This window comes from Cupressus sempervirens, chromosome 4, assembly GCF_028749045.1.
Source record: "Cupressus sempervirens isolate cs-2001-9-10 chromosome 4, ASM2874904v1, whole genome shotgun sequence".
Taxonomy (NCBI): domain Eukaryota; kingdom Viridiplantae; phylum Streptophyta; class Pinopsida; order Cupressales; family Cupressaceae; genus Cupressus; species Cupressus sempervirens.
This window is the reverse complement of record NC_143121.1, coordinates 587,264,213-587,336,301: the sequence shown is the minus strand read 5'-3', so window position 1 is coordinate 587,336,301 and position 72,089 is coordinate 587,264,213. Positions and strand designations below refer to the sequence as shown.

General features: G+C 33.3%; 1 protein-coding gene across 2 annotated transcripts; it reads right to left on the bottom strand.

Moving 5' to 3' along the window:
- Positions 1 to 23,390: 23,390 nt before the first annotated feature.
- On the bottom strand, positions 23,391 to 45,907 carry LOC149562571 (uncharacterized). Of its 2 annotated transcripts, none has more exons than XM_089826058.1 (12): positions 45,687 to 45,907; positions 45,233 to 45,540; positions 27,126 to 31,505; positions 26,986 to 27,051; positions 26,749 to 26,867; positions 26,375 to 26,623; positions 26,180 to 26,284; positions 25,306 to 26,076; positions 24,909 to 25,182; positions 24,589 to 24,717; positions 24,104 to 24,384; positions 23,391 to 24,002 (listed from the first exon to the last, which is right to left on the bottom strand). In XM_089826058.1, the coding sequence occupies exons 1-12, from the start codon at positions 45,704 to 45,706 to the stop codon at positions 23,532 to 23,534; spliced, it is 7,173 nt and encodes a 2,390-aa protein (XP_089682184.1). In that variant the 5' UTR covers positions 45,707 to 45,907; the 3' UTR covers positions 23,391 to 23,531. The 2 variants fall into 2 exon arrangements, with proteins under 2 accessions (XP_089682184.1, XP_089682185.1); XM_089826059.1 differs by having other exon boundaries at positions 24,589 to 24,702; positions 45,687 to 45,906.
- Between the last annotated feature and the right edge of the window lie 26,182 nt (positions 45,908 to 72,089).

Below are 72,089 nucleotides of genomic sequence, written 5' to 3'. Positions count from 1 at the left end.
GGAGGAAGAGGAAGGTTATACACCTTGGCTCTAAGGGTAAGGATGTTCCAAGCCCTTCCCACATTTTAGACATCTTGGAAGCCAAACTGTCCCCAGATAAAAGCTTGGGGGAAGATATCATCTCCCCTATGAAGGATTTTGAAAAGCATGGGGGGAAGAAGGGGCATTATAGCCATGTGATGGATAAAATTAAAACCCAGTTGGACAAGCTAGAGAAATCAATGCATGACCTAGTTGACAATCAAGTAGCCATATGTTGAATGGTTGATACCCTTGTTGATTTCTCTACTAAAGTCATGCATTTGACAACAAACATTATATACTTTCTAGAGGTGTACAAGGATGAGAACAATATGAGAAAAGAGAGTGAGACCACTTTCTCTCTCTAAAACTTCTTGGCAAACGATTGGCTCAAGACTCTACTAGATAAACCAGTCAAGGAGGAGGTGGAGAAATCATCCATGTAGGATCCTGAAATAAGGAGGACAAGGAGTTGGAGGAGAAGGAGGGGAACTAGCCCTCACTCTTTCTTTCCTTTATCCTTTTATAATGTTACTGTTAGCTGTGAACTCTATGTCCTGTGTGGAACTTTTGGTTAATGTGGATAAAGTGACTAGCAATCTATGTTGCTCAATTATATTTTCGCATAGTATGTATGTTAGGAGTAGTATGGTTGGTATTGATAGTTTGAAGTATAATTTTATGATTTTAACCATTATGATATTTTTGATGTCCAAAAGAGGGATTGGTTACATAGTAGGGAGTAGATATCGGTTGGTCTCTAGCCTACTATAGTAAGGGTTAGCCCCCTTTTTTGGCTTCTATCTAAATACATCAAAAACTATCATAATCAAAGTAAAGTGAGAAGAAAAATATAACAATAGATACAGTATGGAAAATAACAACCAACAAAACAAAAAATCTTATATAAGCTTCCTAAGAAGGGAAATGTTATCCTTATGAAGATCTTCCATTCCTTGAAAAGATTTAGGAAACATACTCTACTACTTGGGATCTGTAGTATTTGTCTTCTTAATATTTGATCTAGTGTCTTTGCTAGGGCTAACACTAGTTCCAACCTAATGGCATTGATAAATGTCTAGGTTAATGACTTTCTAGTTTTAAAAAAAATGAATGAAGACATTTTAGATTATCCAAGGGAGTTTTAAGACCTTTTTGACTATGAAGAAGAATAGTTATTAGCACTACATAACTTCTTTAAATCCTATCAAGGATATTTTGCATCCTGGACCAACCACCTCAAGGATATATTAGTGATAGTCTAAATACCTTTAGTTCTATTACCATAATTAATGTGACCCTCCTTTGTTCAATCTCTATTTTAATTCTATTGGTAACCACCTTAGGGCCCCTCTCTATTCTTCTCTAGGACCTTTAGTTTTTTAAATATATCTCTTTAATGCTTTGATTGAGAGTCTTAATTTCTTCAACTATCCATTTATCTATTTAGGAAGATTATGTAAATCTACCATTGACCACCTCAAGAATGTCCATAGTACTACCTCTATTACATCACTGAGCTCTATCGAATGCTTTTGCACCACAGTGTTGTTTCTCACAATATTCTCATCTTCAAGACTACCTTTTGGGTTTCCTTTATTTTTTATGTCCCCATGAGTAGGTGTGGTAGAGTCCACATAATCTACCATAGGAGACATGTTTCCTTCATTTACTACTTCACTATAATCCTTGTTATGCTAAAGATTATCATTATTCTCAGTGTTCTTACTATATATTTTATCTTTAAAATTTTCTATTCCCTCTTATTTTTCATTGAACCTTTACTTTTCAATATTAATTAAGATCTAGTCATAGCTTATACATTAGGGGTTACATTTCTTAGATGATCCTCGAAATCCCTTTTTTCATAGCCCTAATCAGCTTCAATCTTAGTACTTTTTTTGTCATGGCAGCATTTGTCATTTTCTTGGTTGACTATCCTAGTATTATTGCCTTTTTTATGTTTTTTGTACACTTTTTTCCTTAAAATTATCTTCCTTGGAATTAGAGAAATCCTTCAAAGAATTATCCTCCTCACAATTATGATCTCTATTCCTCCTCTTCAAAATAAGAGGTAAAACTCTTTTTTTCCATTTTCCTCTTAGAGTACACATTATTCTTTTTCTTACTTTGACTACCATGATCTTTCCTTTTTAGATTACCCACATTGATATTTAAAATTTTGTTCTCTACTTTCAAATGTGCCTTAGCAATTTTACCGACAATATTGTTTCTATAGTCATTATACATTAGAGAAATCAAGTCTTCATGAAGAATAGGTTTGGATTGATCATCTTGATTCCTATCTAGACTCTAGGTAAGGGAGATATGAATATAGTATGGGAAGAAAACCCAAATTTTATGCTCAAAATGGTTCAAAATAATAAGTAAAAGTTATCAATATGGCTAAACCTTCCATTGATAGTCAAATAATATGTGATGTCCTTAAACATGTCTGCTCATAAGGGGTTTAATTGACTCATCTCATAATAAAATGATTCACTGTTAACCAATTTTTCCTTCTCCTTCTTTTTCTTCAAAAATTTCTTGACAATTTTTTTAGCGATTTTTATTGAATCGTTAAAAATAGTGGAATCCTTCTAGAATTCCATAGCTTAATTTAGAAGGTTGGTTATCTCTTCTATCAAGTCAACAACAATCTCAATAATTTTTCTCTACAAAGTCACCCTCCCCTCACTCCATCTTTCCACAATAGTCTTAGTAATCTCTCCATCACAACCATGCAATTTCCTAAGATAGGGTGTCACTCCTCCCCTCTTGAGTTTCTTCTAGAGGTTTTTATCACTCAGTTTACACATGGGTGGCTCCTCATGGTTTAACTCCCCTCATATTTTCATAGAGTTATGTAGATTGCTTCTAAATGTTTTAGACAAATGTCATATCTTAGATCTAGGTTCCTAGAAAGCTCATGAAATGAAATCTATGATAATCAAGAAATGAGCCAAATAACAATTTCCTTTGCAAAATAAATTCTCCTCAAACTATCTATATTATCGATCTTTAGCAATAATTAATCCGGCTCTAAGGTCCATTTTTATCATAATTTATGGTATTGATAGCCTCCTCATTCAAATTACTAGTACCACTTTATTTTATAATGTGACCACTTTTAATATCAATATTCACCATTATTTTAGGAAACTTATAAGCTTTCCTAAATTCATAGGAGACATAAAACCTAGTGAAACTATGGGCTATATTGATTTATACTTTTTTCAAAAATATGTCTAATCATTAGAGATGAGTCTTTAATCTCTTTGATGTTTCTCACAATGTTAGTCGAGTCACCTTTCAACCATATTTTTTTACATCCTAGCTCTTGTCCCAACATAACAGAGTATAATTTCATGATTGCTTTAGCTACATGCTTTTTTTAAATTCCCAAAGGAAAGATTGTTGTGTCAATGCAACAACTAATTTTATTTCTTATAAAATCTCAACTCTAGCTATGCCAAGGGTTGCCTTCATTAAACTGTCATAGTTGACCCTATGCCTCTCTTAGGTGGGGGATGAATGCATGAGACTCTCTCCACTCATAATGCTAGCATTGTTCAAAGAGTCTAAGTCCCAATTACTTAAGCCTATCAATTTAATTAGGGTCTTTAGTATGGAGAAGCTAGAAGTTTTCTGTTATATTCATGTAAATCCTTTCTCTTATAAGTTTTGGGCTAGTGCTTTGATCTTTTAAGATTTGATTGTTCCATTCCTTCTAGATGTTCCATATTAAATGAGAAGCCACAAACTTATAGGTAGTAGATGCACCTTTGTGTTTAATTGAAAAAGTCCATTACATAAAAATGTTTGTGTTCTATTATTTGTGTTGCTTATTATGCTTGTGAGCTATAATTGGGATTGATGAAAACAATGCATGTATAAATGAGAGTTTTATGCACATTTTCTTTTCATTCTATTTAGGAACCACTTCTTCAAATGGATTTCCATGTTTCTTTTTTTAACTTGGGTAATTTGAAAGAGAATCATGAAGATCTCATATTCAATGCTACATTAAATTCTACTTTCCATGCCGAGATAATTCCTAGTATTGGTTGGTAATAGAGTCTAGACAGTAGTCTTCAATTTAATATTAGTCAATTACATCATTTCATTTGAATTTACATAGATTGTTATCTACAAGTTTGTGTTTAAAAAATAAGCATAATTTTAACCCTGGGCAAGCAAGTCATTTCATAAATCAATGCACAATTCTCTATTTTGCTAAAACTAGGTCAAAAAGCTAATTTTGGGTTATAGGACAATAAGAGAAGCTTTAGGGTGATGTTAACTAAAGATTTTGGTTCATCAATACTATGTATGATAATGATTAATCCAACATCACGATTTAATGCATTTTGATTTTTCTTAATATTTTTAGAATCATCTAAGTGCATTTTGAGGTTTTAGGGTTGTCTAGTGGATTAAGTATGAGGAATGTTTTTCTAAACATGAAAATTGTATATTCTAATTTAATAATGGGACTGGTGACATATTACCATTATGTTATTTGATTCTTGCATGAGTTTCCTAGCCTTTATTTTGTGGGTAAACAATCTAGATACAAAAGTCAAGTGGTTGACAAGTGATTACTAGGGTTATATATTGTTGAGTTAGTTAATTGAGTGAAAACCATAATAAGTTAATTAAGAAATGGGGAATCCATATTGGCATAAATTAATTAATGCCACACCCATGTCACTACTACTTAGAGAGAATAGGGATCAAATTGGTAGAAGGTGCCATTGAGTTGGCACCATAATAAAACCTCATCCTAATGAAAATGTATTCAGTTCTACATATACTGCTTGAAAGCTAGGGTCCATAGATGATTGCCAAGACAACCAATTTCCTCCAATTTCAAAGGTAAGGATGAGTTTATGAATACCTAAATTTTAATTAAATATTTTAGAAATAGTCATTAAAATTTTCACAATATTTGCTACTCCCCTTCTCAAATATAAATTATATATTTATCTTAATAAACTACCATAATAAATTAATTACAAAATAAGGATACACTTCGATATAAATCAACTGATGCTACACACATGTCACATGTTCTTTTAGAGAGTAGGGATGAAAGTGGGAGAAGGTGTTTTGTATTGGCACTATAATAAATCCTTCTCTTGATAAAATTTGTTTAGTTCTACATGTACTATTTGATAGCTAGGGTCCATACATGATAGCCAAAGTTACAAATTTAAAATAAAGATGAATTTGTGAATTCCAAAATTTTAGTCAAACAATTTCTTTATGTACATCCTATTTTTCCCAATATTTTCTCTATATCTTTCCAAACATAAATTTAATAAACTTAAATTATATATTTATTTTATATATAATATTTGATTTAAATCAAACATATTATATTTTTTTATTGACGGTAAAGTAAAATTTATGAACATTACAAACATTATAAATACAAAGAATATATAATTAGAATTTAAGATAACTAATTTGCTTTCTTAAAATACGTAATGAAATTAAAAATATAATCTCATATGAATAAATGTGTTTCCTTCCAACAAAAATTGAAAACATTGAAATGGACCATAGCTTTTTTCTCCTGACGTTCACCGGACATTCACAAAATTTCTTCAATTGCTACTATCTTCAGTTGCCACCATCTTCTGTGTCCTTACCAGGCCGGGGGAGATAGCCTGCTATGCAATAAAACCAAAACCTTTGAAAAGCCTGAATACCATCCATTGACACATCATACTTCTCTAATGTTGACCTCATTCTCTCCCAGTTCTTTTCATTCCATGTTTCTGTCTTCTTCCCACTTTCTGTTGTGACAATATGCTCATTTCCTTTTATTACGTCTTCTTTTTTCTCACTGAAAACATATTTTTTAGAAGCTGTTATCTCTTTCATCAAGTCTTCAGAGACTGTCTCCTTTAGTTTCTTTATTTGTCTTCCACTCATCCAGTGATTTATCTAACTCGTCACTCGCCAGTTTCCCTGAGTTTGCATTCTCGTTATCTTCACAGACAGTTCTTCCCATTTTGATTAAATATTCTACAATGACTAGTAGTGAAGGCGCAGGACACTTTCGAATATCACCAATTTCTTTCCAATTCTGCAATACACGACAACAGAATAATGTTAATGTCTTCTTTTTCATATAATAAATATCGTATTGTCATTAAACTAAACTGCAGATTGGTATACCTTTATGACAACACTCATATTATCCTGCCACTCCCAATAGATAAAAAGCCAGGTGATCAATTGCACTTGCCATCCAACCAAATTGTTTGCTTCTTTGCTTGCAGAGAAAATGTAGCAAACCAATCTGTGGTAGTTGAGAAGGCGCTTCCACTCCCGGGGATGTTTTCTGTCGTCTATAGCCAGCTCTTGAAAGTACAAAAAGGCTTCCTCCTCTACTTTGCTATAATACCTTACAAATAACATCTCTCTCCCAAGAATAGATAAAGTGGGTTTTTCTTTAACTGGATAAACATGTAACTTCAACCTTAATATCATTTCTTCTTGAATGACACGAAACAAAACGTGTATGATGGCAATATAGAATGCAAGCAATCTCACTAGTCCCTTTTGTATCTCATTTCGCACTAAGTTTATCACGCATTCCTTGTCACTAGCAATAATTGCTAGTTAACGTTAAAAACAAAATGCGAATTTAAAATACCATCCTGACGCTGCCAATCTCATGTCTGCTAATTCTACTGGAGGCTGCATATTTTGTTATGTGTGAGACAAATGAAGTAGAGATCATTGTTTCACGGAATGTTAACACTGAAATAATTAATGCAGTGTTTGACTTAGAGAAGGTTTCAAACCTTGGCGTTCAGTTTGGTCAATTAAATGGATTTGTTTTTGGTGCCCTGTTTAAAAACTGAGTAATGTATTATATATATTGGATGTATCATTTTTGATATGAGGTGTTAATGAAATAAATTGAAGGCTGAAGTTTAATCTGGTTGCTGGTGATTTTGTCCAATAAAAGTTTATTTGTTGTTTGTGTATTTTTCATTGCCATTGTATGTTATAGATATGCTCTGTTTTTAGTTACTTTGCTCTTCTATTTCTCAACAACTGGTATAAGAGCAAGTTAGAAGTACAGTATTGCTAAAGAGCAGTTACCCAGAAACTCTTGAAGAGTTTGTTGAAGGATTTTGTTTGAATATAATGGAGTCAACAACAGTAAGTGACATGGAGAAGTTAAATGGGGCTAAGTTTGTTCTATGGAAATCCCAAATGGAAGACATATTGATCTTGAAGGATCAATACTTGCCAATTGAAGGAGTGTCAAAGAAACCCACAACAATGACAGGTGAAGATTGGAAGAAGCTGGATAGAAAAGCTATTGCATCCATTTGTCAATACCTAGCCAAGACTGTATATTTTAATGTTGTTGGAGAGACATTAGCAGAAGGGCTATGGAAGAAGTTGCATGATCTATATGAAAAAAACACAATTTCAAACAAGGTCTTCTTGATTAAGAAATTATATAGCCTCAAGATGAAGGAAGGTGCTTCAATAGCAGAACACTTGAATGAGTTCAACATAATCACCAGCCAACTAGCCTCTATTAAAATTGCTTTGGATGGTGAGATTAGAGCTATCCTATTAATGTGTTCTATGCCAGAAAGTTGGGAGAATCTGATTATAGCAATCAATACATCTACAATAGAAAGAACCTTGAAGTTTAATGATGTTCCGAGTAGTCTAATGAATGAAGAGCTGAGAATAAAATCTACCACAGAAAGTAAGGGAGGAGAAGCCTTAACTATAACTAATCGTGGTAGGAAGCTGGAAAGAAGTAATCAAGGGCATTCAAGGTCAAGAGGCAGATCAAAATCAAGAAGAGGCAAGCTGACATGTTTTCATTGTGGAAAGCCAGGCCACATGAAAATGGATTGTAGAATCTTGAAGAGAGAACAAAAGGAGCAAAAATTGGGCAATGTAAATAAGAATCAGCGAACACAAATGAAGGTTAGACCATAGTTGTAGTTTTAGATAACAATGTTTTAATTACTATTTCAATAGAAGAGGTATGTATGTATAACTCTGGCTATAGCGTTGATTGGATTCTTGATTCTGGAGCATCTCATCATGTAACCCCAAATAAGGATCACTTTATTATGTATAACCATAGTAGTTATGGTAGAGTGCATTTGGGAGATAATCATTATTGTAATATTGTTGGAGTGGGAGATGTCCAAATCAAGACCAAGGATGGACAAAACATTTTGCTGAGACAAGTTAGGCATGTCCTTCAGATGTGTATGAGTTTGATCTCAATGGGACAATTGGATGATGAAGGCTACTCCACAAGCTTTGGAAAAAGTGGTTGGAAAATCAATAAAGGGGCATTGCTCATGGCTAGAGGTTCCAAGACAGGAACCTTGTATACTCTAAATACTATAGCAGAGAAGTTAAATGTTGTTGCTGCTATTGCAAAAGAAAAAATTGCAGCAGATTTTTGGCATAAGCGCTTGGGTCATATAACTGAGAAGGGCCTAAAAATCCTAATGGACAAGAATTCTCTGCCAGGTTTGAAATCTTATAGCCTTGATATTTGTGAGCATTGTATGTATGGTAGGAAACAAAGAGTTTCATTTCTTAGAGGTGGTCATGAGAGAAAAACACACTTATTGGAATTGATACATTTCGATGCATTTGGGCTAGTAAACATTAAATCATTAGGAGGGGCTTCATACTTTGTCACTTTGATAGATGATGCATCCAGGAAGGTTTGGGCTTATCCTATGAAAAACAAAGATGAAGTATTTAATATATTTTAAAAGTTTCATGTTGTTGTTGAAAGAGAGACTAATAAAGTGTTGAAGTGTGTAAGGATTGATAATGGTAGAGAATATTGTTCCAATGCATTCAAGGAGTATTACAATAGGTTTGGCATAAAGCATGAGAAAATAGTGCCTTTTACTCCTCAACAAAATGGGATTGCTAAAAGAATGAACTGCATTATTTTGGAGAAGGTGAGAAGTATGTTGTCAAACTTCAAATTGGAAAACCCCTTATAGGCAAAAGCATTGAGGAAAACTTGTTATCTCATAAAATGGTCTCCTACTACAGCCTTAGATGGGGGCATTCCTAAAGAATTTTGGACTGGTAAGAAGCTAAATTATTCCCATTTGAAAATATTTTGATGTGAAGCATTTGTGCATATTCCCAAAGAAAAAAGAACTAAGTTAGATGATAAGTCCATGAAATGCATTTTCTTGGGATATGCTGATGGTGAATTTGGTTATAGATTATGGGATCTAGTTAAACAAAACATTGTTAAGAGCAGGGATGTTATATTTAACTAGTCTAAAATGTTCAAGAGGATTGTAAGAAACTTAAAGGTAAATCAAGTTTTTGATAGGATTGAAGCACAACAAGAAAATATCCCACCAATACAAGATGTTGAGCAGCAAAATCAAGATTATGATAGATAATAAGAGAAAAATGTTGAATAACAGCAAGATCTTGCAAGAGCCCCTACAAGAAAATCAACCGGAACAACAATTGGTTCTTAGATGGGCTAGATCTCATAAGCCTTCACAAAATTATACACCTTCGGAATATATATTGGTAATGAGGAAGGTGAACTTGCTAATTTTCAGCAAGCTTGTGAAGATGAGAACAACAAAGAATGGAAGAAAGCAATGGAGGAAGAAATGGATTCATTATGAAAAAATAAAACTTGGGAGTTGGTTGAACTTCCAAAAGGAAGAAGAGCTCTAAAAAAAAAATGGGTGTACAAGATCAAGCATGAAAGTGAAGGGAAGAGGTAAAGATACAAAGCAAGGCTCATGGTGAAAGGATATGCTCAAAAAGAAGGTATAGACTTCACTAAAAATTTATCACACATTGTTGAAATGCAATCTTGATAGGCCCCTCAATAATATGAAGAGGGTCCCCTCCCCTAAAATATGATTTAGGATTATTCTTGGTCTTGTTGCCGCTCTAGATTTAGAATGTGAACAATTAGATGTAAAGATAGCCTTTCTTCATGATGAGTTGGAGGAAGAGATGTATATCGAGCAGCTAGAAGGATTTGAAGGAAAAGGTAAAAAGAATTTGGTTTGTAGGTTGAAGAAGAGCATCTATGGGCTGAAACAAGTGCCTTGCCAATGGTATAGGAATTTTGATTCATTCATGTTGCAGCATGATTTCAAGAGGTCAGAATATGATCATTGTGTTTATATCAAGAAGGATGATCAAGGTAAATACAATATTTTATTCTTATATGTGGATGACATTTTGATAGTTGGACATGACTAAAAGAAGATGAACCAACTCAAGAAAGAGTTGAGTAAACAATTTGAAATGAAAGATTTGGGACTAGCACAACACATATTAGGCATGAAGATTATTCATGACAAGAAGAAGAAAAATTATGGCTATCGTAAGAAAAATACATTGAGAAGGTTCTCAAGAGGTTTAACATAAAGGATGTCAAGCTGGTTAGTATCTACCTCTTGCATCCCACTTCAAATTGAGTAATGACTCATGTCTTAAAGTTGACAAGGAAAAGAAAGAAATGAATTAAAAAAATTATGCTTCAATTGTTGGTAGCCTAATGTATGCTATGACATGTACTTGACCAGACATTTCACATTCAGTGGGAGTTGTGAGCAGATTTCTTGCAAATCCAGGCAAACACCATTTGGAAGTAGTAAAATGGATTTTGAGCTATGTTAAGGGTACTAGTCATTATTGTTTATGTTTTGGTAATAACAAAGTTGTTCTTATAGGTTATATAGACCCAGACATGGCTAGAGATGTGGACACTAAAAAGACTACTAGTGGTTATTTATGTACTTTTGCAGGTGTTGTAGTATCATAGACATCTTATTTGGAAAAATTTGTAACTCTCTCAACAACAGAGGTTGAATATGTAGCTGCAACCGATGCTTACAAACATATGTTGTGGACACAATGATTCTTACAAGAGTTGGGGGTAAAACAAGGAAAATATGTCCTCTATTGTGATAGCCAAAGTGCCATTCATTTGGCAAAGAATCCAACATTTCATTCACGAACCAAGCACATAGCCTTGAGGTACCATTGGATCAGGGAAGTGTTGGAGGAAGGACAACTAGACTTGGAAAGGATTCATACTAATGAGAATCCTACTGACATGCTCACAAAGATCTTTCCAAAAGAAAAGCATGAGCTATGCAAAGATTTAGTAAGCCTAGGGTGATTAGTTCAGTTCTAGTTTGTTTAATCCTACTTTATTTGTTTCAAGTGGGAGAATCTTATGTGTGAAACAAATGAAGTAGATATCATTGCTTCACCGAGTGTTAACACATCGCATTAACTACACACATAAGAGTTGTCCAAATAGTAGTTGAAATAATTAATGTAGTGTTTTACTTAGAGAAGGTTCCAAACCTTGGTGCCCAGTTTGGTCATTTAAATGGATTTGTTTTTGGCACCCTATTTAAAAATTGAGTAATGTATTATATACATTGAATGTATCATTTTTTATATGAGCTGTTAATGAACTAAATTGAAGCCTGAAGTGTAATCTGGTTGCTAGTGATTTTGTCCAATAAAAGTTCACTTATTCTATGTGTATTCTTCACTGTCATTGTATGCTATAGGTATGCTCTATTTTTTATTACTTTTGTCTTCTATTTCCCAACATATTTATGGTGACTTGCTAGTTTACAGTGTTTTCTTGGTGTACATTGTCTCTTTCTCTTCCATCATTGCCTGACCTCCCATCAACTGAGATTAGAATCATAAAAAAGATCCTTTGTAAAAGTAAAATTAGATGAAAAACACAGTTTGAGAATTTCCAAGGAATTAGAACAATGAAAAATATCATTGTAAGTGGGATAATATATAACATATGATAAAAAAAAACATCAAAGCATCTCTTGAGAATTATCTTGATAAATGTAATTATCGTTCCTTACCCCTAGTAACAACGGTATTTTCATTATCCATTACACCCAACTATCCTCTTAGAAAGTTCCTTGATTCATCATCACGAGGATCAAGAATATCTAAAGGTAGTTGTATGATCTTTTGTAAATACACGTCTGCCAATTCTTCATGAGCTTTCAAAGATTTATCAACATTTACATATTCACAATTCTTTATTATTGTAGTTTGCATTAAATTTTTTTCCATTCCTATCATCACATTTACTTCACACATCACTAAGACAAGATTGATAGCTGCCAACACCTGGAAAAGTAGTAAATAGGTTGAAAAAGAATGGGATTCGAAGAAAAACTATGAGCTAAGAACCAACAAATTTCACTCAACATGAACACAAGAATGAGAGATAACAAATTATAGTTAATATACCTGCAAGATCACTAATTCACTGCATCTATCCAAATCATCCACAAAAACTATTATTCAGAGGTTGCTTTCTATTGAAGGGGCTAACTGTGGAGATTGTATGGCATTATCATGATGGCTTCTGTGATAGAATAGAAATGATGTGAGGTCCAATAGTGCTATGAAGGTAGTCAAAAGCCAAGCAATGACATTGAAGACCCAAAAGGGTGTTTTACCAATTTCATCTTTCAAAAAGAAAATGTCTGAGATCACTCATTCTTGATAACCCAACTTGTCATTATGATCTGGAAATGACATATATTGCATTAGTTGAGAGCTAAAAAGCTTTGAAATGCCCATTGTTGACCTTGTTAGAGTCCACACAATTTACACGTCCCCAATCCTTTAACTTCTCACTGTTAAACACCACCCATGCAATCCAAGTGAACAAGCCTACCAATACTAGTGCGAGAAGAGGAGGGAAAAAGAATTCAATCCATAGACTATATTTATTCTTTATCCATGCATTTTTCCAGCAAGTGTTTAGCCATTGAGCCTAGCTCATAATTCCTTCTAGCTCTTTGGTAATCTGCACTGCTAAACCTGCCAAAGCTTATGTATCATTCCTATATATCCATGCATTGTACTGAATAGTTAAAACCCCCTACATGTTTTCCTTAGCCGAAGTATCTATTTTGAGAGCTGACTAGGAAGTAAACAAGTAGAAAAGTGAATCTCAAATTCATGTTTCATGAGAAAAGGAGCATTTAATATTAGACCAACTTACGCAAAATAGAAATTGGCTTACCTTGCTATTGTTGTCCATAGTTGCAAGTGCTTTAAAAAATGTAAGATACTTAAGGTCATTCTTGTTTATAAATTTATCCTCGCATTCATTTAAAAGTGTTTCCATCTAGCCAAGTAACATTTTTGTAGAAGATATCTGATGCTATGTTCAAAGTCTTCTTAAAGAGAAAACTATAGTTCCACCACTATTCATAGCAATTAAAATTAAAACTTTCATGCATAATTGTTAGATTGCATGGTTATCTACATTCTTTTCTAGTTTGTCAGTAGTCTTTTAAATTCCTAAATTTTCTCTTTCGTAAGGCATGGAATCATGCTAAAACCACTATATAGAACTCCATATCTATATTTTGATCTATGTGTTAGGGAGTACTTTTAACAATTTCCTTCTTGAATAAATATATTGGCTGAATAGTGATTGTTTTTGGAATAGAATATTATTTTTTCTATGTGGTAAAACAGAGCCTCCACTATTCTGAGTATTAGTTTTTTTGATGGGGTTGATTACCAATATTGGTCAATCAAGATGAAGACATCTTTGATTGGGAAAAATTATTGGGAGATCATTGAATCTAGATATGAAGAGTGAATAGACTAGAATACTGTCCAACCTAATGATAGGAGATTGAAGAAAGAAGCTGAGAAGAAGAATGTAATGACATTGTTTCACATTCAGATGGCTCTTTAGAAGAGCTTGTTTCCCCAAATTGCTGATGCAAATAAAACAAAAGAGGTTTGGAAGACTCTAAAAGATTCTTACCATGGAAATGATTAGATCAAGCTTGTGAAGCTACAAACCTTGAAAAGAGAATAGGAGAACTTGAAGATGAAGGAGATAGAGAATGTGGGAGATTTCTGTGTAAGAGTGAAAGATGTGATTCATAAAATGGCCACTTTGGGTGAACTTATGACTCAACAGCATGTAATACATAAGGTATTAAGATCTCTAACCCCAAGATGGAATACTGTAGCAATTTTCATGGAAGAAAGTAAAAATTTAGCTACTGTGGTGTATGATGAGTTGGTTGGATCCCTCATATCACATGAGGATAGAATAAGGGACACATATACTAGTGTTAATGAGAAGGCTTTTTCTTTCCAATTGCAAATTTCAAAGAATGATGGTGCTAGCAGCAATAGTAACAATAACAAAGGCTCAAGAAGGGGTCAAAATTAGAATTTTTCAAGTGGATCTAGAGGCAAAGGAGGCACTCAAGGAGGAAGAGGTAGAGGTAGATTTCATAAAAGGAACATCCAATGCTATCATTGCAATAAGTATGGACATTCTGAGAGAGAGTGTAGACTGAAATTAGGTAACAATAATGCAAATTATGCTCAACAAGATGAGAATCCTTCCTCAGGAAATTTATTTTTGTGTTATGGGAAAGGTGAGAGTAATGTGAATGATATTTGGTATTTGGATTCTAGATGCTCTAACCACATGTTTGGTAACAAGGAGATATTTTCAAAGTTTGACGATAGTTACAAATCCAATATTAGTCTTTGTAATAACAATACAATGGATGTTGCAGCCAAAGGAGCCATGGAAGGTATAAAAAGTGTTCAAGATATTTAATATACTCCAAAATTGAAGCATAATTTATTCAATGTTGGGCAGCTATGTGAGAAGAATTATAGAGTGGTATTTGAGAACATGAAATGTACTATCTATGATAAGAATCAGAGAAATAAAGTGATCATAATTGTTCCTATGACAAAGAATAGGATGTTTCCTTTAAAGTTTGGTGAAAATGACAATCATCTTGTCAATATGGCCTATGAGGACAAAAGTTAGTTGTGGTATCTCAGGCATGGCCATTTGAATTTCAATATTTTGAAGAATCTAACATCAAATGCATTGGTTCTTGGATTGGCTAAGGTTGAAGAACATTAAAAAAATTGTGAAGGGTGTGCAAAAGGGAAACATGCAAGAGAATCATTTCCAAAAGGCAATGCAAGGAGGGCCCAACACCCACTTCAGCTTATTCATATAGATATTTGTGGTCCTATTCAAACATAAAGCTTGGGTAAGTCATCATATTTCATTAATTTTATTGATGATTGCTCATGCATGTGTTGGGTGTATTTTCTTAAGACTAAGGATAAAGCCTTTGATACATTCAAAAGGTTTAAAGTTCGTGTACATAATGAGAAAGGGAACACAATTTGATAGTTGAGAATAGATCATAGAGGAGAGTTTTTCTCAAAAGATTTTTAGAATTTTTGTGAGACATGAATGGGATCAAAAGACAACTCACAATTGCATACACACCCCCAACAGAATGGAGTGGATGAAAGGAAGAATGATACTGTGGTAGAAATGGCAAGGAGAATGTTACAAACCAAGGTTTTGAACAATTCTTATTGTGTCAATTCAATTTCTACAACCATATATATTCTCAATAGGAGTCTTATAAGTGCCCTAGACAAGATGACTCCATATGAAGCATGGTATGAGAAAAGGCCTAATGTAAATCATTTTAAAGTTTTTGGTTGTTTGGCTTATGTTTGCATCCTTGCTTAGAATAGGCAAAAGCTAGATGCTAAAAGTGAATCATGCATTTTTGTGGGTTATAGTGAGGAAAGCAAGGCTTACAGATTATTCAATCCTATTACTAATAAGAATCTTGTTTTAGGACATGTGCTTTTTGATGAAGGGGGAGTTTATGGTAATCAAAAAAGCCATGTTGGAAAGCCAAAATCAGTTATGGATGATGATAATATTGCTAATAATGATAATGAGCAGCCAACTAATGGTTCTATTTCAAGATCACCAAGCCTACCAAGAAACCCCTCACCATCCCAAGAGCAAGTCCATCCTCAAGTCCTCCAAGAAAGGTAAGAAGATTGAGTGATATCTATGAGAGGTGTCAAAATCAAGCACATGAAGAAGATCCAATAGGTGAAATAGTAAATTATGCATTACTTGCTAAAGCTGATTTTGAGCCATCATGTTTTGAAGATGCATGTGCTAATGAGGTTTGGATGGAAGAAATGAATGAAGAGATGGATTCCATTCATAGGAATGAGACATGGGAGCTTGTAGATCGTCCACATAAGAAGAAGAAGATTAACACAAAATGGGTCTACAAGACGAAGTATAATAGTGATGGGAGTGTTGAAAGACAAAAGGCAAGATTGGTTGCTAAAGGTTTCACTCAAAGGTATGGCATTGATTATGAAGAAACTTTTGCACCAGAAGCAAGACAAGAAACTATTAGGATGCTAATCTCTCTTACAACTCAAAAGAAATGGATTATGCATCACATGGATGTGAAAAATGCCTTCTTGAATGGGTACTTAGAAGAAGAGGTATATGTGGGATAGCCACAAAGTTTTGAGATTCAAGGCAAAGAAGATCATGTCCACAAGTTGAAGAAGGTTGTGTATGACCTCAAGAAAGCACCGCATGCATGGTATGCAAGAACTAATGGATATTTTCAGCAGAATGGCTTCCAAAGAAGTAAGAGTGAACCTACCCTTTACTACAAACAAGAAGGTAATGAAATTATCATTATGAGTTTGTATGTTGACGATTTGCTATATATGGGTAGTAGTTCAAAGATGAAAGATGAATTCAAAGTTGCTATGATGAATGATTTTGAGATGAAAGATTTAGGTCTCATGAAGTATTTTCTTGGCATGGAGGTTTATAAAGGTAAAGATGAAATTTTTATTTGTCAAGAAAAGTATGCAAAAGATATGTTGAAGAAATTTGATATGGCTCATTGTAAACCTCTTTCCACTCCTATTGCTCTTGGAGTTGCATTATGTAGAGATGATGGTGCTGAAATTGTTGATGAGACATCATACAAGAGCATTGTGTGGAGTTTGATGTTTTTAACTCACACAAGGCCTAATATTACTTATTCAGCTTCATTGGTTTCAAGGTATATGACAAATCCATCAGAGAAACATATGAAGATAGCTGAGAGAATTTTGAGGTATGTGAAACGCATAGTAGATTTTGGCATTCATTATTCTTCTAATAGATTTGACCTTGTTGGCTTCAATGATTCAGATTGGGGAGGTAGTTTGGGTGACCAAAAATCTACATCTAGTAACTATTTTTCTTTGGGTTCTAGTTTAATCACATGGAGTTCAAAGAAGCAAAGTATGGTTGCTCTCTCTTATACAGAAGCACAATATGTTGCAGTCACTTCAGCTGGCACACAAGCTTTATGGCTTGGAAAGCTTCTTGAAGAAATTGGAGAGATACAAGTTTATCCTACTATGATCTTTTGTGACAATATAAGTGTCATTAAATTGGCCAAGAATCCGGATCATCACAGCAAGACCAAACAATTTGATTTGAAATAACATTTCATCAAAGATTTGGTACAAAATAAAGCGGTTAAGTTGAAGTACATCAACACAAAGGAGCAAATCACAAACATCTTCACAAAAGCAGTTGCCAAAGATCAATTTGTGGCTCTAAGAGATCAGATAGTAAGTCCTCTCAGCATTAAGGGGGAGTATGTAGAAGATATTGGATGCTACGATCAAAGTTTTCTTAAAGAGAAAACTCCAGTTCCGCCATTGTTCATAGCAATTAAAATTAAAACTTTCATGATTGCATGGTTATTGGCATTCTTTTCTAGTCTGGTAGTAGTCTTTTAAATTCCTAAATTTTCTCTTTGGTAAGGCAGACAATCATGCTAAAACAACTATATAGAACTCTAGATCTATATTTTGATCTATCCGTTAGGGAGTAGTTTTAACAATTTCCTTCTTGAATAAATGTATTGGCTGAACAACAATTGTTGTTAGAATAGAATATTAGTTTTTCTCTGGTAAAAAAGAGCCTCCCCTGTTCTAAGTATTACTTTTTTGTAGTTGTGTTGTTGCTATTCTTTCTACATTATACAAAAGGATATGCTTGTTACAAGTTAGAAATCAGAATACAGAATACAAAATCTGGTTGATGTTCTTTTCTCGAAAGATTTGTTTCTCACAAGTTTAAACTCGAAAAATAATACCTGGAGTATTAGGCTAGATTTTCCTGTATCCCAATAACCAGTAATACCGATGGTTATGGGAGGCTTTATACAAGGGTTTAAATATAGCACAACAAGGCCTTGCGCATAATTCAATCTCCCTATTTTTTATATAGATATAACATACATGCATAAATAGGATTGCACGAATCATATAAAATCCCTTAGTTCATGATCAATATCTTGTAAATGCAAAGGAATAAACAACTAATTACTTACCAAGACTATCTGATATTGTCGATTTATCATTTCTTTGTTCTTTGATCATCTTGACTTATCTTAAAACTGCAAAGCGAAATGGGGATGTCATTAATAAGTGAAGTTAGGTTCTAAATATGTGGCCAGGATTGAAGAGTTACCTCTATTTACTATCACATTGTTTACTTCTCATAATTGTGCCTCCCTTTATGGATCCCTAGTGCACCCAATTTGATAACCTCTGGTAATCAGTTCTTTCGTCATTTCGATGTTCTCATGAGAAACAACTATTTCTAACAAATTCTCCTTTTGGAATATTTTCCTTTTAGCTTCAAGATGTTTGTGAACTTCATCTGGTGGGTGCCCTAGATCCAGATAGTGGTTAGCGGTACCTAATCCTGTCACAAAGGCCCATAATAAAAGTGGTTTCTCTTTGTCTAATTTACATGCCTCGAGAAGCTTATTGGCCAATTTCTTTTTGTCCTCAAGTGCCAATTTCTGTTTGCTTTGAGTTTCTCCTTGGACTATGTAATAAAGAGTGGTTCTAGCATCATGGTCACGTTCTCTTAGAGGGTGAACACCGTGCTTCAATAGGATCTCTACTATATCAATGTTTGCACGTTTTACTGCTTTATGTAGGGCAGTTTGAGCTGTGTTATCTCCTCTGCTCAAATATTCAGTTATAATTTTTTCCCAGGAAAGAAGCACCTTCACGGCTTGGGCTTTACCATGTGATGCAGCAACATGCAGTGGGGTTAGACCCATGGGTCCACCAAATTATCATGAGGCATCTCTTTCTTCAAATATGCATCCAGAAGGTTCTTATATAGAGTTTTGCCCTTATATTCTCCTATAACTGCATCATATAATGGGTTCCGCCCCTCGCTATCTTTTATGTATATGAGCTCTGAATTAAACCTGAGCAGGCCTAGGCAGAGCTCTTTATATCCATTTAGTGCTGCCGCATGGAGAGCAGTCCTCCCTCTTCTGTCGCACACTGCAACCATCTTTTTCACATTCTCTAGAGTTATGTTGTCTATAATGAAGGCACTCATTTCAATTGCATTAGACTCATTATCACACGTAGCAGCCAAATGAAAAGCTGAAAATGTGTATAGAAATAAATTTGTAGGATGGTGTGGCAAAATGAAAAGTGGCTAAATGTAATTAATTGTATTTGTAGAAGTTATTGAAAGGTGATGATCTTACAATAGCTTAAAATTTCTATTATGATAGATTATATCTCGCACGGTGGATTAATTTCTTTAAGTAGACCATGGCCTTCTATGATGATACAAATCATAAAAGAATATAACTTGGTAGATTAAGTTCCTTAAATAGACCATGGCCTTCTATTTTGATGAACATCTCATGATGTTCATGCAAATCATAATAGAGGGTATCTTACATAGTAGATTAAGCTCCTTAAATAGACCATGGCCTTCTATGATAATATCTCCTATATCCTTAAAATTACATTTTTAAATATTACATTAAGGTAATATTTACTCATATTTATCCTCCATAACTAGGAGAGAGTGTTAATGTTTCATAGCTTTAGTCAGATAAAACATGAAGTATAAACCTTATATCAACTCCATGATTTAAGGTTTCTTTAGATATATTAAATATATAGTAATATATAAATTTTATAATAAATATGATCTCTATGATCATTATAATTATAAAATAAAGACCATACATATATTAATATTTCCCTACTTAATTGTGTGTCAAATGCTTCCACTTGTCTTCAAAGTCTAATTAGGCATGTCAATCTACATCTTCCATTGGGGCATTTATTTTTTGATCTTTGATTTTGCATGCATATTTTGGCGGGCCCCTTGTCCTAGTCATACCCAAGGATGATTTGATGGGTGGCACCTATTTCATTGCTCGTCTCATGTTTGGTCTTATTACATAGTCTCAAACTTGTTTTTTTTATTTAGCTAAAATGAATTGTTTGAATTATCAAATGGTTTCTATATGGTCACACCCCTATACACCATTACATATTTATAATAAGAGTTAAACTCTTAGAGATTAAATCGCAAAAGGGTAAAATACTAAATGAAATACTTTATATATATTAAATACAAGTGTACTAACAAGTTAAAAAATATAAAGGTCTCTTCCTTCTATATATAATATATTTAGTGAATTGAATTTTTTTTTTTGAAGCTAAGCTAATATTTCAACAGATTTGGAAGAAGATTTATGATAAGTCACTCATTCTATTAACATAGATCATAAAAAGATATAAATGATTTCATTGCATAGTGTACTTAGCATACTACACATATAAATTTATTTAACTATCCATTGAATCCATTTATTGATAGGAAAAATCTTAGAAACTATACAAACTAGTCATATTAGAGAATACAATCAAGAGAAACAAGAAAAATATAAAATTGTACTTACTAAACTTCAACACCCAATACATTACAATGGAAAATGTTCCATCTCCTCACCTTTATTAAAAAATAAAATGAATATGTATAAAAAATCCTCATACCATTGACCAAACTACTATAAGGATTGCAGTCATCGTGTGATGGTGAGAGGATTGATTGCAAAACATTTTCACAATGCCTCTAAACTACCTAACCTTACCATACTCAACCATCTCTTCCCATTTTAAATATCTCTTTGCCATGCAAATCATTCCCATGATTTAAGACTATTCACCTTCCATTCTTGATAACGTTGGTGCACAAACTTATTTTGCAAGTGTTGCACTTTTGCAACTTTTTTTTGTATTTTTAGAAATTTGACCTTGAAACTTTTGCAAAAATATTCCTAACATATCCAAATCAGTTTAAATATTTTATTTAAATCATTATTGGCCTTCCTTGGCACTTTTACATTGATTTGACCATGAGGACTTAATTGGGACCTATAAGAACAACCTTGAGATTTTGTGATAAATTCTTTACAATATTTGACACAAATGACATAATATGAATTGAAATGTCTTTAAATGACTTACAACTTTATTGACCACTTTGTTAACCTTGTCATTGTTAGGTTCCCATCCACTAAGAATGAGGTGGCCCTTATCATTTGACATATGTGCACAATTCTCATCTCAATATATAGTTATGAGTGTTAAGAACAATGTGCACAACATATTTTTATATTGGTAAGTATGATAAAGGACCATGTTTACTATTTAATACTAAATTAATCAATAATCTTTTTAAATGAGAATGTAATAATTAAATGAGTGTATATATTATAGTTTTGTATCAATTAAACCTATAGTAATAAAATTTCTTTGGGAGTTGATTCATTCTCATGTAACCCCTTCTCGGGGATTTATATGGAAAAATAAAATAAAAAAATTTATATGGTTCCTAAGAGAAGTTATAGAAATGATAAGAAAAATTGTAGAGACTCTTTGATGACATTTCTTTAAGATTATTGAAAAAATACAAGTTTGAGAATGATTTTATGGGAGGAAGTTTCATCTATAAATCATTTCTTAAATGCTTTATTGGTTTGGTAGAGAATTCGTTGATTTTTATATTGAGTTACTCTGAGATTGGCTCTAGATTTCTCTAGAAGCTTGGAAAACATTTCTATGCATGTGTAGACTAGATTGAGACCCCTTCAGACTACTTCATTTGAGGACTCAATGTAGGACTAATGGTAAGCTCTAATCCAACAATGAGGCACATGTTTTTTTTTTGTGTTTACAATTATTTAATGTTTTTTGCAAGTTCTATATGTGATTCTATAAGATGCAATTTTTATATGTTTGGTATTCTTTCTATTGTTTAGTGTGTTTATGAACTATAAATTGGATTCTAAAAAGACATGTATAAATCAAAGTTTAATGTGCATTTTAAAAAAATTATTTTTAAGACTTTCTTCTTCAAATGGATTTGTATATATTATTTAATTTGATATCTTGTAAGAGAATCTAGGATATCTCAAATGAGTCTTCATCAGATTCCACTTCCATGCCTAGATGGTTGTTAAAGGAATTAGGAAGGTGATTTCTTCATTCAATTGCATCATGTTGTTTATAGTTCCATAGATTGATACGTACAAGTGTGCATTTTTGCCAACAAGTATATTTTTAAGCCCAGAAGTTCATTTCATCAATAGATCTCTAGCATTTTTCTTTTGGGAAATAATAGGTCAAAATGTTAATTTAAGGTTTTAGGATTGTACCGAAGGCTTTAGGATGATGTTAGCTAATGATTTTGGTTCATGAAAAAAAAATCTATGATAATGATTAATCCTACTTCATGGTTATGATGTTTGTTGATATTTTTAGAATCAATCTAAATGTCTTTTGGGGTTTCATCAATGTCTAATGGATTAAGGGCAATAAATATTTTTCTAAACATGAAATTTGATATAATGATTTAATTATGGGACTCATGACATGCTATCATGATGTTATTTGATTCTCAGATGCATTTCCTTTGCTTTATTTCATGGGTAAATAACCTAGGTACAAAAGGTGAGTTGTTGCCAAGTTACTACTAGGGTAACTAATTGATGAATTAGTTAATCTAGTGGAAACCATAATAAATTAATTAGGAAATAGGGGATACACTTTGAGATGAATCAACTAATTCCACAACCATGTCACTAGTGATTTTATAGAGTAAGGATGAGAGTAGGGGAAGGGAATTTGTATTGGCGCAATAATAAATCCTTGTCCTCATAAAATTTGTTTAGTTCTACATGTACTATTTGAGAGCTAGGGTCCATAGATGATTGCCAAAGTTACTAAATTTCTTGAATTTTAAAGATAGAGATGAATTTGTAAATACTAAAATTTTGATTAAACATTTAGTTTATGCACATTCTATTTTTCAGAATATTTTCTCTCTTTCTTTCCAAACATAAATTTAATAAATTAAAATTATATATCTATCTTATATATTATTATTATTTAATTTATAACATGCATAAATAATATTTCCCTTAGTGTTGTCAGTAAAGTGAAATTTAATATAAACATTACAAACTTTATACATTCAAATTTAAGGACTGTACATACAAAGAATACACAATTAGAATTTGAGATGACTAATTTGCTTTCTAAAAATATGTAATGAAATAAAAATATATAATATCATATGAATAAATAAGTATCTTTGCAATAAAAATTCAAAACATGAAAATGGATAATAAAAAATTTTTGCGGTCGTTCACTGGACAAACAATAAATTTCTTCAATTGCTACTGTCTTCAATTGTCACCATCTTCTGTGTCCTTACCAAGCCAGGGAAGATAACCTGCTATGCAATAAAACCTAAACCTTTGAAAAGCCTGAATACCATCCATTGACACATCATACTTTTCTAATGTTGACTTCATTCTGTGCCAGTTCTTTTTATGCCATTTTTCTTTGTTCGTCCTGCCTTCTGTTTTGACTATCTGCTCTTTTCCTTTTTTCATGTCTTCTTTCAACTCACCGAAGACACGTTTCTTTAAATCTGCTATCTGTTTCATCAAGTCATCAGAGACAGTCTCCTTTAGTTTCATTATTTCTGTCTTCAACTCATCCAGTGATTTATTTAACTCGTCATTCGCCAATTTCCCCGAGTTTGCATTCTCGCTATCTTGATAAGCAGTTCTTCCCGTATTCATTAAGTGTTCTACGATCCTTAGTAGTGAAGGTGGACTCTCTAGTTTAATATCACCAATTTCTTTCCAATTCTACAATACACAAGAACAAAATAATGTTAACATTTTTTGTTTTTCATATAATAAATATTGTATTATCATTAAACTAAGAATTAAACTGCAGATTGGTATACCTTTATGACAACAGTCATATTATCCTGCCATTCCCAACAGATAAAAATCCAGGTAATCAATTGTACTTGCCATCCAACCAAATTGTTTGCTTCTTTGCTTGCAGAGAAAATGTACCAAACCAATCTGTGGTAGTTGAGAAGGCGCTTCCACTCCCGTGGATGTTTTCTGTAGTCTGTAGCCAGCTCATGAAAGTACAAAAAGGCATCCTCCTCTCCTTTGCTATAATACCTTACAAATAACATCTCTCTCACGAGAATAGATGAAGTGGGTTTTTCTTTCCCTGGATAAACATGTACCTTCAGCCTTAATATCATTTATTGTTGAATGACACGAAACAAAACGGATATCATGGCAATATAGAACGCAAGCAATCTCACTAGTCCCTTTTGTATCTCATTTTGCACTAAGGTTATCACGCATTCCTTGTCACTACCAATAATCTCTAGTTATCGTTAAAAACAAAATGCAAATTTAAAATACCAACCTGACGCTGCCAATCTCATGTGTGCTAATTCTACTGAAGGCTGCATATTTATGGCGACTTGTTGGTTTGCAGTGTTTTCTTGTTGTACACTTTCTCTTTCTCTTCCGCCATTGCCTGACCTCCCAACAACTGAGATTAGAATCATAGAAAAGATCCTTTGTAAAAGTAAAATTAGATGAAAAACAAAGTCTGAGGATTTCCAAGGAATTACAATAATGAAAAATATCATTGTCAGCGTAATAATATATAACATTAGATAAAAAGCTACGTCAAAGCATCTCCTGAGAATTATCTTGATGAATGTAATTATCGTTCCTTACCCCTAGTAACAGCGGTATTTTCATTATCCATTACACCCAACTGTCCTCTTAGAAAGTTCCTTGATTCATCATCACGAGGATCCGGAAGGTCTAAAGGCAGTTGTATGATCTTTTGTAAATACACGTCTGCCAATTCTTCATGAGTTTTCAAAGATTTATCAACATTTACATATTCATAATTCTTTATTATTGCACTTTGTATTAACTTTTTGTCCATTCCTATCACCACATTTATTTCGCACACCGCCAAGACAAGATTGACAGCTGCCAACACCTGGTAAAGTAGTAAATATGTTAAGAAACAATGGGATTCGAAGAAAATTTATGAGCTGAGAACCAGTAAATTTCACTCAACATGAACACAAGAATGAGAAGGAACAAATTACAGTTAATATACCTGCAAGATCACTGATTCACTGCATCTATCCAAATCGTCCACAAAAACTATTATTCGAAGGTTGCTTCCTGACGAAGGGGTTAACTTTGGAGCTTGTATGGCGTTATCATGATGGCTTCTGTGATAGAATAGAAATGATGTTAGGTCCCATAGTGCTGTGAAGGCAGTCAAAAGCCAAGCAATGGCATTAAACACCCAAAAGGGTGTTTTACCAATTTCTTCTTTCAAAAAACAAATGTCTGAGATCACCCGTTCCTGATAACCCAGCTTGTCACTATGATCTGGAAATGTCATATACTGCATTAGTTGAGAGCTAACAGGCTTTAAAATGCCCATTGCTGACCTTGTTAGAGTCCACACAATTGTTACAAAAGCTGCTGGAGGCCATGCATATTTTACACTTCCCCATTCCTTTAACTTCTCACTGCCAAACACCACCCAAGCAATCCAAGTGAGCGAGCCTGCCAAAACCAGTGCGAGAAGAGGAGGGAAAAAGAATTCAATCCATAGACTGTATTTATTCTTTATCCATGCATTTCGCCAGCAAGTGTTTAGCCATTGAGCCTGGCTCATAATTCCTTCCAGCTCTTTGGTAATCTCCACTGCTAAACCTGCCAAAGCTTCTGTATCGTTCCTATATCTCCATGCATTGTACTGAACAGTTAAAACCCCGTGCATGTTTTCCTCAGCCGAAGTATCCGTTTTTGGAGAAGACGGCCAATGTAAACAAGAAGAGTTTTCCCCTGCTGAAGAATCTACTTTGGGAGCCGACTGCGAACGCAAACAAGCAGAAAAGTGAATCTCAAATTCATGTTTCATGAGAAAAGGAGCATTTAGTATTAAACCAATTTACACAAAATAGAAATTTGCTTACCATGTCGCTGCTGTCCATAGCTGCGAGTGCTTTAAAAACTGTCAGATACTTAAGGTCGTTCTGGTTTATAAATTTCTCCTCACATTCGTTTAAAAATGTTTCCATCTTGCCAAGTAACATTTCGTTGACTGTTTAGTTGCAATAACTTCTATCTATATATAGTAGATACTTGATTAGAAAGAGAAAAGAATTTACCTTTTTCTCAATTTCAACTGCACTGGTTTGTTTTACCTTGCCTCTAATGTAATCCCACAAGGTTACGAATACATTTTTGTTGACTCGTTCTCCACGCTTTATCTGTCTGTAAATGTATTCACATTTTCTTTTTCCAATTACTGATAACTCGCATTTTTTAATACCAGGCAGTTCCGAGGCCGAGCTTGATAATTTTGAGGACGGCAACAAAGCCATCTGAGATGCTGTGGTCAGTAAAATGCGTTCCGTCTGCATTATACAGAAAGATATGCTTGTTACAAGTTAGAAATCGGAATACAGAACACAAAATCTGGTTGATGTTCTTCACTCGAAAGATTTGTTTCTCACAAGTTTAAACTCGGAACAGATAATACCTGGAGCATTAGGCTAGATTTTCCTGTGCCCCAAGAACCAGTAATACCGACAGCTATGGGAGGCTTTATACAAGGGTTTAAAAATAGCGCAGCAAGGCCTTGTGCATAATTCAATCTCCCTGGTTTTTATACAGATACAACATATATGCATAAATAGGATTGCACGAATCGTATAAAATCCCTGAGTTTATGATCAATATCTTGTTAATGCAAAGGAATGAAAAACTAATTACTTACCAAGACTATCCGATATTGTCGGTTTATCATTTCCTTGTTCTTTGATCATCTTGACTTGTCTTAAAACTGCAATGCGAAATGGGGATGTCATTAATAAGAATAGTTAGGTTCTAAATATGCGACTAGGTTTGATGAGTTACCTCTATTTACTGTCTCATTGTTTGCTTCTCGTAATTGCGCCCCCCTTGGTGGGTCCCTGGTGCGCTCAATTTGATAACCTCTGCTAATCAGTTCTTTCGTCATTTCGATGTTCTCGTGAGAAACAGCTATTTGTAACAAATTCTCCTTTTGGAATCTTTTCCTTTCAGCTTCAAGATGTTTGTGAACTGCATCTGGCAGGTGCCCTGGATCCAGATATTGGTCAGCAGTACCTAATCCTGCCGCGGAGGCCCACAATAGGAGCGCTTTCTCTTTGTCTGATTTACATGCCTTGAGAAGTTTATTGGCCAATTCCTTTTTGTCCTCAGGTGCCAATTTCTGTTTGCTTTGAGTTTTTGCTTGGACTACGTAATGAAGAGCAGTTCTGCCATCGCGGTCACGTTCTCTTAGAGGGTGAGCACCGTGCTTCAACAGGATCTCTACTATATCAATGTATCCACGTTTTACTGCTTTATGTAGGGCAGTTTGTGCTATGTTATCTCCTTTAGTCAAATATTCATCTTTGATTTTATCCCAAGAAAGAAGCACCTTCACGGCCTGGGCTTTGCCTTTTGAAGCAGCAACATGCAATGGGGTTAGACTCCTAGTGCGGTCCACCAAATCGTCGTGAGGTATCTCTTTCTTCAAATATGCATCCAACAGCTTCTTATACAGAGCTCTGCCTTTGTATTCTCCTTTAACTGCATCGAATAATGGGTTTCGCCCCTTGCTATCTTTTATGTATATGAGCTCTGAATTAAACCCAAGCAGGCCTATGCAGAGCTCTTTATATCCATTGAGTGCTGCCGCATGGAGAGCAGTCCTCCCTTCTCTGTCGCACACCGCAACCATCTTTTCCACGTTCTCTGGAGTTACCCTGCCTATAATTGAGGCACTCATTTCAATTGCATTAGACTCATTATCACACGTAGCGGCCAAATGAAAAGCTGATTTTCCATCTTCATCATAGTCACCATCCGATAACTTTATTCCTTTCTCCAACAGCATATACACGATATCCACAGAGCCAAGTAGGAGAGAGTTGCGTAAGAGGTGTTCCTGATTCACCTTGCTGAAGTAAGCTTCCGGGTTTTTACACTTTGATAACAACTTGGCTGTTGACTCGTCATCAATATTTGGAAGGGTTCTATCTAAATAAGCTTCTGACTGTTCGGACTTAACTAATAACTTTGCTGTTGTCACATAATCCGTATTGGCAAGCGCTACATCAACAGGTGTGCACCCGTCGTCGTCTCTTAAAGCAAGTGAAAAATTGACGCGCGAACTTTTCAGTAGCACATCTATTACTTCACCCATTCTCCTTTTAACAGCACAGTGCAGGGCTGTCCTGCCTTTCGTGTCTTGAGCAGTCACTGATGCACCCCGATCAAGAAGAAGTTCACATAGATGCGCGATTCCTTTCTCTGAAGCGCCGTGAAGAGCAGTCCACTCTCTGTCATCTGCGGCATTCACAAATTCATATGTATTTCGCTCCTCACACTTATCGAGTAAAGCTTTTGCAATCTCTGTCCCCGTATCTATATCTTTATCAACCCCTACTTCCAATGCGTAATGCAATGCTGTCCAACTGTTCTTGTCTCGAGCAGTCAGTTCAGCACCGCGATCAACAAGTAGTCTGCATATATGTGCAGGTCCTTTTAATGATGCGACGTGAAGAGCAGTACTCCTAGCTCTCTTATCTGTAGCATTGACAAATTCACGTATAGTTTGCTCATCACACTTGGTGAGCAAAGCTTTTGCAATCGCTGACCCCGCATCTCGATCACTTCGTCCATCAAACGCACAGTGCAGGGCTGTCCTGCCTTCCGAATCTTGAGCAGTCATTACAGCACCTTCTTCAGCGAGGAGTTCACAGGCATGTGCAGTTCCGTTCTGTGAAGCATAGTGAAGAGCAGTTCGCCCTTTCTCATCTGTGGCATTGACAAACTGCTTCATACTTTGCTCATCACACCTGCGTACCAAAGCTTCTGCAATCTCTGACGCCACATCTCTATCCTTATCAATCCCTCCTTCAAATGCATAGTGGAGGGCTGTCATACCCTTCTTATCTTGCGCAGTCACTGAAGCACCGAGATCAGCAAGCTTTGCACAAATAAGCGCGTTCGCATTCTCTGAAGCGCGGTGAAGAGCAGTCCTCGCGCTCTCATCTGCAGCATTGACAAATTCACGTATACTTTGATCACTTTGACCGTTAAACCTGCTGAGCAAAGCTTCTGCAATTGGTATCCCTACATCTATAACTCTATCAATCTCGCCGTTAAATGCGTAGTGCAGGGCTGTTTGACCACTTTTATCTCTAGCAGTTACTGAAGCACCACTAGCAAGAAGCCGTCCACAGATATGACTGTCTGCTTTCTCTGAAGCCACCTGAAGAACAGTTATCCCTCTCTTGTCTGCGGCGTTGATACACACACGCATACTCAGCTCTTCAAATACACGTCCACTTCTGCGCAGGAAAGCTTCTAGAATTTGCTTCCCCGCATTAGTAACTTTGTGGAACCCTCCTTCAAATGCATAGTGCAGGGCCGTCATACCTTCCTTGTCTTGAACAGTTACAGAAGAGCCACTATCAATAAGGAGTCCACATATATATGCATTCCCTTTCTCTGAAGCACCGTGAAGAGCAGTCCTCCCATGTATATCTACAGCATTGACAAACATACGTATATTTTGCTTATCGCACATGCGTAGCAGAACTTTGGCAATCTCTGTCCCCATGCCTATAACTCTATCGACCTCTCCTTCAAATGCGTAGTGCAGCGCTGTCATACCCTCTTCATCTTGAGCAATCACTGAAGCACCTTGTTCCGCAAGCAGTTCACAGATACGGGAATTTCCTTTCTCTGAAGCACGGTGAAGCGCAGTCCTTCCTCCTCTATCTTTGGCATTAACAAAAACACGTATATTTTGCTTATCACACACGCGTAGCAAAACTTTTGCAATCTCTGTACCCACGCCTATAGCTCTGTCAATCGCTCCTTCAAATGCATAGTGCAGCGCTGTCATACTCTCTTTGTCTTGAGCACTCACTGAGCAACCATGATCAGCAAGCAGCTCACAGATGTGAGTGCTTCCTTTCTCTGAAGCGCGGTGAAGAGCAGTCCTCCCGCTCTCATCTGTGGCATTGACAAAATCACCTATATTTTCATTATCACATCTCGCTAGTAAAACCTTCACAATCTCTGCCCCCACGCCTACAAGTGTATCAGTCTCTCTTTCAAATGCACAGTGCAGTGCTGTCATACCCTTTTCGTCTTTAGCAGTCAATAAAGCACCGTGGTCAAGAAGCAGTTCAGCAATACGTGCATTTCCTTTCTGTGAAGCACTGTGAAGAGCAGTCCTCCGCCTCTCATCTGCATCTTTTACAAACTTATAAATAGTCTCCTCGTCACACTTGTCGAGCAAAGCTTGTGCAACCTCTATGCCCACATCTTCCTCCTGATATTTCGCAACTGAGTGTAAAACAGTCTTGTTTCTGTACTTACCAATTGCATAGTTTCTTCTAGGACGGGCCCCACATTTCAGGAGCATGTCTACAACAGCTATTTTATCCCTTCCTTCAATATCATTATGCTTTGGTTTCGCTACAACGAATAAAAGCTTGTCGAGGATGTCGTCGTAGTTATTCCACAGTGCATTATTTCGTAGCATCTCGTAAAATATTCCTGGATTACCAGCTGCTTTCTCCTTAGCTTGGCTTAGCATCTTTGTAGCACAACTGCCATCGCAATTATGCTCGAGCGGTTCGTGTAGGATACTTCTCCGGAAATGTGAGAGATGCAAGAGAATGGAAGTGGCAATCATTAAATTACTCTGACTGGTGCCTTTTATCTTCATCTGGCGTATATCTACGACGCTTAGACAAGAGCAAACTTCTACAACATAGCCGGGAAAGTTGTCGCACACAAAACTAAAAAATGAATCTGGAATGTCTTCTGTCTTCAAAGAATCCGGAAGGCTGTATTTGTAAGTTGCAGGTTGAATATAACGCCGTATAACCTGATCAGTCATATGCAGGTTGCCTTTTTCTTCTTTTACAACTTTCATCAGGCTGGATATAATTTCTTTGACCGAATTTTGTCTGTTACTATATTTCGCCTTTTTTGCCTTGTCAATCGCAGCACCTCCCTCTTCCTCAAGTCTTCTAGCTAAATGACCTATCATTTTGTTCATCTCTTCAAATTTTTCGACATCACTGAGTGGTATGTTTCCTCCTCTAACTTCCCCGACATTCGTAATTTCTGAATTTGACCAAGAGTTAAGCAACCAGTAAACTACTTCATAATTCCAGTCATCCACACACAAAAACAACGCCACTTCTTTTCCTCGCTTACCGAGCTGAACATCACCGTATGCACAACCTGGAAACACTCGTGAAAATTAGTCAATCATCTTCAGCGTGCGCACCCCCTCAAAATAATTTCCGAATTAATAAAACACCTTTCAATAACCCTAACTTTACATGTTGAGCTTAAAACGGCTCTGGAATTTCAAGGGTGCCTTTTATAGCTGTTATATTAATTTTTGATGAAAATTTGGTCATTTCAATATATTTTTAAAACATTTTAAGAAGTATGTTGATGCTCCAAAAAATATATAATATAGGACTATGTCAATATAAATTTATATTTTAATAACATATATTAAGTAAAAGTACTTTTTATTATTTTTTAATAAAATTATGTCTCAGTTTACAGTTTGGAGATTGAAGTTATTGACTTAAGAAATTATGTATTCGAATAAAAATAATTATGAGAAATCAAATAAATTATTTTAGATTCTTTATCTAAATAAGCACATTCATCATCTTTATAGAATAACACGATTTATTTGATAAAATGAAAGCAAGTGTTACACAAAAATTAGATTGATCATCCTAAATTAAAAGAAATTAGCCTTTTTTATAATTATGTATTCAAGATATTTCTTAATATTTATAAATTTAAACCATAGTTATCCTTGATATCATTCACTCAATAGTTATAGATAAGAAAATAAAATTTAAAAATAAAGTAGAGATCCCAATAATGCTTCCAAGGGAGATCTATGGCACCTTTAATGATAAACCAACATAATATTTCCTTGATAATAAATGGTTTTATGGATATCCTCATTAGAAAATTCATTAAAGAAAGGAAAACTTACAATATAATGTCATTTTCTAGGTTGACTCGTCTATAAAATTGAATTTGAGCATTTCGAGCCAAAATTATTTTTTGATCATAGATAGATATATTATAATTTCTCCAACATTTTACCTTGAAAATATCTATCAAATGTATATATTACAACAATTTGAATCTCATTATCAAAAAAGTAAATTAAATTTCAAAAATCCATGTTCAATAACCCATACTCTTTTTTAAAACTACCATCAAGACTATGCTCATAAAAATTATAGTGTTTTAATTGAACATAATCTATTATAATTTAAAAAGATACAACAAAAAATAAAATTAATAGTCCAATAAATATTTTATGAGACAATAGTAAATTGTGTATTTTTTAAAATTGAAACAAGAGGAGAGCGTCCTCAAAGAATATATAGTTTTTTAATTGATTTAAATAGTTTTGTTATGAAAAATATGGTAGAAGGTGAAAACAGTAAATTTTGGTGAGTTAGAATTTGAATATTTATAAATGAGAAAATCTAAATAAAAAGTCATATTTTAATTTTTAATAGAAAAATAAGCTATTTATATATAATTTGCAGTGAGTCCAAGCCTCTAATATTTAGCATTTTTCACCAACTACAATATGAAAAATGCATACGAGATGCAAATTTGATCAGACATTCACCAGTTACTGATAGTCTTTGCTATACTATCTACAAATTTGTTCAGGCATTGCAATTTTGGAGGTGATAAGCAGAAATTGATCAGCAAATGTGATTTATTTAGACCGCAGTGAGCAAATTTTGTTTAGTGAATGCATATTAATCTGACAGTGAATGCCAATTATTTAGTCAACGACATTGAGCATTTTTTGAAGCTTTGGCAGCAATTGAAAACTAGGGTTTTTATTTTCTGCAAAGCTTTTTTATCAAAATTGCTCTTTTTGATCCACATTTGATTTTTGATCGGGTCTGCGCCTAGGGCTTTGTCAAGGTGGCAACCTACAGCTTTGCCATTATTGATGGCAAGGGACAGTGTAGCTACCTCGTGTAGCTCCTCGATCTAAGTGTATCCCTTTCTACATCCAGCATTAAAGACTTTAAAATGTCTAAGGTGAGTGGTAATGGCAAGACCACCAAGCAAGTACCAGGTAATACATTTTTTACAGCGGTTAAATCTACTCTAGGTAATGGCAATAGTAACCCAGTCTCCCATAGCAACGATTGACCTAAGTCTTTTTTTGAGGTTGTGGGTCGATCATCGGTCATTAACAATAGGGAAAGGTTTGATTTTGCAAGTATAGGTAACAATGATGTATCTGAATCCAGTAAGCCCCCTTCAATTGCTTTGTCTCCTTTTGCCATTGTTCCTAATCTTGAAATGTTGGAAGAAATTGTTAAGGAAAAAGACAGATTAAGAAATACTATTTTTTTTTCTCAGCTATTGAAATTAATAAATGTCTGCCAAGGAAATTTATGGATGACTTGTTCCATCATTACTAGAATAAAAAATCTTGGGTTGCATATTTCATTCTGTAGGCAAATACAAAAGGGTTTATATGTGATTTTCTTTGTGAATCATGATGCTCAAACAGAGGTTCTTAAAAACCAATATTGGAATGTGGGTTCAACATCTTTTAGGGCTATTGCTTGGTCGCCAGAGGTAGTCCATGAGGAGGTTCTCACACTTTCAGCTCCAAGATGGATACTAGTAAAAAACATTCCCACTTTTTTGTGGCATATTTTGCCGCATTTGCTTGAGCCTATTTGTAAAATTATTCAAATGGATGAAACTCTGAGACTCATCCCACATATAGACATTAGAATTCTTATCTCTCTCTTGCCTGGTAAGGACCTTCCTACTAATATTTCAATTAACATCCTTAATGATGCTTATATCTATCGTATAAAGGTTTCAGGAGGGTTGAACACATGTTTTCTCTACCGCAAAGAAGGCCACCTCCATAAGGATTGTCCGATCATTAGGAAAAAACCTAATCCCTCCAATGATTCAACTAAAAATATGGCCAATCCTCCTGTCACCAATAATCCTCTCCTTGAGAATGCTCTCTGTCATTCAACCCCTTCTTCTTCTTCATCCCCATCGCCTCCCTCCAAAACCCTGAACCCCACTAATGTTTTGAGTAAAGTTGTTCCTAACATTGTTCGGCCTGAGAATGTTTCAACTAAAATCGTGCCTAACCCTCTCTTTGCTATTACTGTTTGGCCTGAGAACATTTTATGTGATACCACTCCTACATCTAAAAGTCTTTAGATGCCCCCCAGTCTTGATTTAGCTATTGATCTTAATACAGATGATGGTTTTACTATTGTTCAGGATAAGAAAAAAAGAAGAAGGGGAAACAATATCTCTATGCCTAAAAAATTTCACCCCAACAACAGTAATAATCATCATGTTAAATTGTTAACTGGTCCTGCTTTGACTAACGTGAATACTATCAGTCAAAATGTTGATATCAATTGTAAGCCCTAAACTAGTGAGTCCTCTCAAAAACTCCCCCAAAAAATCTTCTAAGAGATTGGGGAGTATTATGAATTTGAAATTATTCTGGTTGCCCCCATTCCCCCAAAGTCTAATAATGGGTAGTGCATGGATGTGGATTCTCTAGCGGATATTGAAGATGATGTTAACACCTACTCTCCTGCTGCCAGGTGAAGAGGAAGATCACCCGGTTCAAAAAATGAGCCATTTGTGCCTAAACTAGGGGATTCCTCAAATAATTTTTTGGCCCTAGCTGATCAAGAGGGTATTGCATGCTCCACCTCTAACATTTTATCTCAATGAATTTCCTATCTTGGAATGTGAAGGGTTTAGAGTCCCTTGATAGAAAATTTGTTATCAAGCAATTGTTAAATTCTCTACACTCCATAGACTTCTTTATGATGCAGGAAGTTAAGTCTGTGGGATTCACTTTGGATTCCAATCTCAATTTTATTTGGAAAGATGCTATTAAGTTTTGCACTAACCATGAGAGAGGTAGAGGAGGAATTTCCCTACTTATTAGTAATAAATGGGAAATTTATATTACTAATAATGGATGTTCTCCTTGTCCAAAAGTAGTGTGGGTTACTTTGCAATATGATGACAAGACCTTCAGGGTCTATGCTATTTATGCTTCAAATGGCCCTAAGGAAATAATTGAACTATGGAAATGGCTTATAGACCTCCCAGATATGCCTTGGCTCTTCGGTGGAGATTTCAACATGATTGAGTCTCAGGATGACAAGTCGGTGGGCATTCCCTTTCATTGGAAGGATAATGAAATTTTTTTATTGGAATAGATTTTTAAATTCTAACTATATTTTTTATCTTATTGCTGGTAACATGAAAACCGACCCTAGATTATGGCACACCTGGTGCAACTTTCATCAAGGCCATGCTAGGATTTATTCCAGGCTTGACAAATTTTATGCCAATAAGTATTTTTTTCTCTTTTCATCCTGACATGTCTAGATTTATTGTTTAGGTTATTGCCACCATTTTGTTTGACCATCACCCTATTTTAACTAAGGTTAATTTTAATAGTAGTCCCCTTTAGCACAAGTCTAGAAGCAGTAAATTTATATTAAACACCAGCCTCCTCATGGATGAGGATGTTCTTGCTGTTGTGCAAATTATCAGAAGTATCAATAAAATTAACCTTCAGCACCTATCCCATCTTGATAGATGGAAAACTAACCTTTCTCCATGGAGGATTTTTCTTCAAACCATTGGTCAAAAAAAGGCTAAGGATTATGGGTTTGTTGAAAAAAATTTATCTTCTAAATTGCAAATAGCAGAGAACAATATCTAAAGAGATTCCTCCAATATGGATCTTCTCTCCCAAGTCATGGCTACTAAAGATGCTCTTAGGAAGCATTAGCAAGTTAGGATTCATGGAGCAAGAATCAGATCTAGAGCCCACTAGCTCCAACATGGGGATAGGGGCTCTATATTTTTCTTCAATTTGCTTAAACATAAACGTATTAAAGAGTCCATTGATAGACTCTCGATTGATAATCAAGACATTTCAGACCCTGAGGTTATTATTCAAGCTTTTGTTGATTATTACAAGACTCTTTTTACTTTAGATGACTCTTTTGAGGTTGAGTCTTTAAGAAATAAATGCAAAACACTTATTCCTAAAAAGTTGGACTCGGATGATATTGCTATGCTTGCTAAAGATATCCCTATTGAGGAGATTGAGGGAGCTATCAAGGAACTCAATAATGATAAGGCCCCGGGTCCTAATGATTTTCCTATTGAGTTCTATAAATCCAATATCAATTGGATATGTAAGGATCTCCATGACTTATACTCTGAAGCTTTGTCTATTGGTTCCTTGGGACAAGATGTTAATAGGGGGATCATTAAACTCCTCCCCAAGGACAGAGATAAAACCCTAATTAGGAATTGGAGGCTGATTACCCTTCTTGATGTGTCATATAATATTTTGGCTAAAATTGTGGCTCTTAGGTTAGTCAATATTCTTCCTAAATTTGTTAACTCTATCTAAATTGGTTTCGTCAAGGGTAGATATATTCTCAAGAATCTCATAACTAGTTGGGAAGCTATGGAATGGTCTAAATGCTCACACCAAAATTCATCCATGCTTCTTTTGGATTTTGAGAAGGCTTATGACAAGGTTGAATGGGGGTTTATTCTTACGATGTTAGAGGCCTTCAGTTTCCCTCCCTCCTTTTGTAATACTGTCCAAGTGCTTCTTAGAGATGCTTCTGCTAAGGTTGAAGTTAATGGTGTTCTCTCTACTCCTTTTTCTCTAGGGAGATCCATTAGACAAGGGTGCCCTCAAGCACCTTCTCTTTTTGTGATTGCTTCAGAGGCTCTTTTATATATTCTCAGCGATAATTCTTTAACTCCTGATGTCAGAGGTATCTATTTTCCTAATGATGAAGAGCTTATCAATTGCTAGTTTGTGGATGATACTGCATTGTTCTTTGAGTTTTCAAAAAGTAATTTTAAGGCTTTGCAATATAAACTCAATTTTTTTTGTTCTATATCTTGGGCTAAGATATATCAATTTGTTTGGGGTGGAATGTGCAGCCCCCGGATTGGTTTTCTCAATACAATTTTCAATGGGGTGGCCCCAATAAGATCACTAGATATCTTGGTATCCCTTTCTTAGTGGAACCTGCCCTCAAAGACATGTGGTCATGGGTTAAAGATAAGATTAATAAGAAGCTTAACAAATGGCATAATAGGGCATTATCTTTGGTAGGCAGAATTTAGGTTTGCTAGAAGATGTTGTCCTCTTACACCATTTACTATTCCTATATCTGGTTGTTTAACAATTATCAAATTGCTGAAATTCAAAAGTCCATTAGACAATTTATTTGGATTGATGGCAAGGGTAATAATAAAATTCATTTTGTTAAGTGGGCTTGATGCCACATTGATAAGGCCCTTGGGGGACTTGGGCTAAAGGATTTAAGAATATAGGGTATTGCCCTATCTATAAAATGGATTTTTCAATCCGTGGAGGGTGACTGTCCTTGGAAAGTGTTGGTTAGAAACAACATTGAGAGGGGTGTGCCTAAGAAAGCCAAATCTTAGACTAATCTCCCCTCTTGCAACCTCATTATTGGTAATTTTCATGTCATGGTCCAAGGTTCTACTATTTTCAGATCTATTTGGAAGGCTTGGGACCATGTTAGGAAATTCATCACTAATAAGGATTTTCATTGTAATAATCAACTCCATGGTGAAAGATCCATTTGGAGGAACCTTCAACTAAATTGTAAACCTTTGGCCCTTACCCAAGGGTGTTTTGCTAGACTGTGGGCTAAGAAAGGTATTAAATAGTTCATAGATCTCTTTGAGCATAATCAAATCACTCCTTGGGATGAGCTTAAAAGTAATTATAATATCCTTGATTCCCATAAAAGAACTTACAACATGATTGTGCAATTTGTTAATGGTCTTCGCACTATATGCCATGTTGATTCTCAAAGGCACCTTAAATGTAGCTGGCCTGGTAGAGTTGTCACGAATCTGCTTAAGGCCAAGAATATATATAGAATCCTTGATTGTAACACAGATATTATTGATCATGTCAATGTTGTTTGGTACTCTTCTTATGATGCCGATGTTTGGAAAAAATACTTTGATATCTTGTGGAAGAATTCTATTGAGCCTAAAATTAGATACTTCAGATGGTTAGTCATGTTGGACAAGCTGCTTATTTAGAGAGATTTATCTAATTCTGATATTTGTAATTTATGCAGAGTTCCTAAAACTAGTAGACATATTCTTTTAGATTGTACTTGTGCTAAATAAATATGGAGAATGTTTGGCAATATTTATCCTATTGATGTTAATATTTTTGGTATTATCACTGGTCATATTAATGGTCTTCCTAAAGATACCAATTTATTTTGGAATATATTGTTGTCTAACATTCTCTGGTAGATCTAGAAGTATAGGAATGAGGAAAGGTACCAAGGTAAACTGAGGGATCTTATTGAGTTTTTTCAAAAACTCACTTATTTTAATTTTCTTTTGTAGGTGCAGGCTACTATGCTGATTGAGTGGGACAAAATGAGAAGGTTCCTTCATGATGGGCATGCTATTTTTTTCTACTATGAGTGGAAGCATGGATACCAATGGCGTAGAACCCTAGATGATCTGCAAGCTTTTGAGCATGCTTGCATTAGGCTGAATAGATAAATCAGTAACAAAGTGAATGCTAGAAAAGAAGATTTATTTAGGTTGATGCAGATTCAAGAACGTAAAAGTGTTGTTTGGATGGAGGGTCCCTTAGGTTGGATTGCTTGGGTGGTCAATTTCTATGATGTTCTTAGTTAGATAGTCCTTCTTCTCCTCTTTTTGTTATGTTATACAGCTAATACTGTTCTTACTTTGTGAGGCTTGGCCTCCTTATTGATTTTTGTGGTGGTAATTTGGTTTCTTTGTATTTTCTGATACTCTTATATCTAATAGAAAAAAAAACTACAATATTATATTTAAAAATTTAATGGAAATATATATATATATATATATATAAAATTCTAGATACATGCCACTTTTATATAATTGAAATTCAAGATTTTTTCTTTTATTAGCATCTTCTTTATAAAATAGTGACACGTGTTTATGATTTTACCCATAATTTTGAGACCCAAACAATGAATTTCTCCATATATAAATTTATAACTAGGGAGATCTTGTAAGGTAGGTAGTATTTAAGAAGTAATATTATCAAAAGATAAGTACACCTAAATGTCTAGTAGTAAACCTACCTAGCCGATGAAGTACTATCACTGAATGATCATAAGTTTTTTTTATAATAAAACATAAGGGCTTCAAATATTAATCTAGAAGTAGATCCTCTATTCCATAAAATGAAGAATATACAAAATTATTTTCTACATAAATTCAAAAGAATATTTAGAAAATACTTATCAAGAAATTGAAAAATATGCTTAATTATTTACTACATAAGTTCAAAAGAATATTTAAGAAATAGTTATCAAATTTAATTTCATTGATTTATTATCTATGGTAATCAAGATAAATAGAGAAGATTTTTCTAAAGTCGGTTACATCACTTAGTTTTGTAGCCTTAATTTAAAAATATTGTTGATCAACCAAAAACTATAGGTGGGGTTAAGCACCAAAGCTCCTAGCCCAATACCAACCATAGTTAGCATCCTTAGATCACTATCTCTTAACTAATATAACCAAACCTCTTCTTCATATGGTATAGTCAGAAAAAGACATGGTTTACAATGTTAGATTCTCTTGGGCCTTATTTGGATGCTGGGATATGATTTAAGAATTATAATTTAAAATTTCAGATTTGGAGTTCTAGAACTTGAAATCCCAATTACAATTTCTATAGTTTAGATTTGAAGCATTTTCCTCAAATCTTTAAATATATTTGATGTTTCAATATTTTTTTTTAATTTTGAGGTTTTTTGGTTTAAAATGTGATTACATAGTGGATATGAGAATCATTGTGATATAAGATGACTTTCTCCAAAATGAAATGTCATTTTTGAAGCCACTGATTGACTTTATTTTGATTTTACAAGAAACAATATCTAGTGATCTAACAACAACATCATTCTATGATAGTTGTTAAAATGAAACAAGAAGACATTTATCGAGTCTTGATGTGGTTGAAGGGGGAAAAAACAAACAAATCTACAAAACTATTATGCCAATAACATTAACCCACATAATCTCACTTCAATGAATGTAAATTTAGTAATGACTAATAGGGATACATCTAAACCATTAGTTTAAGAGGCTCTAAATCTTAGAGTAAAATTGAATTTCTATTGATGTTGCACAAAATACTATCTAGTGATGACAACACCATCATTCTATCAAAATTGCTAAAATAAAATGAGAAGACATTCATCGGTTTCTGATGTGGTTGAAGAAATAAAAAAGACAAATTTAAAAAATTGTCGACCAATAACATTAACCTAGATTATTTCACTTGAAGGAATGTAAATTTAGTAATGACTAATAGAGATACTTCAAATCCATTGGTTTTAGAAGCTCTAAATCTTAGAGTCAGCCCAAATTCCTAGTTTATAGCGTAAACAACATGCTCTAAAGTTTTAGAGGTAACAAATGAGACCAACATGAAGACATTTTTCAAGAAGAATGAGAGGCCAACAAGATTTTGTGGTGTTTTCAACAAAGAAAGTCTTCCTTACCCATGGAACGAGGTATGTCTTGTCTTTATGAGGTATCTTACCTTAGAGGATAGGTTTGTGGTCTTTTATTTTTTTCATTTCCCATTGTCAAATCACTTTAAGAACCACAATGGAATTTCTATTCCTTTTTTCCTTTGGCATGATCTTTTAGCCACTGTAGATGATCTTAAGGATAGGGAAAAGAAGTGAAAAAGATACACTATTTTGTACCAAGGTTTATTTCCTTGATTTTACCATTTCCACCTTTCCCTAGCCCATCTCCTCTCTATCACTACCAATTAGGACCCACCTTTTCTGCCTAGTAGTGCTAGGGGTTATTCTATGACTCCCACACCAAATCCCTCCCCATCATACATGCTATTAGGAAATCTTAAAAATAATTCAAAACCTAAGAAAAAGTCAAATGTTGAAAATAAAGATTAAATTGAATTGTTTGATTTGGAGGAATAGAATGATGGAGGTCGAAGGAGATCTAGGAGACTTGCTAAAAGTAAGGCTTGGATGAAACAAAAATCTTGTAGGGTTTGAAAGAATAATTATGAAATGGAGTCTGAAACCAATGAGAAACAAGATAAAAATTTGAAAAAGAGAATAGGGAAGGATGAAGAATGGGAGGGGATGAGAACTGAAGAGACTAGTTTGGCCTTAGAGGATATTAGAACTCAGAAAAATAAGAAGAAATTTAGTGAGGACACAACCCATGTTTTGGCTAGCTTTTCAATGAACAAAGTGGATTTCATTTCTAGCATCATTTTAGGAAAGTAGAATGATACACCAATAATGAAACGACTTATCTTGTTGGTATGTATAAAAAAATTAAGAAAATGGTTTCTACTAATCCCATTTTGTTTTAGGTTAAGGCTATTGAGGCTATAAATTGTAACTATATTGGATGCCAAGAGTTGTTTGGCAATGTCAAGGACATTAAGAAGGAGTTGGTTGCCCTCAAGGATAAATTTTAAGCCTTGGATGAGAGTTCTGCTACTCTTTCTAAATTCTCTCTCAAGGACACCCATGCTACTAGTGTCACCCTACAACTATTTCAACAAGAGAATGATAAGAACAACATTGGGACTGGGGACTCTATTAGTCTCTATGGCTTCTTGGAAAATGATTGGGATATAGTTTTATTGGCTACGAAATAGAAGGAGAAGGCCAATGTTCATGATTAGTATTTTTTCCTTTCTACTCATCAAACTTTATTTTTGGTTGTGTCCATCTTTTACCTTTAATTTCAATTCATAAGGCCTTAAAGACTTTTTATTTTGAAGTTTTAAACTCTACAATAGATATGTGGTAGATATATTGTTATAATTTTTTTATTAGATGGAATACAATACACAATTTAGTAGATAATTTGTTGATTATGTGATGATTTTTCTCTCCACTAATGGTTATGTGAATATCTATGCTTCTAGCTAGGATGGTGGTACTGGCAGGGATACTATGTTTTTTATGTTAAATGCGGGGCAGGTGGCTAGTAATTTTTATTTTTATTATCTTTGTAGTGGTTTAACCATTGTTATGTACTAAGGCCCAACCCCCTTGTTTTGGCTTCTATTAATAAAAAAAAAAATCTCCATTCTATTTGGGATAAAATATCAAGAATTGAGATGCCACTTTGCAATTCCAAATTTGCACCAATATAAGAAATTATAATTTTAAATATAGAGTTCCCAACTTGGTCACTCTACGGAAAATTTTCCTACTAGCTCAAGTTTTTCACACGATGATCACCAAGCATTCCAAGTTGATGAATGTATTGATGTTTGATGTGGATTTGTGCTTAACCACATCAAAAATTTATGAAGAATATATTGGGTTGGAAGTTGTGAAATTTTTTTTTCAGAGATAGCATGACCCCCAAAATAACCATACTTACAAAAAAACATTTTTTATGCTAGCAGTTTAAACTAGAAGGTGTGCTTAGACTTTTAAGCAAGTACCCAACTAAATTATAAGAAAATAGAAGTTATGAGAGACCAATCAAACTTATTTCAACAATAGTTTTGATAATCACATTCAAGCAACTAGTGAATGCATATAATTTTATTCCCACCCAGATTAGAGTTTGTGATCAAATTATATAAAGAAGGCTTTAAAGATTTTCATTTCAATTCATATTAAATCCAATTTTTTGGAAAATTGGAATTAAAATGGGATTTCAAGTTTTTGGCAAATTAGAATTAAATTGATATTAAATAAAATTTAGATCTAAGGAGAAATGGACATACCGAATTCTAATTTTTTCAATTTAAATTCTAATTTTGTACACCCAAACAAAATATTAGAATTTTCTAGTAATACAAATGTTAATTCCTATCTAATTCCAACAACCAAACAAGCCTTTGGGAGTTCAAAAATTAGAGAAGATTGGATAAAGTTAAAAAAGAAGAAGAATTGATGTCTAATTGATTAAAAAAATTGAAAATGATAAAGATGTTATCATAACAATCTCCCTCTCTCTCTCTCTCTCCCTTTAACAAAATAACCCTACTTGGGAATATAAGTGTGAGGCCAAAAGAGGAAATTAGTCTCCCAAATTTTGGAACTAAGATTAGAAATTTAAACTGATTAGATTTATTATCTAATTATTGGTTTAGATTTAACAAAATACTTTCAATCAATCAATATTTAAAGTGTCTCATCTATATAAAAAAAGAAAAATTATTTCAAGCTCCTTCATATATTATTCATCTATTTTTTTATTATTAAAATATAAATGTAATCTAAAATAAGTTTCTCCTCCTTTTATCCTCTTAGGTCACTTTTCCTTAATACTAAAAAATATTTGTAGTGTACCTTTACTTGAAATATATCATAAAAACACAATGATTGTTTATTTTAGAGGAAGATAAATTAACATTTATATTCTTTTTAGTTTTTAATTTTTGTTTTTGGAAAATAGATGTCTAATTATGCCTTTTTTTTTATGGCCATGTAAACTTCATTTTTACCTTCAAAATACATCCTCTATAAATTACTAGTGGATAATTTTTTCCTCAATAATTGACTATACATAAAGAGCAACATTGGTCATTTCAACTACTAGTCTTTACATTATTCAATTGTACTTAAATATTTCCATAATAAAACTATGTTTACATGGTGATTAGCAATAGGATGAAGAAGCGATTTTGGGATCCATCATATGTAAAAATCATGTAAAAAAAAAAAAAAAAAACCTTTCTCTTAAAGTTTGTCACAGACAATATTGCATACCCGACTATAAAATAAAAAATTCTAAAACTAGCTTGTTTTTGTGTATGAAAAACCATAAGCATAAAGGATTTCAGACATTTCACTTACCCTCTAGCAAACGATAGTGGTTTTGTTTGTTGCGGACGGGCCTCGGGGTTTTCCAAATTGAAAGATGGTTGGAGGAGATGGACAAGAGGTTCGAGAATACCAGATCTCACAATTGGTTCAAACTGTTTGAGCACTACAGGGTTGTGCTTCCTCTACAATAGATTCTTGAGACGATAATGATCTTCTAGCCCAACAAGTAGCATAGATACTATTCCCTATGATAATAATGTCGACTTCTATAAATTGGATACTTCATCTTTTAACTTGACCCGAGTCACAACCTTATCTAATGATGGTGGAAAGAAGTTACCATGTTTGAATTATCGTGAAAAGCAGTCACTTTTTGCGGGCACATAATTAATTCATTCTTATCTTGACTAAGTTTTTAAAAAAAAATTGAGAGTAGAAAAAGAAATAAAACTCAGAAAATTTGGTAATGACCAATGAGAAAATAGAAATTATTATGCTAAAATAGATTTTTAAAAAATAACCTCTAAAACATTAGCTTTTTGCATTTTATTTTTATATATACGAATTATAAAGAGAGCTAATGAAAATATTAGTTCCTTGCCTTATATGTAAAACAGGACTAATAAAGCACAAAAATCTTATTCAATAAGTTTAAATATAATTTTGTGCTTTATATTTTTTATACCATATTAGTCTACAACAAAGTATTTTTAAATTATCGAAGCACTTAAATACCCATGCATTTTATCAGATCTGTAAATGTGTTTTCTTACTTTTGACATTGGCGAGGTAAAAAAAGAAATATCCCTAACTTTACATTATTGCGCTTCAGTAAGTTCAACAGTATCAAATTAGCGAAGTTCTTCTCCTTCCACAACCTCGATCTAAGTAATAACCATGATTATTTATATTTTGAAATCGCTCGCAAGCCATAATTACCTACGAATTTCCATAAGGCAGATGCAGGTTTCCAAACTAATATAATGATAGAATAAGACAACATACTGGAAGCTTGAGTTTGAATATGAATGAGCAGCATATAGCCGAGACAGCCTTTGAAGTCATCTCCCATTTCATAATCATATCCCGCACCGGTTATCCAGCCGTCCAGCAGACGCGCTCTGTCCCATCTTCTCAAAACACTTTTCTTTTTGATCGTCTCCAATCCATCTTTGGCCTCCTTATAAGTCGCCAGGCGCCACCCATCTGGAGTGCTGTGATAACTCCTTTCCACCTTCCGGAATACATTTGCAGTGATCTGATCGCTTTGCTGGGGTGGATTCAAATCCATCTGAGATCTAAACGACGAAACTCTAGGACCAAGGAAAAGAAAACGTTAAAGAACATACAAAGAAAAACTAAATCAGATAGGCTGTCGAACAAAGAGCAAATGGATAGCGTTAACCATTGTTATATTTTGCAGTAAAACAGTATAGCTACAATCATGTGCAGAACTAACCTGGAGCATTCTGCAGTCATGAACTTTGTAAAAACAGATCTAGTATGCGATCTACACTAATTTCATATAACACAAATTATTAGTAGTCCCTCCCCACCTTCAAAGGCAGCAAGCACTGCTTTGATTACACAACTGCAGTGAACATAGTTATAGACCAATTTTGTAAGAGCCCGACCTCAAATCAAGAATATTTCTAAGAAAACATGATCAACATGATATTGCTGAGAATAGTGGAATACGGTGCTTTATTTATTTATTTATAGACACTTCCCGAGAAAGGCAAATATTAACGATTGGGAGGAAAATGGTTAAGAAGTGATCAAAATCACTATCTGCTTTTATCTGGTCCCCATTTTTAAGAGGCGTACGTCGATGGGGCTTTCGAGGAATATTTAGGTTCCCACCGGGACCACATTCAGCTTTCTTTTAAAATTTTGGTTTGGCTTCTTTACGTTCAAAAAGTTATAGATGAATAATTTTTGCTTGAACTGTACGTTGTAGTATTTAGTATTTTTAAAATTCATAAATAGGTGTCTTAGAGCTTTTCAATAATAACGATTGTTTTATGTAATTTTTATTAGTCAAGTCTGTATAGGCCGAGACTTATGTTTTCACCTCAAATTTTTACTATTTATTTTCTTCCACTCTCCCACATTAAACCACAATTGTAATGTTTGGTTCTATTTTTATTTATGTTTTCACTTCAAATTCTTACTATTTATTTTCTTGTACTCCACGATATTAAACCACAATTGTAATGTTTGGTTTTTTTAATTTTAATTTTGATTTTTTTTCAAATATATCTCTTTTGTCATTGGCTATTCATATTTTTTCTAGTGGTTTTCCAATTTTCCATTCAAAGACCAATAAGAGGTAAACTTAAAAAATCTCTGTAGATTTCTAATGGTTTTTAATAATCTTCTTGAAGTTACAATTTTAAAAATGTTGGACAATTTGATTTGATTTTAATATTTCTTTAAAATCTTATTTTTAATTAATTACTTTTTAGTAATGAAAGTATAAAAATATTGATACATATTTATCTCTATACATTTTTTATATTTATATTTATAAATATTTTATAGATTTATGCAATTATAACTAAATGAATGTATAGTTATGTCAAATATCAAAATACAATAACTTAACCTTTTTTAATGGTATCACTTTATCATTTTAGCTAGAATGTAATGAGTAAAAACTCATTTCATAATAAATTATATTTACTTACTTTTGACATTAGGCGAGACTCTAGCTCTATAGAGCTCTTATTCTATATAATTTATTTATAACAAAACTATTTTTATTTTTTAAGGTAGTAATTTTATTTATGTTTTTGAATGATATTTGAAATTCTTATTTCTTTTCTAATATTTGATTAATTTGAATGTCTTGTATTTTTTTTCTTTAAAGAGATATTTATTTTTATTTTTATTTATTTTTCTTTTTTTTTCTATTTACATACTCTTTATTAGTACTTGTAGGTAGTCTAAGTACTATTGTGATACATTTTGAAATTTATACATTAACTAGTCATTAATTTTTTGGGTTTCTATGAGTTAGAATTAATCATTCCTAAATTTTCTTATCAAACTAATACTGTATAGATGCAAGATTTTTAACTTTACAATTTTTACAAAAAGTTTTTCTAAGATTTTGTTGGGTGAATTCATTTAGCTCTTATATTGGCCAGATTTGATGGATTCTAAAACTAATATTGTTAAGAGTTATTTTTTATTAAGCGCGATTTATTAATGTTTAATATTTTTTTGCATGTAAGTGTATTGGTTAAGATTTATATATTTTAATATTGTATTTTTTATAAAATAAATTTTCCATTCAATTAAAAATAATATTACTTATATTATAGAATGGTATCATATTATATGAATTCATTTAACTCTTATTTCCATGAATTCTAAAACTAATATTTTTAAGAGTTGTTTTTAATTAAGTTTGTCTCACTAATGTTTAATATTTTTTTTGAATGTAAGTGTATTGGTTAAGATTTGTATATTTTAATATTGAATTTTTTATAAAATAGAATTTTCATTCAATTAAAAATAATATTACTTATATTATATAATAATATCATATTATATATGAAATAGAACATATAAATCAATAATTATATTTATGAATAAACTTTAATTTAATATTAGAAAACTATAATTATCTAACATTTTTATTAATTTAAATATTTTATATACTATATGAGATTTATTAAATAAAAATTAGATTTGTACAAAAATTAAATACAAGTAATAAGTCACTATGTGGTACTTGTTGATTTTCAATACGAAAATTGATCTGATAATCTCTTTCGTATAAGTCTAACACTTTTTAAAAATTATACTACAATAAAATTTACAAATATAAATATATTTAATAAATTAATAGTCAATTTTTTTTTTAAAAAAAACTTAAATAATTATAGCTTATATCTATTATAAAATATGATCCTCGCCATTTAAAAAATAAGCTAAAAATTCTCAACTCGACTTCAATTTAATTTTTATTAGATTATAATGAAAGGGGGTTCAATCCATTATATATCAGAAAATAATGAACTACAGCCAAAAATAAATATCCACATAGACCACCCGATCCAAGGAACTTGTTCTATAAACAATTAATAATAAGGTTTTTTTTTTTTTTTTTAAATTTATTTATTTATTTATTTATATTTTACTATTAAAGCACGACGTGATTAAATTTAAAGAGCAGAATCTGCTCGTTTTATCACAAGTGAGCAGACATAAATTGATATTGGCTCGAATATCAATTAAAGTGGAGTAAGACCAGATGCGTCCTTTTGTTATCGTAAGGCTTTAATGCGCCCGTAGCTATACAGCCACGAAAATGCACTTCCTTTTACACTGTTTTTTGTAACTCCTGAAAAAAAATATTCCAAGTCCTCTCCTTCGTAAGAAAGTGCATTTTCGTGGCTGTATAGACGTTGCCCTTTAATGCTCACATTGAGCCAACTTTCAATTAAATAAAGCAAAGGTTGCTACTTGAACTTTATTGTTTGTATCGCTATGGATGTGATCATTTAAAGTAAAAGCACCGATTAATGATGCTGATAAAAACGTGGTTAATGCTCCCCGGTCCTTTTGTTTTTATTGGTTTATTTGGAATTTCTCTTAGTCAAAAAATAAAAGGTCGTTAATTAGATGATATATTAATGATTCCATCCATTTTGTCCTCATTTTTATATGATTCTTAAGAATGTTCTATAATCCTCACTTTCACAGCAGAATTCCGGCTTTTAATTTATCGTTTGCCTCGCTATGTACATGAACATTAAAACTGAAAGCGTTGTTAATGCTGTCAGTAAACACGTGGTGAATGGTGCTGGTCTTTTTCTCCATTGAAAAAGAAGAGGTAAATAAATAAGATAATGTACTAATGATTACATCCACCATGCACTCATCATTGCTTTATTCCTCAAAGCATTTTTTAATATTTTGAATTTATATATATATATATATATATATATATATAATTTTATTATTCTATTATTTATCATAATTGTAATGATAAAATTAGTATGTTTATAATATAACATCTCAATTGAAGCCTCTTGGTGGCATTCTATATAACAACAACAAATCTTTTACAATATACAAGTAACTAATCTCATATAAAATATTATATTCTACAACAGTTTTCCTCTTCCTATCATCTAAAAAGTAATGACCAAGATGAGGTAACTAATAAAAAACTTTAAAAATAAAAGTAAGTGAATATATGAATAAGCATTCCATAGAAAAATATATGGCTACTTCATGCTTTATGAGTTTACTATAATTGTATTCCTATGACCACAACACAATACTCTTTATTCATTAGTATGTGTCATAGAGGTTATAATGAATCTAGTTTTTCAAATACCTCTCATTTAGTTATGTATTCTTAGTACCTACGTTACTTCTGAAAATGTAGGTTCATAATCTTTGAACATTTCATATTTTAAGGTCAAGGATGCCACATTTTGAAGATAAAATTACAGATCATCAACCACTTATAGATGTTTAAAGCCCAATCACAATAAGGAGTTATCTCCTTCTATGATGTTAGATAAGGTTAAACTTAGAAGAGATATTCCTAACATTTCCTTAAGATGCTCATAGATAATAAAATGTAATATTAAAATGATTGGTGGGTAAGTGCATCAAGATGGTTTAGAAAAAGGGAGTATAACTGGACACCTTTTTCTTGAAATTAGGTAACCATGAACTTGGACGAGACGTTTGAGAGTCATCCACTTAAAATGACAAGATGTATTAAGAATATAAATTGCAATACTCTGAATCTACTAAGTAAACTACAAAATGTTTTACTAAATGGATAAGATTAGGTAGGTCAAACTTTGCACACACAAAAATCTATTCCTAATTTTAAATATAACATAGCTCTTTTTGTGTGCGATGCAAAATGCCTATTTATATTTAGTATTTTGTAAATCCCTTTGGTAGGATGATAGCTAAGAGTGATATCTAGAAGTTGTGTAATTTTGTGTAAATTTTTGATGAGTAATTTTTTTATGAATTATAGAAGTGATTGCATATTGAAATTTTGGTACTTGTTCATGTGTAAAGCATAACTTGCATCAAAATATTTGAATTCTTTTTTGAAAAAAGTGTATACAATAGAGTGTAGAACAATAATACGTGGTTTACTTTGTATTTGTTTAAGCATAGTAAAATCTATAATGTAAAAGATAGACATATGTCTATGAGGACTACAAAGATAGCGGTGAAAGTTATTAACTTTTATAATGTTAATGTTTTCGAAAAAAGAAAATTTATATATTCCAAAAGGTAAGAAGATTTTTTAGATTATGGTGGTAATTTCATAGATACCCACTTTATTGTTTGGAAATCTTATGAAGGCAAAGAAAATAATTCATCTTTGAAGATGAAAAAATGTCCAAAGGATTGAAATTGGAGGTAAACTGACCTCCCAAGCCTTTGGGTCAACTGCCAAGGGTAATTCAAAGTCATAACTTGACTAAGTTATTAGAGCCAAAATGTGTTGCACTTATTAAGGAACCCAATCAAGTTATTACAAATTGATCGTGTTATAATGAGACAAAACCCAATCATGTTATATCTATCATAAATAAACTAAATTTTTTTAAATATATGAACAAATTATCTTTATAATTGAATATTATATATATATATATATATATATATATATATATATATATAGAGAGAGAGAGAGAGAGAGAGAGAGAGAGAGAGAGAGAGAGAGAGAGAGAGAGAGAGACGTATACAACTAATTTCATATATAATTAAATCATTTCAATCTATTATCATATATACAATCACATATATTCACAACCTCTCTCTTGATCTCTTAGTAACCCCTAACATCCGCTCCCTCTAACCCATAATACTTCTCAGTCTAGGCTAACCCCTAACCCTCTTTCTTCACAAACCTCTAACCTACCTCTCTCCCTCCCTCTTAAAATCCTAACATACATCTCTTTGTATCTAACTCCTAATGCCACATATCTAACCCTAACCTTCCTTCTCTAACTGGCCCCTAACAATTTCCCCCCCATCTCTCAAACCCTTAACCTACCCTCTCTCCCTCTCTTTCGCTCCTTTTCAAACCACTAACCCACCTCTCTATCTAACTCAAACCCCCCCCCCCCCGCCCCCCCTTTCTCTCTAACCCCTAATTGACAAAGGAATCATCTATAATGTTAGATTGACAATGAGAAAAAATTCAAATGTTAACACCCTATAGCATCCAAATACCAATAGTAGTTTACTATCCAAATGGTGGTAGCCTCTCCTCCCAACACTAGCAAATTTTCTAGGTAGTGATTCCAAATTTAGTTATCATTCCTGCACAAACTCTTGATCTCTTACACTTCACAGAAAGCACATAGAGATGTTGCCCTATCACATGCGTGCTCCTTCAACCAATAGTCTGTTCTTGCATATGGCCATGAGAGATACAATATACATTCTTCCTACCTACTTTACACCACATTTAGGCCATTTCACATGGTAAGCCTGTGAGCATGGGACATGGTTACATTCAAAGACACCTAGGCTACCAAACAAACCTGATACCCAGGCACAAAGATTTATTGCACACACACAACCAAGTGCTTTTAGAGTCTATTTCATTTAAGAAAACTGAAAAAGAAAATATTGTCTTCAAAAATGGACTTGCAAAGTTTAAACATTGAAATGAAGAAGTGTGAGCCAAAAACCAAATAGTTTCTACAGGAAAAAGTTTATTCTTGTTTATAATTTTACTTCATAAGAACAAAAAAAATTATTCACAATCCTTTAGTTCACTTGATGTCCCCTTCTCTCCAATTCAATCAATTTAGGAGGGAACAAATAGAAAAATAAATAATTACTAACTATTTTACCTATAAAGTTTGCTAGCTTTTACTAAAGTTTGTTTAAATATTACTCAATTGCAACCAAATATTTTTCCCGAAAAAGGCTTTAATCCTATGTTTACTTCCTAACCCCTATACACCCAACAAATGCCAACATGGTTTACAAAAGGAAACATACATTAAATAATATTACTATCATAAAATAGGAAGCTTCCTATAATTGGCAAGGTCACACAACGTTGGAACACCTGCAAAATAAATCAATGAACAAAACTTCTTATAGCATGGCTACTCTTGCAACATACTACATGGGGAAAATTTTGTCTCAAGTCCTCTTAGAAACCAGTTGCTACAGATCTCCACCATTCCTTAGAAGCTTTGTTTCTGACAACCATGTGGAGCCAGAATTTGCAAGGCCCTTCCACTTGACCAAATGCTTCATGTGCACTTTGTGTCTTGTCCTTATTGTTTCTCTATTGTTGATGATACATTTCATCTATGGCTTCTCCTTTGAAGGAAATAGTTGAATCCAATCATATAATTCAAGTGTTGTCTCTGCTTCACCAACCTCTTCATTGGAGCCCTTACACAATGTGAGATTTGAGACATTAAAAATAAGTGAAATAGCCACATCTATGGGTAATGCTACCTTGCATGCATTTTCTCTATACTTTTCCAAAATTTCACATGGTCCAATCTTCTTCATCATCAACTTTGTATGACTACCCTAAAGTAACCAATCCTTATTCAAGTGTACCATTACCAAGTCCCCGATTTGGAACTGCACATTCCTTCTTTTCAAATATGCCTTAGCTTTCACCTTAAGGCTATTTTGCTACAATGTTTTCTTCACAAACTCATGCACTTCCACCATTTATTCAACAAACTCTTTCACATGTACACTCCTTTTCTCCATTTATATTTATGAGTTCAAAAAATCCTCTTGGATGTCTCCCATAAACAACTTCAAAAGGATTCATGCCTGTACTATAGTTCACCAAGTCATTATATGAAAACTTTGCTTGAGATATGATAGGATCCCAACTACCTCCATGTTCTTGTCTCAAGCATCTCAAAAGGTTTCCTAATGATGTATTAGCCACCTCAATTTTCCCATCTATTTGAGGATGATAGGTTGAATTGAAAGACAAATTGGTGCCCAATTTCTTCCATAAGGTCCTCTAGAAGTGACCTAAAAACTTGTTTTCTCTGTCAGACATAATGTTCAAGGGTAAACCATGAATTTGAACCTTTTCTTTAAAGAAAAACCCTACAATGTAACTAGCATCATTAATGGTTTTGTATACAAAAAAATGAGCCATTTTACTGACTCTACCAACAACCATAAACTTACTATCATAACTTGCCCTTGTCCTTGGTAACGCCATCATGAAGTCCATACTCAAACACTCTCAAGGCCTATTTGGTGTGGGTAAATGCTGATAAATTCTATCATTTGTTGACACTCCATTGGCCCTTTGACAGAAAAGACAACCTTCCAAAAAATTCCTCATGTTTCTTTTCATTTTGGACCAATAATAAAATCTTTGTACTAACTCCAATGTCTTGTTGAGTCCAAAATGACCTCCAAGAGCTCCAAAATGTTTCTTCCTAATCTTGTTATACCTCATGGAACATTTAGAAATACACAGTTGGCTGCCCTTAAACATCAGCCCATTTTGCAAAATGAATTCTAAACAATTAGAATTAAAAGTACCTTCTAACTTCATGCAAACATCAAATGCTTCTTTTAAATCTACATCTTCCACATAGATTCTCTTCAATGTATCCACTCCCATGCTTTGCAACTGAACTTCTTGTACCGTTAGCACTCTACTACTAAGTACATCAACCACCTTGTTGGCTTGTCCTTTCTTATGCTTGCTCATAAAGGTATAAACCTACAAAATCTCAACCCACTTCTATTGGAAATATAAGAGGAGTAACTGAGAGGGGAAGGGTGAATCAATTACCACAAAAATAAATCATAGATCCCTTAGATGTCAATACAAATCAAAACTGAACTCTGTTGTAACTTAGTAAGCACACAGAAAAATGTTGTAACTCGGTAAACACTAAAATAACGTGGCAAATTCTTAACATGAAATTCTTAAGATATTATCTAAGATTGATATCACTTTAATTTAGTTGAAAACACATAAAAGAAATAGCATGAACACAATTGACACCAAGATCTAACGTGGAAACCCAATTTTGGAAAAACCACCAATTGCAACTAGTTACTAATTTTCACTCTTGTTAAGTGAGCCTTATTAGGAGCCAACCTTATTAAAGTTTACAAAACACACTATTAGGTGTGACCCTATTAGATGATTTAATCACACTATTATGTGTGGCCCTGTTAGAGGATTTAATCACCCTATTAGGAATGGCCTTGTTAGAGGTCTTTAGACAATTCAATAGAAATGCTGCCTTATTAGAGGATTTACAAATAGTTGTTAAGCCAAATTTGTTAAGAGATTTAGATCACTACTACAATGGTTAGAGAGTAACAATGAGATGACCTATTTTTTATGTAACTAAATTGCTGATTACAAATCTCAAGTTTGGCTTGTATACTTGATTCTTCCTAATCAAATGTAGCTTTGCATCTCAACAAGGATATTCTACTTATCCTTCTAATTCACTTCCTCTAAGCATCATCAAATCTTCAATTATGTTCCACACATTCAATCCTCAACTTGATCTTATATTTATATCTTACACATTGTCAAGTTGGCTTGAATACAACTTAGAATAATTAACATTCATCTCCTAAGTCGGCTATAACCAACAAACAATTCAATTGAGCTGAATATGCCAAAATAAGAAAATCTTTCATTAGCCAACCCTGCTCAATAGATACTAACTCAAAATTATCTTCTTGTGTTAACTAAGTGAACTCAGTTAAAACTACATATCCACAAAGTTTGTTTGGTAACAGAGTGAGTTTGATTAACACCGGTTCCATCGAACATTTCCTTCATTAATTGAGTGAGCTTGGTTAACACTCAACTTTTGCAAACTTTACTATTTTTCCTGAGTGAACTCGGTAGATACTATCTTCTGAACTAGGAAAACTCTGGAATGTTGGGCAAACACAAGAAACTATCTTCAATGCCTAAGTGAGCTCAACATACACTGATTAACAATGATATGACATTTTGTGTAATATCAAAGATATTACACAAGTAATCAATTATTTCTAACAATCTCCCTCTTTGGCATTGATGGTAACTCAACATTTTATAATACAATGAAATTTTAGAGCAAGAATAAAATAAGGAGCATATCCTTAGTTTCATTAAGATTTTCATTCATGAGAACTCCCTTTATCAGTGTGAACTCCCTCTGCCTTTAGTTTCTTCCTCTGTCAGCAAAACTTTGCCTTTTTGGTATTAGACCAAGTTCTTCCTCATTGAAATTGCCAAACAAAATTTCTTTTGACATGACAACCAAACTCTCCCTATTTGACATCTCATACCAAAGACAATATTTAGTGAATTTTATATCAATGTACCTCATGTACTAATTCATTTACAATATGCCTTTGTCAATACTGCATCAACTAACTTATCTTCAACTTGCTCTGGTTGATGCATCACTAAACTTTATTTAGTGAGCTTTAGATAGGGGAATGACCCCTAACTTACCTCTTGAATATAGAAATGCATCCTTAGGTAATGGCTTAGTGAATATGTTTGCAACTTGTTCTTTGGTATTCATATATTCCAATTTTGCCTCTTTATCTTGTACCAATTCTCTCAAAAAATTATATTTTATAGCAATGCCTTTTGTTTTGGTATGCATCACTAGATTCTTTGATATATTAATTACATTGGTGTTATCACAGTATATAACCACTGGATCCTTGATTTCTATCTTCATACCTACCAAGTGTTGATTGAACTAAACAATATTAGAACAATTAATTGCTATTGCTACGTATTTTGCATCTTCTATGGACTGAGAAATAAAATTGTACTTCTTGCTTGTCCAAGACACTAGTCTTTTACCTAAAAAGAATGCTCCATCATTGGTACTCTTTCTGCCATCAACACTTCTTGCCCAATCAGCACCTGTGAATGCTTTGAAATCCAAATTGCCTCCTTTCTTTTAACATAAGTCATAGTCTTCAATACCTTTAAGACATCTCATGATTCTTTTGATTTCCATTATGTGATTTTCTTTGGGAATCTTGCCACCATGCCAACTGATAATGCAATATCAGGCCTTGTATGCACTACATACTACAATTTTCCAATTATTGGTGTATATGTGGCCTGATCTACCTCCTTGGTATCATCATTTTTGGAAATCTTATGTCTAGTACATAAGATTTCTAACTGGTCTTGAATCTTTCATTCTAAACTTCTTTAGTATCTCCTTGACATATTTAGATTGAGTAATGTAGATACCATCTTTCTTCTGCTAGATCTGCAATGCACCAAAGAATTTTATCTCTCCAAACATAGACATCTCAAATTCTTTACTCATTTCTTCTAAAAATGCCTTGCACAAGTCATCATTTCCCATAAATAAAGTATCATCCACGAATATTTCTACCAACAAAATCTTCTTGTTTGGTCCTTCTTTGATATATAGACAATTGTTATCATTTTTTCTTTGAAAGCCAATCTTTATCAAGTAGTTATGAAGTCTTTCATACCAAGCTCTAGGAGCTTGCTTGAGACTATATAATGCTTTGTGTAGTTTGCAAACTATATCTCTTTTTCTGGGACCTACAAGAACTTTAGATTATTCTATGTAGACTTTCTCATCAAGAATTTCATTCAAGAATGCAGAGTTTACATCTATTTGATAAACTTTAAATCCTCTTTGAGCTGCATATGCTATTAAAATTCTAACACCTTATAATCTTACAACAAGAGAAAAAGTTTTACCATAATCGGTACCTTCTTCTTGAGAATAACCTTTACATATGAACCTTTCTTTATTTTTGGAAACTTCTCCATCTTCATTTAGCTTATTTCTGAATACCCACTTTGCGATAATTACATTTTCATCCTTGGGTCTAGGAACAAGAGTCCAAGTTGTTTTCCTCTTTATCTTTTCTATTTCCTCATTCATTGATTCAATCCAACTTTTATTATCCAAACCATTTTTAACATTTCTAGGTTCAAATTTAGCAAACAAACATGTATCTTTCAATTTGTTTCTTGTCATTATTCCATTTGACTTGTCTCTAATGATTTGATCAGGTGCATAATGTTGTTTGACATATCTTGCTAACATAGGTAACTTGAATTTGAAATTTGTTTCACTAACCTCTTCATGATCATCTATATTAAACTTGGGTCCCACTACCTATGACTCAAGTCCATTAGACTTAGTTTGCTCTAGCAACAACTCAGTAGCTTTTAACTGTGAATGGGGTACTTCAGACTGTGACTCGAGTTGCATTGATTGCAACTTGATATATTTGGGGATTTGAGGTGAGGCCTCCTAACTTCCAAATAGATTTGGAAAAGTATCAAGTTCATAGTAAATAAATCTTCTGTAATCTTGAGGTTCTTTGTTGTTCTATTCTTTACTCTTTTCTGCAAACTCATCAAATCTGACATGTGCACTTTCTATGATTTTATAAGTAGATAGATTCAAATATTTGTATGCCTTACTTCTATAGGAGTATCCTATGAATATCCCTTCATCACTTTTGACATCAAATTTACCTTTCCTAGATTCTTTGAAGATATAACATTTTCTACCAAACACTTTCAAGTAACTTACATTAGGTTTGTAGCCATACCATAGTTCATAAGGAGTTTGATTTGAGTCTTCCTTCAATTGTACTTTGATCAAGGTATGTACTATAGTACTAATTACTTCCGTCCAATATTAAATTGTAACATTCTTTTCTATCATCAATGTTCTTGCAAAATCAATGATGGATTTGTTCCTTCTTTTAGCTATACCATTCTCTTGAGGTGTACTAGGGGCTGATACCAGTCACTTAATTCCTCTTTCAATGCACAATTCATTGAACTCATTAGAAATGAATTCACCACCTCAATCTAATATCAAACATTTTAGCTTCTTTCTAGTTTCTTTCTCTACTCTTGCTAGATACCACTTAAATTTTTTAAAAGCTTCAGATTTTTCATTTAGATATCTAGAATAATCATCAACAAAAAGAATGAAAAACTTATCTCCACTATAACTTTCTATTCCAATAAGTCCACATAAGTTTGTATGTACAAGCTCTAAGACTTCTTTAGAATGATAGGTCTTGCTTTTGAAACTAGTTTTTCTCATCTTACTAATTTGATAATTTTTGCATATACCCATATCAGGTTTCCTCAAGCTAGGAACACCTCGTACTCTTTTGTTTTTTCTTATCTTGACCATATTATCAAATTTTAAATGACATAATATTTTGTGTCATAACCAAATTTCTTCTACTTGAGCAATAAAACAGGAACTTTTACTAAGATCAAGTTAGAATAGATTACCTTTTTTTTGTTTGCAAGATCCAACCAAATTTCCTTTACCATCCAGCAATTTGGCCTTCCCATTCATAAATTCTACCTTGAATTCAATGTTATTCAACTGTGCCAAACTGAGTAGATTATGCTTTAGTCCTTCAACCCAATAAGCATTGTTACATCTGAGTTCATTGTTTAATGAGATACACCCTTTTTCCTTTATGCAATAAGGTTCATTGTTTCCAAATCTCACTCTACCACCATCATAATATTCCATGTGTTCAAGTTTTGATTTATCACTAGTCATATGACATGAGCAACCACTATCAATAATCCATGTATCATTTTTGCTAACATGAGAGATAAGTACCGTTTTATCTCCTTCATCATCAGATTCATCTTTTACAATAATATATGCTATTTCATCTTCATTGTTATCAAAATCTTTAGCCATAAAACAAGATTTCTTACCTTTGTCCTTGTAGTCCTTGTAGTTTTTGAATTCCTTCTTGCCTTTGAACTTATTGTTTTTCTTTTCATCTTTTTCTTCTCTATTTGGGCACCTTGCAAAAATGTTGCAAAAATGTGACCAACTTTTTCACAAGAAAAATAGGTTAGAGGAATCTTACCTTTGTACTTTTCTTTGCCTTTGGAATATTTCCTTGCAAGTAGGACTTCAACAACTTCAAGATCACTATCTCAAGTTTCTTTCTCTTCTTCACTTTCTAATTGATTGGCTTTTGAATTCTTACCCTTTTTCTTGAGCAAAAGCTTGGCTACAAATGCAAACTCAATACCTTTGAACTAGGGACATAGTTATCAGAGTTATCTAGCTCAAAATCTCCGAATCTTCCAACTAGAGCATCCAAAGTTATATTGTTGTTTGGATCACATCTCATTTCTTGAATAGTAGACAATCTAATTGAACAGATTATAGGAAGAAGAGTTTTGAGTACCTTTCTTACAACTATTTTTTCATTAATATCTCCTCTAGATGCTTTGATTGTGCTCACACTTGCTTTAATTTGCTTCACATATTTTGCAATGCTTTCATCTTCTCTCATTTTCATCTGATCAAACTGTCCTTTGAGACTTTTGGATTTAACTCTTATTGCATTATCATCTCCTCCATAGATGGCTTTTAGTTCGATCCACATAACATAATCTGTAGTGCAACTTTTGAATTCATCAAATTCAACATAATTAAGACCAGAAGCAATGTTAATCGTCATGATGTTATGATTTTTATTTTCAGCAATTTCTTTAATTGATAATGTTCTAGTAGGAATCTTGTATTCACTATCAATATATTTACAACCTGAATCATTGATAGTTGCCAAAAGTAACTTCATAATTCCTTGCTATGCTGAAAAGTTGTCTTGACTCAACTTAGGAATCTCTCTTCTATAAGAAATCTCAATCTTTAGCTTTTCTCATTGAAACCTTTTATACAAGAACCAAAAGCTTTAATACCAATTGTTGGAAATATAAGACGAGTAACTCAGAGGGTAGAGGTGAATGAGTTACCACAAAAATAAATCCCAAATCCCTTATATGTCAATACAAATCAAAACTGAACTCTATTGTAACTTAGCAAACACTTAGGAAAATGTCGTAACTTTGTAAACACTAAAATAACTTGGCAAATGCTTAACATGAAAGTCTTAAGCTATTATTTGTGATTGATATTAATTTAACTTAGTTGTAAATAGATAAAAGAAATAGCATGAACATAATTGACACCAAATATTTAATGTGGAAACCCAATCTGGGAAAAACCACCAATTGTAGCTAGTTACTGATTTTCACTCTTATAAAGTGATATCTTCTAGGAGCCAACCTTGTTAAAGATTAAAACACACACTATTAGGTGTGACCCTAGTAGAGGATTTGATCACCTTGTCAGGAGTGGCCTTGTTAGAGGTCTTTAGAAAATTCAATAGAAATGCCACCTTATTAGAGGATTTACAAATAGTTGTTAAGCTAACTCTATTAAGAGATTTAGATCACTACTACAATGGTTAGAGAGTAACAATGAGATGACCTGATTTTGATGCAACTAAATTGTTGATTACATATCTTAATTTTGGCTTTTATACCTAATCCTTCTTGATCGAATGAATCTTTGCATCTCAAAAAGTATATTCTGCTTATCCTTCTAATTCACTTCCTCTAAGCATCATCAAATCTTCAATTATGATCCACATATTCAATCCTCAAATTGATCTTATATTTATATCTTACACATTGCCAAGTTGGCTTGAACACAACTTAGATTAATTAATATTCATCTCCTTAGTCAGCTAGAACCAACAAACAATTCAATTGAACTCAATATGCCGAAATAAGAAAATCCTTTGTTAGCCAACCCTACTTGGTAGATACTAACTCAAAGTGATTTTCCTCTGTTAACCAAGTGAACTTAGTTAACACTGCATATCCACAAAGTTTCTTTGGTAACCGAGTGAGCTCAGTTAACATTGGTTCCATCCAACATTTCCTCCATTAACTGAGTGAGCTGGGTTAACACTCAACTTCTGCAAACTTTACTTTTGTCACTCGAGCGAACTCGGTAGACACTATCTTTTGAACTAGGCAAATTGGAATGCTTGGCATACATAGGAAACTATCATCAATGCTTGAGTGAGCTCAACATACACTGACTAGCAACGATATGACATTTTGTGTAAAATCAAAGAAAATACATAATTAATCAATTATTTCCAAAAACTTCATGCCTATGGTTTTGTTTTTGTTGTCTATTTAAGAAACTAAGAGCATGATTATTAGTATACATAATAAACTCCTTAGGAAGAAAATAGTGCCTCCTTTTATTCAATGCATGGAACATGGCATACAATTCCAAGTCATAAGAAGAATATTTATGCTTTGCCTCATTCAACTTTTCACTAAGAAATGCAATGGGTCTGCCTTCTTGACTAAGTAAAACCCCTATTGTGAATCCACTAGCATCACATTCAATGGTAAAAAAATTATGGAACTCTAGTAAAACAAGAATCAGATATCTAGCTACCATTTGTTTGAGTTCCTCAAAACCATTATCTACTACACTAGTCCATTCAAACTTTGTTTTACCTCCTCCTTTGATGGTGCCCAAGATAGGTACACAAATGTTCTTGAAGTTCCTTTCGAATTTCCTAAATAGGAAGAAAATAGGACCTATCCTCAACTCAAATTCCCAAAAGGAATGATCCAAATTGATTAACCATAAGGAAATGATCAATGCACAAATGGGTCAAGCAATGGAGAGTAGGGAGAAAGGAGGAGATCCTATAATCTTTGGTATGGAAAAGTATGTACTTTAAATCTGAAATGAATAGAAGACAATACTAAACTCAAAATAGGGAAAATCTAGAAAATGTTGATTTACGATGTCTATGTACAATTTCAAAGAATTTTGCAACTTGTTTCAAACTAGAAATGTTGAGACATAGAAAAGCTAGAAAATTTTTGTCCTTTTGAATGCAGGTTGACCTAGACCCACATAGAGGGACATAATCTTAACTTGAGGCATAATTGTACTGCAAAAAGTTGAATTTGAACTATACTGCTCTGACAATTTTTTTGTTCATGGATCTTGCAAGTTCGACAAAAAAGGTATCCATATCTACACTTTAATTCATAGTCTTGTACATGTATTTGCAGGAATAATGGTTTTTTTGTTTGGATTGGGGGTTTGCCTTGGTCAAACCACAGTTTATAATGAACCTTGAAATTGAAATTGCAATATAAATAAACAAAGTAAATGAAATTTTTCATCTTGCTTATTTTGAAATCCTTGTGGAGGATTCAAATCCTTAATTCCACAAGTACGGATGCTCCAACTGAATGTAGGGATGTCTCAAATCAATAGAATTAGATATTCAATGCCAATCTTGAATGGATCTTTGTATAGGAAAATGCTTGGATAAATGTGGATGGATCCATAGAGATTGAATCCTTCAATAGCTAACAATGGACCTCCTTGAATTGGGTCTTAAATGCTTGAATACTTGAATGCTTGAATGCTTGGATGCTTGATAGATAGTAGATCTTCACTTCATAGAATAATCATTTGTTTGGTATCTCTTGTGTGCATAAACTTCATAGTAGGTGGATAGTTCATTGTAAGTGGATGTCAAAATGGGGGAAGAAGGCTTCCTTATATAGAGATCTAGGGCACAAACTTCTAGACAAGGTCGACATAGGAGCATTATATCCAAATTCTTAACCCCCTAGAAATGGACCTAGATTAAATGCAATTTAAGCGTCTACCATTTTGAAACCCAAAATAGCTATCCGAGAAGTGGGAAAATGAAACTTTCTGAAGCCCAATACCTTGAAACTCCTAGAACTTAAAAATTGGACTTGGAGCTAAGGACGAGGTTGACCCTACCATAGGTTAGGGTTGAGGTTGACCCTAACCCAAAAGCTCATGCTTGGCCCATAAAGTTAAAGTCCTCAGTTTCACAAAGAAAGTTGTCAGAAATAAGCTAGAAATAGATAGATAGATAGATAGATAGATAGAGAGAGAGAGAGAGAGAGAGAGAGAGAGAGAGAGAGAGAGAGAGAGAGAGAGAGAGAGAGAGAGAGAGAGAGAGAGAGAGAGAGAGAGAGAGAGAGAGAAGCAAAATAGGGGGAAAACAACTAGATTTGTGCAAAGACCTATTCAAGGCACTTGACATGACCCCATACTACTTACTCGAAAGGCTAAACACTCTTAACATGGAAGTGCTTCTATTTTAAGATGATACACTTCTTGTAGAATGTTGCCAAACCATGAAAAATTCTAACTTCTCTAGTAGCCAGTGGTGTTGTCCAATTAAGGATGGCCTCAACTTTGGATGGATCCATTTTTAGATATCACAAACCTAAGATTCACCAACTCTTGTTTCAAGAAGTCACTCTTCTGCAAGTTTATCTTCAACTACTACTCCTATAGCCTTTGTAAAACCATCTTCAAATGATTCAAATGCTCTTCCTTATTCCTACTAAATACCAAAATTTCATTGAGATAAAACACAACAAACTTCCCAATGAAGTCCTACAAAAACTTCATTCATTAGTCACATAAATGTACTAGGAGCATTAGACAAATTGAATGGCATAGCCAACCATTCATTCATTCATTCAACCCTTCATTTGTTTTAAAAGTTGTCTTCTATTCATCCCCCTCTCATATCCTTATTTGATGGTACCCTCTTTTGAGATCTATTTTAGAAAAATATGAAGCTCCCCCAAATAATCCAACAATTCTTCTATTCTAGGAATAAGAAATCTATATCTTATAGTTATCCTAGTAATGGCCCTAGAATCATTATACAACTACCACTTACCATCATTATTTGGAGCAAGAACCAAGGGTGAGATAAATGGGCTAAGTCTTTTCCTTACCAACACTTTATGAAGCAACTCATGTATTTTCCTAGCAATCTCTTCATTCTGTTGTGGTGTCATCTTATACATTGCCTTGTTGGGTAGCACTTCTCTAGGAATAAGATCAATCTGGGGACTTATGTCTCTTATCAATGATAGAGACTCGGGCATTACCTGATCAATGATTTCCTTGTACTAGTTCATCAACTCTTCAACTTCTTTCGGGCTTGTTGTTCTACCTTCCTTCTTCCTACCTTAGGCTTCAACACCAATGCAAAGCCCATTCCATATTCTTCTTCAAGAGTATTAGTGAACTCTTTCTCACCCACCATCAAAACACTTGGTCCAACTTGACCAACCCCTTTCTCTTCTCCTTTAGAATTCAATTTGTAGGTTACCCCATCCTTTTGGAAACTATAAGAATTCTTTTCACCATCATGCTGTGCCTTCCCATCAAATGGCCAAGGTCTACCCAACAAGAGGTGGCAAGCATCATAGGAAGAATATCACATAATATCTTATCCTTATATCCCCCTATGCTGAATTATACCCAAGCTTGTTCATTCACAACTTCCTATTGCTCCTTATTTCACCAACTGACTTTGTACAGACAAGAATGTGGAAATCTCTCCAACCTCAATTTGTTTACAACCTCTAGTGATATGATATTATCTATGGAACCTGAAACAATTATCACTTTGCACAACTTTCCCTTTACCTTGCATTAAACTCAAAAAAGATCCATCCTTTGGGTGTTATCTTCGTTCACTAGTTCCTTAAGAAGTGTCTTTCTTATCATGAGACTTTCTCCCTAAGCCTTTTTCATCAATTGAAGTTTTGGTGAGTTCATAGTTACATTATCTTTGTGCACATAAGTGACCCTCCTTTCACTATTTTGAGAAGTGGACATGTTTTATGGATACTTATACTTTAGGTGTCCTAATTGACCAAAATTGTAGCACTTGATTCCTGAGAACTTGGATCATCTACCTAATCCACTAGAGCTTCATCCGTTAGACCCCCTTCCACTATAGCTTCCTCTACTACTTGAGTCACCTGTTTGTTCCCTAGAATAAGACTCATCTTAGGACCTCTAGCCTTGTCCTTTATTGTTGATGTTTCTCCTACCTTAGTCATTCCTTCCACTTCTCCCTCGTTGTTGCTGATCATCCTTCCTTTTCAACTTCTCTTCAAATTTAAGAGCAAGCTGAAAACACTTCCCCACTGTATCTAGGGTCAAGAGGTTAATCTCCTCCTATATTTTCATCCTCAAGTCATTCAAGTATCTTGCCATAATTTATGGTTCCTCCTATTGTTTCATTGTGCCCAGAGTTAGCCTATGGAACTCCTCCATATAGGCACTCAAATTAATTTCTCACTACTTCAAGCTTTGCATCTTCTTGAACAACTACACCTCATCATTAGTAGACAAAAATGGTGCCTTGATTTTTTCCTTCATCACTTCCCATGAAAAAATCAAATTTTTTTAATTTTGTGTGTAAAAGTACAATATTGTGTCACCTTTTAGGTTGACATATTAGAATGACTGAATTTGAGTATTTCTATCCAAAAATCATTTTTTCTCAGACATAAGATCTAGATAAGTTCATTCTAGCTAAGTTATATATGGTCTTACACTTTTCCAATTGGAAAGATCTATTAAATGCATTTGTTTATTAAGTAAAATAGGTTTTGAAGGGTGCTTGAAACCATATACAAGTCTTAAGATTTTCAATAAGTACATATGAAAAAGTACAATAAACAAAAGAGAAATTGGTCATCCCCCAAACAAAGGCTAACCAACGTGATAGAAAAGCCTGTTACCAGCGAAAACCAAACACCCAGCTAGAAGGCAAAACTGAAAGCCAAATACTACAATGGAGCTTACGATTTTTTGTTTGATTTAGAGCCTCCCTTGCATGATCAGAGGTTCATTTCTAAAGGAGGAGTAGAGGTCTTCACTTTATTTCTTTTTACCACAGTCCAACCATCCTCCACTTTTGCTACCTCAAGAATCCAATCCCCAGAAGAAACTGAGCAATGGAACCTAGGGGCATCAGAAGCAACAACAATCTCCCTAGGAGTGCCCGTAGCTAGTTGGCCCCCAAGAGGACCAAGAGGATTGTTCGATACAAGGGCAGGGGCAGGAGGGAGAATAGGGTCCTAGCCCCCAATAAGACTAGGAGGAGTATCTAATACAGGAGTAGGGGTAGAAGAAGGAATAGGGTCCTGACCAGGAGTCTGAACTTCCTTCGCTACCATCAGCATCAAATGATTATCTGTAGGGAAAACATCCATAGGGTCATCCACTGGATCCAAAGTCACATCCATGGACTTAACCACTGTATAGTGCTTAGAAGAGGCCCCTAACCACCAAGAAGGTGGTCACCTTGATTTAGTCTTCACAGCAACACAACGAGCAGTAATGTGACCTGACACATGACATTTTCTATAGCGAAAAGGGATACCTTCATAATCTAATATTTGGGTCCAAGAGCCCCTCAAGGATTCCAAAAAAACCTTCTCTAGAATGCCCTTTGAAATATCCATCTCTACAAGAATTTGTGCACACGTCGAATGGAAAATATTCGAAGTGTTTGAGTCCACATATAAAAAATCACCAATAGCATCCCCAATAGCTCTGTAAACAAAATCTAGCCAGAGATGCATTAGGAGATTCAGAAGCTAGACCCAAATAGGGAGACTATTAAAGGATTCTGTAAGTGGATCAAAATCCAAATGCCATGGTTTGGCCATAAGTGGATATTTGTCCTAACATGAAAAACTATTATCGCACAAAATAGTCTTCCTATCTTTAGCACTTTTAAACTTTACTATGAAAAATCCTTTAGCCATCGGAAAGATGTGGACACCATGGTCTAAAATTGGTTCCCAATGCTTGGAGATCCAAGCATGAAGATTAGCAAGAGAGGGCAAAAAATCCTGAAAGCAAAAAATAGCAGCAAGGGTAGAGAGCTCTTCTACCATATTCTAAATATCATCAACTATATCTAGGTCTAAAAATACACTTATAGGGTTTGATACACTTACAGGGGAAACTTAATGAGGATGAGAAGGCCCAGAATGAGCAGCTCGAGCAGCACTATGAAGACCCACTTCAAATGTAGCCACGTCAGCATAAAAGGTAGCCCTACCCCCTAAAGGCATACAAGAAGCTAGCGTAGATCTAGTTGAAATGGCGATAGAAGGCATAATGGAAAGGGCACCACTCCATGTATCAGCAACCTATGACCCCAACACTTGGCAACCATTGAGAGTTTCAACAAGAGATAACAAAAAAAAATTTTTCATTAACCAACACTTGGCAACTAGCAGCTATAAGCATGAACAACAAGAGCACGAACAAGAGGTCAGGCATAGTAGGAGCATGAACAGGAGCTCGAGCATGAGCATGGAGCCAATAAGAGTCAACCAACGACCATGGCTAGGGTAGCAAGAGCTGACCAACAACCATGGCTAGGGCCTATTTTCCTTGTTATGCATGTTCTAAGTTATCTATTAAATGAATGTTTTATACTAGTTTGCATCCAATTACTAAAGAAATAAAATTATTTTAGAAAACTAAAATTTACTATTTTCTATGATTTTTTTTAGTAACATATAAACACCATTTTATAAAGCTCAAAGTCAAGAATATTCTCATATAGAATTTATAGTGTTTTAATTAGATATAGCATATTGTAATTAAAAAATTCTACAAGCACATATTTTAACATTCAAAAATTGTCAATTTTGAGAAAGAAAAAAAATATTAAATCATATCAAAAAAATTTAAAAATTATATGTTGTTCTAGAGGAGAGAGTCCTCTTTCAAAATGTATAATTTTTCTTATGGTTAGAATAGATTTGTTTTGAAAAATGTGGTGGGAGATGAAAACTATTGATTTCATGTGATTTGGAGTTTGAATCATTATAAAAGAGAAAATATAGGTCTAAAGTCAATTTTTATTTTTGATTGTTCTAGCTATATATGTTATCTATAGCATAGTCTGAGATAAAATGGAAATAAGTTTATTTCCATATAATTTTGTAGTGGGAACTAAACCCTTAAATTTCAACATTTTTCAGTAACTAAAAAGTTATCTATAAAAATTAGGAAAATGTATCAAATCCTTATTCCAAATAACTATAAAAAATTATAATCCTAAACTTCATCCATTTCTACACATTTCATTAGTTTACTTCATTTTCAAATTCTAAATAATAATACTAGTTTTATGTCATTGAAGGTAAATAGTTCTATTTTTGTTAGCCTTTTCCTTTACAAAAGGGTGACATAGGTTTGTGCTTTCACCCTTGTATCCTTTCTCCTTGAACATAATTCCACCATGAGAGAGAAGATACTTTCAACTTTCCTTTTGTAATCATTACCCTATCATTCTTTGAGACTTCATTCAACTCGAAGTGATTGGTGATTGCTTCAATCCAATCAATCACATCCTCACTATTGAGACTACCTCCATATGTAAGTATCTTATTAATAAGATCTCATCTCATTGACTTTAAAGCATCAACGGATGCCTTTTAAACTACAAACAATTCTATTGGTGGATGTTGGTGTTTTTCTCCTTCTTGATCTCCACTGGCACCTTCTTCCATCTCATTCTCCTTATCCCTTTCACTAGACCCCTTCTTGAACTCCTTCAATTTCTCTTCCAAAAGTTCCTCCATCATCCTTTTGATGGCATCTAGAGTCAATATACTTTTTGAAGGTATGGTGTGACCCTTAGCTTTAGCTTGTGATTCTTCTGTAGACATACACTTCCCAACAAGACATTGTCTTGCTTTAATACCAATATGATGAGGTGAGCTCAAGAAGGTGTGCAACACTCACAAATGAGATGGATGGAAAATGAATAGATGAATCATCTAAGGTATCAAATTGGCAATGACAAAAAAATTAGATGTTGACAATACCTTGCAATGTCCAAACAATGATAGTAATTTATTGTCCAAATGGTTACAACTTATGCTCTTAACACCAACAAATTTTCCAGGAAGTGATTCCCTATTCACTAATCATTTCTGCACAAATTCTTGATCTATTACACTTCACAACAAGGACATAGATATTCTTCCCTATTACATGCGTGCTCCTTCAAGAAATAGTTTGTTACTACATATGCCTATGGGAGATATAATATACATTCTTCCTACCCACTTTACACCACATTTAGGCCATTTTACATGGTGAGCCTATGAGCAAGGGGCATGATTACATTCAATGACACCCAAGCTACTAAACTGACCTAATGCCTAGGTACAAAGATTTATTCCACACACACACAACCAAATGCTTTTATATTCTATTTCATTTAAGAAAATTGTTAGAGAAAATACAGTCTTCAAAAATGGCCCTGTAGATTTAAAACATTTAAATAGAGAAGTGTGAGCCAGAAGCCGAATAGATTCCATAGGAAAAAAGTTTATTCTTGTTTACAATTTTACTTCATAAGAACATAATTATTTTTTACAATTCTTTAGTTCTATTAATGTCCCCTTCTCTCCAATTCAATCAATGTTGGAGGGAACAAATAGAAACAAAAATGGTTACTAACTATTTTGACCCATAAGGGTTGTTAGAATTTACTAAAGTTTGTTTAAATATCACTCATTTGCAACCAAATGTTTAGCTAGACAAAGGCTTTAATCCTATGTTTACTTCCTAACCCCTATAAACCTAACAGATGCCAACATGGATTACAAAAGGAAACATATAGTAAACAATTTTACTATCATAAACTAGGAATCTTCTTGTCAAAACTAGAAATCTCACACATCGTTGGAACACCAACAAAATATAACAATGAACGAAGCTTCTTGTAGCATGGTTGCTCCTGCAGCACCAACTAGCGAAGGCCACCACATAGACCTTTTAGGGACCCTATATGGGCCAACTCGTGCCTGAAACCTCTTCATCTTAGAGCCAAGGACTAAGGGGGATGCATACCATCAACATCACTTGGGGCACAATCCCCTTGCACTCATTAAGACCTATTCTTGGTGGGATTTTTGATTTAATGACTCGATATAAACCCACTCATGCTTGAAACTATCAAAATCACCTAGGGCACAATCCTAGCCTCATCCTTTATGATGTCGAAGCCTTGCACTCAACAAGACTTGATCCTTGATGGACTCTTTGTGAGCCATTCAACTTCATTAGTAGACCAAGGGCCCATAGAAAATATACAATTCTTCATTAAAAAACTATATACATCTTTAACCTTTTGAAAGTAAGGGAACAAAACCTAATTTTTAAAAGAAAGATGAATGGGGTCATGATGGGAGACCCAAATATTCCTTGAAAGCCCCATCAACACCTCTTCAAAATGACACTGGATAAATAGCCAAAAATTTGTACCCAACAAATTTTATGCCATGTCCATGCCCATGGCTTTATGTCAAATCAATTACCAACACTGAAACCACTTGATTTGCATGGAAGCTATTGTAGTCAAAAGTTAGTATGGTTGATAGATAAAAAGTAAATATTAAGCTTTATACTCTTATGCAAAAGAATTTGCAAATTTTTTTTCTTACCAAGTTGGAACACTTTGAAAAAATCTTTTCACTTAGTTTTACCTTTTAATATTTAAATAAATTTTACTTTTAAATTTTTAATTTTTTATTTTTTGAAATGTTCAAACAAAAAGTATCAATTAATAAGTGTAAATTATAAATTAATCTTTTTAATTGAACTATTTATCTTGTTGTGAACAAACATTATTTTATGAAGTTTTAAATAATTTATAATTTTTTAATAATAATTTTATATAAATTAATTATTATATAATATTAAAAATATATAATATCTTTAAAAAAATAAAAATTAAATTTATATATTTAATAAGTAAAAATTTCAAATATTTATCAATATACATGTCATGTTACTTATCTATTTTCCTACCAATTCACAAAATTAGAATAGATAATTTCAAATTTATTATAATATAATTATTTCAAAAATTCATTATTTTACTATATATATTAAATATAATTATTATAAAATAAAATTTTCAATAAAAATTTTATAAATAATAATTTAATATCTATTATAATATTTTAGCTGATAGGCTATATGTAGGAACTTTGTTCCCTTAAAATTACTTTTTTGGCCACAAAATTGTCAACTTTTAATTAGAAAACTATCAACCCTTGCCATGAATTATTTTTTGACCAATTCTATCTCACTCCAACTTTAACTTCTTCTTTCTTTCCCTATTTATTTAATTTAATTACCTATTACCTACACTATTAACTCTTATTTTTTTCTTATTTATTTATTTATCTCAATTTGTAACTCTTTTATTTAATTTATAAATTAATTTATCTATATTTTTAACTCTCTTTTTTATTTATTTATTTAAAAAATGAATTAGTTTTTATATCCACTTTTAACTCATGTTTTCCTTTCTTTTTATTTAATTTTATTTTTTTAAATTGATTGAAGTTTTAGTTTTTAAATTATTTAAATTATTTAAATTATTTAATATTTTTTACTTTAAATATTAATTTTTAGTTTAGCCATAGGATACTTGTGGGAGGAGTTTCAATTTTTTAATATTTCTCATATTAATTTTTAAAGATATAACCACAATAAGTTAAATTTTGATATTGTTATCAATGTTTAACTATGTAGTTTTTGAGTGAAACTCATTGACTCATATTTAATGAGTAGTGATTTACAAGAATACATCTCTCGTGATAATGAAAAGAACACTTAGTAGTCATTGGATCTTGGTGATGTTCACGAAGCACAGTGACTACCCTTAGTTTAGATTTTAGTTTTTATAATTATTTTAGTTTATATTTTTTTCTCCACTTTATATGTGTTATTTTTTTCATATATTTTTTTATTAGCTTTTCATAATAGATTTTTATGGGAATATTTTTTAGATGATAATTTATTACTATACAATAAATTAATTAATTAAACAAATATAATTTATTTGATCTATTACAAAATTAAATTTTATTCTACTTAAAGTAAACACCTATGAGCTCATTGTCACAATTTTTTATATAAAAAATATTGGTAAATCATTTGAAGATGGAAAATAATAATTTAATTTTAAATAATGTTTTACATTTTAATGTCAAAAGTTTACTAACTGTATAATTATACACAGTTGTTAATTGATAATTAATTTAAGTAATAAATCTATAACAATTTTTTCATTG

What these genes read in the sequence shown, in the direction of transcription:
- LOC149562571 (XM_089826058.1), bottom strand. Translation starts at nt 45,706, where the DNA reads ATGACTGCAGAATGCTCCAG. An exon ending in ATGACTGCAGAATGCTCCAG is followed by an intron (nt 45,541 to 45,686) that starts GTTAGTTCTGCA and finishes CCTTGGTCCTAG; the next exon opens with AGTTTCGTCGTTTAGATCTC. An exon ending in CATGAGATTGGCAGCGTCAG is followed by an intron (nt 24,385 to 24,588) that starts GTTGGTATTTTA and finishes ATGTTTATCCAG; the next exon opens with GGAAAGAAAAACCCACTTCA.